Source organism: Eulemur rufifrons, chromosome 9, assembly GCF_041146395.1.
Source record: "Eulemur rufifrons isolate Redbay chromosome 9, OSU_ERuf_1, whole genome shotgun sequence".
Taxonomy (NCBI): domain Eukaryota; kingdom Metazoa; phylum Chordata; class Mammalia; order Primates; family Lemuridae; genus Eulemur; species Eulemur rufifrons.
This window is the reverse complement of record NC_090991.1, coordinates 19,547,254-19,598,187: the sequence shown is the minus strand read 5'-3', so window position 1 is coordinate 19,598,187 and position 50,934 is coordinate 19,547,254. Positions and strand designations below refer to the sequence as shown.

Here is a 50,934-nt window from a genome sequence, read left to right as displayed (position 1 = left end):
AATTGCAAGAATCCTCATCATTTCATCCCGTTGGCTGCAGTAGATATCTGCTGTAATATCTCGACCAGGTTTCATGAAGCTGTAGTGGATACTACCAGTGCTGGACCTCCAAACAGACACCATTAGCTTTTTTTGATGAATTTCTGGTTTTGGACTGTGTTTTGGCACTTCATCTTTATTCAATCATTGTGCCAAACATTTGCGATTGTCAAAAAAAATCCATTTTTCGTCACATGTAACAATACGGTGTAGAAATGGTTCGCCTTTATGTCATCACAGCAAAGAAAGGCAAGCTTGGAGATGATTTCTCTTCCCATGCTCGTTTAATTCATGCCCATCTATGCAGCTTCTTTACCTTGTTGATTTGTTTCAAATGGTCCAGTGTTGTTGGAAAAGTAACGTCAAACCTTGCTGCTAACTCACAAGTAGATTGAGATGGATTTGCTTCCACTACAGCTTTCAGCTCATCATTATCCACCTTGGTCTCAGGTCACCCATGTGGCTCATTTTCAAGATTAAAATCACCAGAGTGGAACCTCTTAAACCGTCTATGTATTGTGTGTTCATTAACCCCATCCTTCCCAAACACTTTGTTGATATTTCCAGCTGCCTGCGCTACATTGTTTCCATAACGGGACTCATATTCAAAAAATAACAAGAATTTTTTTACTTATCCATCCATGGTTTCACAAAAATTGCTCTAAAAAAAATTTGAAAGATAATCACAAGCTAAAATGTGCGTTTGAAAGACTGAGAATGTACCTTCACAATTAAAAAAAAAAAATGTCGGCCGGGCGCGGTGGCTCACGCCTGTAATCCTAGCACTCTGGGAGGCCGAGGTGGGCGGATCGTTTGAGCTTAGGAGTTCGAGACCAGCCTGAGCAAGAGCGAGACCCCATCTCTACTAAAAATAGAAAGAAATTATATGGACAGCTAAAAATATATATAGAAAAAATTAGCCGGGCATGGTGGTGCATGCCTGTAGTCCCAGCTACTCGGGAGGCTGAGACAGGAGGATCCCTTGAGCTCAGGAGTTTGAGGTTGCTGTGAGCTAGGCTGACGCCACGGCACTCACTCTAGCCTGGGCAACAGAGTGAGACTGTGTCTCAAAAAAAAAAAAAAAAAAAGTCAAAGTGAAATGTTAGAGATATCAATGGTCAAACTTAGTACTTAAGAAAATTGGACATTCCATGCTTAATAACCTAATATATTTGCTACTATAATGAACCGAATTCTATTTGCTCCTCTGTATCCTAGACTTGGGGCTGAAAATGCTGCTGGCAAACTAAAAATGCCAACAAAGCCCTGTGTGCCATTTTCTATTGCTTATTTTAATCTGTATCCTTTTGAGTTCTGTGTCCTTATGGCAAATCACGGAATCTGAGGGTGATCTTGAGCACCTCCAAATACACTTACCATGGGCCCAATAAAAACCTGCTCCATATTTTTTCTCTCCCCCCAAAACATTCTGTATAAACTGCAAAAAGTTTACTCTAAAGTGCTCCCTTTTTCTTTGTTCCCCTCGTTCTCCACACATAACAATTGATTTTGCTACAGGTTTGTTTGGTTTTTCCTCCTCTTCGAATACATTCAATTATTCACTAAAATGTACTAGATGGATTCTAGAAAGTTTGCAGTGGTACCGGTGTATGTAGTTTTTAATATCTTATGATCCACACATCAAAATAGAACAAATAGATAGATAGCAAATGCAAAATCCCATGGACAACATTTATAATAAGACTAGGTGACAAGGTACCCCCACAAATCCCAAAATACAAGCTAGTGGATACAAACCACAAACAACTGCAAGACCTGCATGATCTCAGTGTCTGTGCAGGAGCAAGGAGAAGGGGCAGAGCCTGACAAATGTGAGAACAAGAGAAACCCAAAATAGTCAACAGACACCCACTGGAAAGCACCATGGAACAATTTGGAAATAGCAGCTAAAATTCAAGGGATTTTCCTGTCTGATACCAGGTGAGTGCAGTGGGCCCATGAGTATGTTGATTTTTCAATTTTTTTTTGTAAAAATGGTAGTACACTCTATTCTGTAACTTCTATTTTGGTATTTGTTCCACATCAACATCTGTTCACATAAACATTTTCTGGTCCCCTTTTTTTAATGGCCGAATAGTAGTCACTTATATTGATTTATGATAGCAAGGCCCCTACTGATTTGTCTAATCCACTATTTTCGACAGTGGTGACATATTTCATTTTATGTGTTCCAGTTTACATGTCGGCTAAATTCCTAAAGATGGAATCATTAGGGCAGAGGTTATATGCATTGTTTTTAGAGACAGGGTCTCACTCTGTCACCCAGGCTGGAGTGCGGTGGTACAGTCATAGCTCACTGTAACTTCCAACTCCTGGGCTCAGTGATCCTCCCACCTCATCCTCCTAAGTGGCTAGGACTATAAGCACATGCCACCATGCTGGAATAATCTCTTTAAATTTTCTTTTTTGTAGAGATGGGAGTCTCACTAAATTGCCCACGCTGGTCTTGGACTCCTGGCTTCAAGTGATCCTCCCACCTTGACCTCCCAAAGTGTTGTGATTACAGGTGAGCCACTGTGCCCAGCCCATCGTGTTTTTAGTAGAAAGTACCAGACTGCTTTCTCTAGAGGTTGTACCAGTTTATTATCCTGCCAGAAATGTCTTAAGCACCTGTTTCCCCATTTCTTGCAAAGTGTTATTTGCAAACTTCCATCTTGCTCAAACTGAAACCATGTGTATCCTTAATCCATCCTTTCCTGCTTTTTCTGGTAATTTGTGTCTTTGGTCTTCTGTGTCTCTTCCTCAGTCTACAATCATGTTCAACCTTCTCATCTCCCCTCCCCAAAATTCCTCCTTTACTTATTTTGTAAGTGTATGCTTGCCCTATCTATTATTACCACATACTCTTCATGATAAATTTCTCCAACTCATTTTCCATTTACTAAAGTCATTAAACCCGTTTTCCATCATTTAACTCTCTTTAAAAGCAGCAGCTATCTTACTCATCTCCTATGCTTTATAGAAACACTGCTTCCCACTTTGAAACTCTCCTCTTTTGGCTTTTTCACACGGCTGAACAGTTAATTGTTACTCCTGTACATTGCAACATCATTCAACAATTACTCTTGGCACTTCATGATAGTGTTTTGTTTTGTTTTTTGAGACATAATCTCTATCTGTTGCCCTGGCTAGAGTGCCATGACGTCAGTGTAGCCCACAGCAACCTAATTCCTGGGCTCAAGCGATCCTCCTGCCTCAGCCTCCCGAGTAGCTGAGACTACAGGTGCACACCCCCACACCCAGCTAACTTTTTCTATTTTTAGTAGAGATGGGGGTCTTACTCTTGCTAAGGCTGGTCTCAAATTCCTGAGCTCAACAGATCCTCCCACCTCAGCCTCCCAGAGTGCTAGGATTACAGGCCTGAGCCACCTCTCCTGGCCATTAGTATTCTTATAGCTGGGATATTTCACCTGGATTACTGCAATAGTATCTTAGTGATTCTCCCTATATGGAGCTGCTTCCTCCCTAATTTTTCTTATAGCTTATGGCTCTTCTAAAAGAAATTGGATTGTGTAATATCTCCAAAATAAATGTCCACGTACTACTTCCTATTGCCTGAAATGCAAACCCTTAGCACGGTACATAAAGGCCTCAGTTCATGTCACCAAGTATCTGAACACCAACTATGACCATTAGGCAGTACTAAGGTCAGTGAGACTGACTGAACAGTCTAACAAAAGGGAAATAAGTACTTAAATGCACATAGTAAGCTTGGGAAGCATAGAGGGGTATTCAGCTCAAATACACAGCAACATGTATAGACAATAAACTATTATTGGAGTATAAAGCAAGAACTGCTGAATTGCTACCTTTTCTGTCAGGTTGACTCCAATTCTTCTAGAGTTAACATCAACAAGTACCGACCTCTAATAGAATACAGTACATACTTTTATTATGCAATGTATCATTTTACCTTATCATTGTACATTTGTATCCTACTCTCCTCTATGACCTTTTTAAAGGCAAAGATAAATTATTTTTCACTAAAAAGAAAATGGGGCCAGGCGTGGTAGCTCACACCTGTAATTCTAGCATTCAAGGAGGCCGAGGCAGGAGGGCTTGAGGTCAAGAGTTAGAGACCAGCCTCAGCAAGAATGAGACCCCTGTCTCTACTAAAAATAGAAAGAAATCAGCTGAGCAACTAAAAATAGAAAAAATTAGCCAGTGTGGTGATGCACGCCTATAGTCCCAGCTACTTGGGAGGCTGAGGCAGGACTGCTTGAGTGCAGGAGTTTGAGGTTGCTGCGAGGCTGTGAGCTATGACGACGCCACGGCGCTCTAGCCTGGGCAACAGAGCAAGACTCTGTCTCAAAAAAGAAAGAAAGGGGAAAAAAAAAACCCAAAAGAAAATAGAAATGAAAAAATCTACAACCAAAGATGCACAACCAAACCATAGCTGTTTGTTTGACTAATATTGACATTACTCTGAAGTATAAATTTTTAAGTATTTATGTATTACCATAAATGACACATGTAACTACTTGCAACTGATGAAAGCAGGATTTCACATTAATTTTTTTCTTAATTTCTTTTTAGCTCTGATTCATCATTTGAGGCTGGTGTACTTTTTCTGGATTCTTACTATGCTATCTAAACCAAAACTTTAATGCATGATAACAAGAAAAAACAAAACAGAATACAGCTTTTATATTATTGAACTTTATGTACAAAATCATTTGATTTCAAATAAACATTTAATGTAAAAACAAACGTTCTTTTAAACTGAATTTTTTTTACATCTACTGTACCATTCAAATGCTTTATCATCTTACATGATTTCTTCAAAATCTGTTATCAAGGGTACATATAGAAAAGCATTTTTTTATAAATAGAAACAAAGGGATTTTTTCAGCTTTTATTATAAGATGACATAAAAAGTTTACTCAACAGAAGTAATTTCATTACTATTTGGGGGAGGGAATCACCAACTTTTTGTGCAAACAATGCTAGCCTTCTTTTAAGCGTTAAGAGCATAACTGCTTAAGAAATGACATAAGCAATAATCCTACACCTACATCTCCCCTAAAATAATTTTTTTTTTTTTTTTTTTTTTTACATATGTGCACAGCTTTAGCAAATTAAAGCCCGAGAGAAATGCTTGAGATCCACTATCCAGAGGCAAAATCAGAATTTACTGGAAGGAACTCATCATTTGGAGAGCTTACCAATCAAAAAGTCTGTAATGAAAGCTGCAGTTTCCCTCTTTCCTATTTTTTTAAACACAAAAATCAATGACTAAGAACTTAATACCGGATGACAAATCACATCCACACTATTAGTTAAATAGCCTCACAGTTAAAACACATCTTAAAGACCAATCAAATCAGTATTTACATTTTATAAATTTCTGAAGACACCATTAGAAAGCTTATATATCCCTTCATTAAACAAAATAGGGAACTGCATCTGATGGTGGTGGAATGAAATTTAAAAATTAAAAATACCTGTATTTACAGCAGCATTGATCCTTTATAAATAAAGAATATGAAAATGCAATATCTTTAAGGATAATAAAAAATTGAGGTGATGTTACTCAACCACAGTGCTTGGAGTTGGAATAAAACCCTATTGGTGCTTGTTAATGTGCCAGTAGTGAAACCACTTTCTGTTGGAGAAAATCCAACTGCAAATATGTGCATAAAACACATGTAACACAGGGCAAAATTGCTCAAAATGATTCAAGTCAGCTTATCTGTATTGGATATTCTAATCATGAAATACATTACAAAGACATCCTTGTAAAGAAAAAAAAAGGTATAACATTTTCTGGTTCATTTTTATAGGACACTCCCCCCCTTGAAAGTGGTGTCTTAAAACTTCACACTCATTCTTCCCTTGGTTTACAATCCTAATTTAACTTGAAGATGTGAACGGCTGAATTTTCCATGGATATTATCTAATTAAAAAAGAAAAACCCAAACCAGAAAAACGTTCAAGTTTAACAAAAATATATACTGGGTGAGCAATGCACTAAAATTATCCACATGGAAACAAATGGTCAGTAACCTTATAAACCAACATGGCATTTCACTGTCAATAATGTGAAAAATTAATATCTTCTCAAACAGGCGTAAGATGAAGTGCTATTTTTAAATTGTAAAATGAACTTTATGTAATGTTGTAATTTTCATTCCAAATTGATAAATGATTTCAAAAACAAGGATCAAGGTTTGATTGCAAATAGTAATGCAACATAATTTCACAAAAAAATCCTTCAATTTCTAAAAAAGGGAATCACATTCCAATTTTCCCTCCCCAAGAAAATTTCTCACAATTACAAAATAGAAAAACAGCCAGTCACAAATGCAAAAAACATTATAATTTAAATATAGGAAATAATTTCTAGATTATCAATTCAATATATTTCATAAACAATTCTTGAAGTTAAAAATACTTTCTCTGAAGTATTGCTTTCATGCTCAAACTAGAGAATGTTTTAATGACAGCAGTAAAACTGACATACATGTAATGCTGCATAATGAAATGAAGTAGAACCCTGGTACAAATATCCTTGTTGAAATCATTTACTTCATCTAACAGTGCCTGTTTGGAACCTATGATTAAAAACAAAAACACAATTCTTCTTAGAGGATGAATTCCCTAGAATGCAATTTCAGTGTTTGTCCATAAAATGGGGTTAGGTCTTTTCAGAGTTTTTGTTTTTTGCTCTGTTTTGAAACCCCTGAGACACTATCCGTTTCCAAAGCTTTCTCTTTTGAGTTAATTTCACTAAATCCATTTGCTGTCCCGTTTTGTTCTTCAGTTATTTCTTCACTTGCAGGGGAAGCAGATTCCCCTTTTTCTAATTTTTGCTGCATTTCACGGAGCTTGGTAACAGCTTTATCTATTGACATTATGCTAATAAGATTAAAGTCATGCATGCTGACTAGATGAAGCATGAAGTTTCGACATAAATTCTTCTTAATTATTTTCTGTCCATAATTTTCTACAAACAGCATACAGGCATGATTCATTTGATTGTCAGCAATAAACCTATTTAATAAAAACAAAACATCAATAGCGATACAAAGCATTTTGTCAAATGCAATAGTGATAACCATTATACAATAGACCATATCCAAATCCAGTAAATGATTTAACAAGCAGTAAAACCATAGTGAAACTGAAATTCAATAACCCTAATGAGCTTACCATTTTAGAAATTTTTAAAAAAGATTTAATCTAACCAGAGCTTAAATAGGTGCCATTAGAACTGTAGATGTCATTTCTGTTTTCATAATGAAATTAGATACAAGAGCCTTAAATATATAATATTTTCTTTGGCCAATACCATTTCCATGAACTCTGTACACATTAACAATTCCCCTCCCCTGATCTCGACATACTGTCCTATTAAAGACGTAGTGCTGCTCTACATCTTAAGTTCATGGGAAACCTCTGAAAAAATGAAGTGATGGTAAATGTGGTTGTGTTGGTGGTGAGTGGGACAAATGTGTGATTAATGAAATATGAAGAGAACCAAACAGAATAACTGCTCAGTTACCCATGACACTGAGAGTCCAACATGGAGTCTGTAAGGCCTACCTGCAGATGTCAAAATATCAAATAAATTTAACCAACTACCTGGTACTTTTATTATGCCACTATACAATAAACCCCAATAGCTGCTACACTAACTGATTTAGATCAATGAATTGAAACAGAACTGAATGGAGTGATATGACTAAAACTGTATCTTTAAATTCGTGTATCAGGACAAAAAAAAAACAAAAACAAAAACCGTATTTAACCCAACCCTCCACACACTTTACTCATAACTGAGTTTTAATGACTAGAACAGTAGTCAGGCAAACTATCTATAAAACGCCATGGAGTAAATACAAGCCCTGTGTGATCTCTGTCCTTTCTCTTTTGTACAACCCACTAAAACAGAAAATAGTATTCATAGCAGTACAGAAATAGGCTAACAGGTCATGCACCCATACTAGAACTTATACACCAACTCCTCTTCACTCTCCAAGAGTAAAAAAAAAAAAAAAGTGCTCTCCCTGCCATTTATTTCACTTATCTATAAATGAAGAAACCCATAGATGTATGTGCTGTAAAACAAAGCCTTAAATGAGGATTTTATAATAAAGACGGTAGAGAAGACAAATGTGTAATGATAGGTAGATGGTTTGCACAGGGAAGGAAGCAGATCTGGGGGAAAAAACAATGGTTGGGAACATACTTTTAGCAAAAAAGCCATGAGAAATACAATTGTTCTACCCTGACCTCTATAAAATGGTAAAGAAATGAGGAAGCAGAAAAGCCATATATTTATTCTGAGTAAAATTATGGTAATAACTGGCCAGGCACAATGGCTCAAGCCTGTAATGCCAGCACTTTGGGAAGCCAAGGCAGGAAGATCACTTAAGGACAGGAGTCTGAGATCAGCCTGGGCAACACAGTGAGATCCTGTCTCTATAAAAAATTTTTAAAAATTTGCTGGGCGTGGTGGTGCACTCCTGTAGTCCCAGCTATCTGGGAGGCTGAGGCAGGAGGATTGCTTAAGCCCAGGACTTGGAGGCCACGGTGACCTATGATTGCGCCACTGTACTTCAGCCTGGGTGACAGGGTGAGACCTGTTTCTCCCAAACCACCCCCCCCAATTGTGTAATAGTAATAACTGTGATAAGTAATTTTAAGGACATCCAGTCTTATAGCACATGGCATATTATTTTTGTATTCTCTGGCAATAAAAGTAATGCAAATTGGTCATTTAAGAAAAGAACCCAGTTTGTGCAACATTGAGACCCAGTCCCTACCAAAAAAAAAAAAAAAGTTAGAGGGGTCGTGGCAGTCCCAGCTACTTGGAAGGCTGGGGCAGGAGGACTGCTTGAGCCCAGGAGTTAAAAGCTGCAGTGGGCTATGACTGTGCCACTGCGCTTGAGCCTGGGCAACAGAGTGAGACCCTGTCATTAGTTAATAAAGGATATATTACTCTAATAAACTTTTAGATACTATTCTGCTTGTGCATTAAGTCACAATATGTGAAAAAGTTAAATTCAATTCAACTAGTGGTAACATTATTCTTTTTCATGTAAATACTGAAAGGAAGGAAGAAATCCAAGGCCCTTTACAAACATTCTGTTAGACGGAGCTAGGAACTAGCACTTTCCTTATATGTTTTCTGAGCATCACTATTTTTCCTTACGCAATTAAAATACTTTGGACTAGAATAAGATTTGACATACATATCTAAACTAATCAAATTTTAAATAAGATTCAAGCGAAGGAAGACTTATAGAATGTGAAGTAGCAAAAGAAAATAAAGAATAACAAAATATTTAAATCAATTTAGAAATACCCTACCCATGCTTCATGACATGGAGATTCCATAGTTTCATAACTTCTTTCTCTCCTTCATTAACATCAGAAAATTCTTCAATTTGCTAAAGAAAAAAAAAAAAAAACACAACTATTAAATGCACAAAAACTTGTGAGAATGTCAAAATTAGAATGTTTTGGAACTAAAAACACCACAATATATATATTTATTTATACAGCAAAGTGGCAACATTTTCTTAAAACCAATTTCTATTTAAGTAGTAATTTTAAAAGGGAAATCCTAAGTTATAAAAGTTACCCATAAATATAGAAAGAAAATACATGATACAAATTCATATGAAGCTGTATTTCCTTTACTTGGTAACTTTAAAAACAACACAACGGTGAAAAGGACGCTTTCCAGGATTCCTTATTTTAGGAAAAAAAACTCCTTTACATTAAGTTAAAAGTCTAGTTCATATTAAACAATAGTTTTCAAACAAAATTCATTTAATAATAAAATTCTAAGATCACTGCCAATAAAGATGATGATGATAATTACTGTGATGGTTTTTTCTCTTAGCCATTCAGGATCTTTTTCATCTTCACTATCTACTTCCATTTCTTGCGGACGGAGAGGTAAGCAGGTATCACTATGGAAATATAGACGATTGTGGCCACTACTGTATGTTCGTTGTTGTTCCACTTCTCCATCTTCAGATTCAAGAAATTCAGACATGCTTGCTTTTGTTCGTTTTGGCCTAATGAAAAGAAAGAAATGTTGATATAATATGGCATCTACATTTGTATCATCTAACCTCATGACTATGAGTTGAGATCTGCAATAATGTGCAATATTATTGTATTACTATTTTATAAAACTAACCACACAACAATGGTATTTGAAGCAACCCCCCAAATTATTCTCTTTCTATACATAATGTAAAATAAACCTATTAACATATCAATTTAAACATCAAAGTTTTAAAGATAAACCTGTCTTCGTGGGTGTGTAGAATAAATTTAAAAAAAAAAAACAAAAAAAAAAACCATGGTTGAAAAGGCAAAAAAGAAACGAGGTGCTAGTTAGGGCACATTCAAGATAGGAATATGGCCGGGCGCGGTGGCTCAGGCCTGTAATCCTAGCACTCTGGGAGGCCGAGGCGGGTGGATCGCTTGAGGTCAGGAGTTTGAGACCAGCCTGCGCAAGAGCGAGACCCCCGTCTCTACTAAAAATAGAAAGAAATTAGCTGGACAACTAAAAATATATATAGAAAAAATTAGCCGGGCATGGTGGCACATGCCTGTAGTCCCAGCTATTTGGGAGGCTGAGGCAGTAGGATTGCTTAAGCCCAGGAGTTTGAGGTTGCTGTGAGCTAGGCTGACGCCACGGCACTCACTCTAGCCCGGGCAACAGAGCAAGACTCTGTCTAAAAAAAAAAAAAAAAAAAAGAATAGGGATATGCACATAAAATCCTACATGTCAAAATTGTGTATTCTAACACATACATATTCACAAAGTAGAAAACCTACAACACTGGTTACACACACACACACACACACACACCTGTTCAGGAATTTTGTTTTTTCAGTTTGACAAATATAAAAAATTCCCATTTTTTTTTTTTTTTTTGAGACAGAGTCTCACTCTGTTGCCCAGGCTAGAGTGAGTGCCGTGGCGTCAGCCTAGCTCACAGCAACCTCAAACTCCTGAGCTCAAGCGATCCTCCTGTCTCAGCCTCCCGCGTAGCTGGGACTACAGGCATGCACCACCATGCCCGGCTAATTTTTTATATATATATTTTTTAGCTGTCCATATAATTTCTTTCCATTTTTAGTAGAGATGGGGTCTCGCTCTTGCTCAGGCTGGTCTCGAACTCCTGAGCTCAAACGATCCGCCCACCTCGGCCTCCCAGAGTGCTAGGATTACAGGCGTGAGCCACCGCGCCCGGCCTATAATTTTAACCTCAGCAGTCAAATCTACTGCTGTGAACATACCACTATGACTGTAAAGCCTAAATGGGTGGAGAATCAGTCTCAGGTCTTACCTAAAAGGATATTATCATATGAAATATTAAATGACAATAGCATTCTTTATATTTCACACTACGCAGCTAAAGTACACCCCTATCTAGCAGGTTCCCACCTAGATGTGCACACAGAAACTTCCACTAGGAGAATTCCTTAATCCCACTAACCACTGCAGGAGTAGTGACATTAATAGTCAAATCTCAAGGATAAAGCTATAAGGAGGATGTGAGAAAATGCCTGTAGCGGCAGGAGCTCAAGAGGGATATAAAGCAGTGTATCACCCCAAAAATTTACCTATCATAGGAAAATAATGATTTCCACCTAACTAGTAGTTTTGTCTGGCTCCCCTTTTTTCCTCCAACATCATTGATAAAAGTCAGACAATAAACTTTTGTTGTATGCCCTTTTTACATACCTGCACACAAGAATGTGTGTGATAGGTGTTCTCTTTACTGGTCCATTGCGACTAAAAGCAAATCCAGGTTGGCGATGAATATCCTGAGGATTTCCTGCATAGGAGCCATCATAACACTCATTGATAGAAACATCTATCCTAGCACCTTTTGGATGATACTGTAACAAAAACAGCAAGGTGTTTAGGAAAAGAAAATATTAATTATCCTACCCTAAATACCTACCCCTCCAATTTATCTAATTAAAAAGAATTAATGTTTTAAAAAATAAAATAAGCCAGGAATATCAGCAGATATTCCTGGTAAACAGGAAGTCAGAAGAACTCGAGTCAAAAAGATGTGTTAAAATCCTGACTGTGCCATTTATTACCTTGGTGACTGTATAAATTACTTCTTGCCTAGGCAAGAAGAAAATTACCACTTAATTCAAAGAGTTGGTGTGAGGATTTTGTGAGTCAATACAGGTACACTACGTTAATACTTTTATTCCAAATATATGTAAACTCTGACTCATTCACTGTATTTCATGCATACAACAATCCATCACATGAAGAAATTTTGGTATTTTTACACAAAGTGCAATTTTTAAAAGTCAGGTTGTCTAGTATTTAATGTACATTGGTAAGAAAAAATAAATTTTACTCACAACATAATTGAAGATAAATCTGCTATGGCAGAGTTTAAGATGCTTGAGTAAACTATAAAGTTTGCGGCAGTTCAGAGTGCACCAAGGGCAATGCAGGTCATCTCTTGCTTCAGTTTGTTGTCTCGTATTATTGTTATAAAGGAACTAAAAAAACAGAAACAAAAAACAGCAAATCTCCAACTTACATATCAAGATATTTTGTTTTAGTATCACTTCTAAAAAGTTAAAACAATTGAAAAGGAAAATCAAATCAGCAATACTTTTTATATAAATATGCCAAAATTTCAGATCTAACATAAAAAATGCATTTTATGATTACTTAAAAAAGGATCAGCTATGTTTACCTGATAAAATATTCTTAATTTTTGTCTGTTTTCATTTGAAGTATCTTTTTCTTTTCTTGATTGTAGATCTGTGGTCAATGATTCTTTAACAGCTGAAAATATATACTTTTATATTTAATAAAAATACTTGCTTTTAAAAAGTGAAATAACATATCTCACAAAAATTATTAAACACTGAAAGTTTCACAGAATTCTCCTTGTGGTATTTAACACATATTCTGTTTCCTCCCTTAACTGATAATCACAGGAACCTCTTATAATCAGCACCCCTAATCGGAGGTTAAGGTTCTTTTTCATTGGCAGGACCCATTTTTCCATTAATCACATCCTCCATTGTCCTAAACCATTATAAAAGTAACCCCAAGTAATTATATGTGATCACTATTGGTTTTGAGCACTTTGAGGTCAGAGTGTAGTTTCACTGATTTTTGCTCACTGCTGGGCACTAGGAATATAGTCATCAAACTAAGTGCTGGTTTACCAGAAATAAAGTAAAAAATGATTATATTAAAATTAATTCAAATCTAAAAGAGAATGATGATGGTTTATTTCCTTTTAAGGGAAAAAAGGTATTTGTTTTTCCTGACATAATTATCCCACATGTACAGTTTTCTTTTTCTGTTGCTGTTTTTTGAGACAGAGTCTCACTCTGATGCCTGGGCTAGAGTGCCATGGCGTCAGCCTGGCTCACAGCAACCTCAAACACCTGGGCTCAAGCAATCCTGCCTTAGACTCCAGAGTAGCTGAGACCATGCCCGGCTAATTTTTTCTATATATATTTTTAGTTGTCCAGCTAATTTCTTTCTATTTTTAGTAGAGACGAGGTCTCGCTCTTGCTCAGGCTGGTCTTGAACTCCTGAGCTCAAACAATCCACCCACCTCGGCCTCTCAGAGTGCTAGGATTACAGGCAAGAGCCACCCCACCCAGCCACATGTATAAAATTTTTTTTCTTAGTTTCTTTGTAACTCTTTTACCTATTACACTAGCTTCAGAGTATTTTGAGAAGCAGACTATAATTTACTGGGAAATCTTTCCCCTGACAAAGGCCATTTCTTCTATCTTTTTAATCTGACCAATACAATGAACTGCACACAATGAATGAAGATGAATGGTCAATGTCAAAGACAACATCTTAAGCCTTCTGCCTTCTTTAAACAGACAGAAGCACATGAATGCTCTACGGTCAAGGACAGTGTTCCTATCAGACAGATATAAAATGACAGAACATTGCAACTTGGGGCTGAAACTCAGCAGAGAGCCAACTCAATTTGTAGCTCTTTTAAAAAATTTTCTTAAATCTCTCCTCTTAAAAATTTACTGCATCTCCTGGGAGTTTTGCTGGGGGGAAAGAAAAAATTTACTGCAAAATTTAACCTAGTAAAATCCAGGTTTTGATGACCCTCTCTCAGGCCTAAAATTGCAGAAACACTATGAAATATTGAATACAGTTCTACTGCACAAAAAAAATTTTACATGAATTATAAAAAGTATAGCTCCAGAGTCCTTTATAGCTGCAATTCCAAAATCTTAAAACCAATCTGAAAACCAATCGTTTCCTCCTGAGTTTCTGGCAAATTTGTTTGGTGGAAAAACTTGTCCTAAGTTAACATGGGAACTCTACTTGGAGGTGTTAAATTAAAATTCCCAAACAAATCTGGCACAAAGGTTCTAGACAAAGAATTACCGATCAGTACTTCAACACAAAACTTTACATTTAATATAGGAGAACCCTAATTTACCAAGGCTCATAATCTATCTAAATAAGCCAAGTAACATTTTCAAAAAAATAATCACATGGCACAAAACACAGATGAATTAATCTAAAGCATAAGACCTAACACTATAAATCATTATTTATTTTTAAATTTTTTTACAAATCCTTATTTGGATAGCAATATTTTCTTACCAATAGTCTGAGTAGGTTTAACTGAACCGGGCTTGTTTTCTTGATGGAGACTCTCTGAATTTCTAGTGGCAAGAGGCTTGGCAATAGGAGCTGTAGATTTATCATTGGTCTCTCCTGTCCAACGAAGAGTGAACTGCAACGTAGGTCCCTGAGAAAATGTTTCAAATGGAGGCAGCCTCTAAAAAATAAACAGGAAGAGTAAGGATTCATATAACGAACTGAAAGAAATTATAGGACTAAAACAATACTCAGTGTAAATCAATGTGGATTTGATCTAAATCAATAGATTTTCCTTGAAAACCCAAATGCTGACAGAGATGGCCAGGCAAATAACACAAATATATGGAGCAGTAGACACTGTAAAACTGGAGAGCTCAGGCTTTCTAGAAGAGGCAGCTATTCTCTCAGGTGAGAAGCAATTTGGCAAGGAAAAAAAAAATAAAAGAGGCAGCCACTTATTAGTAATACCTGAATTATTGCCATGTAGAAACATTGGCCCAGCACAGTCAGATTTTCAGTTTCAAAAGAGGTCAGAAATTCTAAGTTTTCACAGCTAATCATCTCATTTATGTTGATAACCAATTCAAAATGTCTTTAAAAGCCAGGCACAGTGGCTCACGCCTGTAATCCTAGACTCTGGGAAGCCAAGGCAGGAGGATCGCTTGAGGTCAGGACTTCAAGACCAGCCTGAGCAAGGGCAAAACCCCAACTCTACTAAAAATAGAAAAAAATTAGCCAGGCATGGTGGTGCGTACCTGTAGTCCTAGCTACTCAGGAGGCTGAGGCAGTAGGATTGCTTAAGCCCAGGAGTTTAAGGTTGCTGGGAGCTAGGCCGATGCCAGGGCACTCTAGCCCAGGCAACAGAGCAAGACTCTGTCTCAAAAAAAAAAAAAAAAGAAAAGAAAAAGAAAAAAAAAAGTACCCAAAGCCTGCTAGTTTGCAACCTCTGCTCTTAGGTGATCAAACTTTCTTTTTGTAAATTGACCAGGTTTTGCAATTAGTGATTTTTCTTGACTTCTCTCAATTTCACTGACTACCCTACCCCTATTTCTCTTCTTTGGTTTTGGGCAAATGAACTAACATAGCTCTCTTCCTCTACCTCAAAACACTTATAAGGTGACTCTTTTCTTAGTCTCCTTAATTCCTAGCTAAAGTTTAGCTCTCTGCCCCAATCTCTTGCCCATCCTAAAGGATTTACCTATTAGGCTGATGATCCTAAACTGATTCTCCATTCTCATCTTTATATTTGAGCTCTAAACCCATACCTCCAACTGCCTCTTCGACATTTAATTCAATGTCACCAAGAACTAAAACATGTTTAGAAGTGAATCCATCCATTATGGTTTTTTTTTTTTTTTTTTTTAAATGGTGAAAGTGCCGAATTCTAGCCACTATGACCACCAGGGAGATTATCTTTTTTCTAAAATAAACATTCTGGCCCAACATGGTGGCTCACACTTATAACGCCAGCTAGCACTTTGGAAGGCCAAGGCAAGAGGAACACTTGAGGCCAGGGGTTAGATACCTGGCCGTGAGATCTGGTCTTTACAAAAAATAAACAAATTAGCTGGGCAGGGTGGTGGGTGCCTGTAGTCCTAGCTACATGGGAGGCTGAGCCAGGAGGATTGCTTAAGCCTAGGCGTTAGAGATTGCAGTGAGCTGTGATTACATCATGGAACTCTAGCCGGGGCAACAGAGCAAGACACTGTAAACAAAACAAAACAAAACACATCTTTTCCCAGGTACAATTATTTTTCTTCCCAGCACTGTCATTCTGTAATGACCTGAAGCTAAAAAGTCTGGAATTATAGTTGACCCCTATGCTTTCTTTTGTTTCTCTTACAAATTACCAAGTCCTTTTAAAATTGTCTGTCATTTCTTCCTCTCTCTTCAACAATCACAATAAAAATCTTTGTACAAATTCTTACCACTACAATATATAAGCCGTTCTTCCTGCTTCTAATTTTCACTTACCTTAGGAGAGCAAATAATATTCCAAAAGATGCTTTCATGCTATTCTCTTATAAAAACCTTCAATGGGCTCTGATTTATTTTACTGCCATATAAACCTAAACTCCTACATCTTTATTATAAATTATCCTCTTTAACTATGATTTGATTTTTTTTATTTATAAAGGATATTACAAAGGAAGAGACTAATCAAGTGTAGCAGTAAGAAAAGTGGAAAGAGCAGTAACATGGAATTTGATCTGTAACAATCAACTGCGATAACTCACTACCTTTGGACCAGCAAACCATTATTTTAGACTAGAATGAGGTAAAAGTGTGATCACAGAAATAGGTTTTAACACAGTAAGTCAACATCTGGGAATTTATCTTATAAAAATACTTGTAATGCAAAAATATATAGGCATAAGTATATTTACTATGACATGAATATACTTGTTACAGAGAATAAATGCAAAAAAATTTTATTTAATTATCTAATTATCTATTAAACCGGCACTGGTTTTGTAAATTATGGGACATATATTTAAAAGAATACCACAGAATTTTTTTTTTCTCAAGAGATAAAGTCTGGCCGGCGCGGTGGCTCACGCCTGTAATCCTAGCACTCTGGGAGGCCGAGGCGGGTGGATTGCTCAAGGTCAGGAGTTCGAGACCAGCAAGAGCGAGACCCCGTCTCTACTAAAAATAGAAAGAAATTATCTGGCCAACTAAAATATATATAGAAAAAAATTAGCCGGGCACGGTGGCACATGCCTGTAATCCCAGCTACTCGGGAGGCTGAGGCAGTAGGATCGCTTAAGCCCAGGAGTTTGAGGTTGCTGTGAGCTAGGCTGACGCCACGGCACTCACTCTAGCCTGGGCAACAAAGCAAGACTCTGTCTCAAAAAAAAAAAAAGAGAGATAAAGTCTTGGCCAGGCGAGGTGGCTCATGCCTGTAATCCTAGCACTCTCGGAGGCCAAGGCAGGAGGATCGCTTGAGGTCAGGAGTTCAAGACCAGCCTCAGCAAGAGTGAGATCCCATCTCTACTAAAAATAGAAAAAATTAGCCTGGCGTGGTGGTGCATGCCATCAGTCCCAGCTACTCAGGAGGCTGAGGCAGGATTGCCTGAGCCCAGGAATTTGTGGTTGCTGTGAGCTAGACTGATGCCACAGTACTTTAGCCTTGGCAACAGAGTGAGAATCCGTCTCCAAAAAAAAAAACACAAAGGGACAAAGTCTTGCTCTCTCTCCTAGGCTGGAGTACAGTGGTCCAATCATAGCTCACATAACCTTGAGTTCCTAGACTCAAGTGATCGCCTCTTGAATAGCTGAAACTACAGGTACACACCACTACACCAGGCTAATTTATTTTTATTTTTGTAGAGATGAGGGCATCTCACTATGTTATATCGGCTGGTCTCGAACTCCTGGCCTCAAGTGATCCTCAAGCCCTCCTCGACCTCCCAAAGTGTAGGGATTACAGGTATGAGCCACCACACCCAACTGAATTTTTTAGAAGTAATAAATGTGTATGTTCTGACTTAAAAGGATGTTTACTTTACAGGGTTCAGAAAGCTTCTGGATGGCAAAACACATGGAGGTTCCTGGAGGGTGGTGCATCCAGACAGGATGCAGAAGCTCCACACCTTTTCTCCCATACCTCACTCTATGCATCTCTTCCTTTGTAATATCCTATATAATAAACCAGTAAACATAAAAAAAAAAAGTTCATTTTATATTGCTGTAAACAATTTCTTAGAAAGAACAACTCAGAGATATAATCCTTATTTTCTGATGAATAAACTTAATGTACTTTAAATAAGAAATTTAAAACCAAAAGATTATAAAGATAATAAATACCTGCAGAAAATTCAAACACTATAGATAAGCATAAAAAAATTATTTGAAATCACATCTCCTAGAGTTAACCACTATTATGAATTTTAGAAAAAGTAGATTACATATACATAGTATTATGTAAAAGTGTAATATGGAAATCTTGTCAATCAGTCTTTTTAATGGCTATATTTTTGGATTTGTTTCTAATTTTTCACTATTTAAAAAATGCTGTTTCCTACGTCTTTTCAGTTAACCAGTTACAACTTTGTGATAAAACTGTACAACTGGATTTAATTGTTAAAGACTATATACACAATTTTAATTTTATACATATTGCCAATCTGCCCTGCAGTAAGATTATACCAACTTATTCTTACAATCAAAGTATTATTTAAGTATGTGTCCTCACATCCCTAACAACACTAGAAGCTGTCAATCTTTTTTATCTTTGTCAAACTAGTAGTCAAAGTATCATTGCTTTTGTTTGCATCTCTTTGAATACTGATACAGTTGAGTATCTTTTTAAAAGTTTGTTGGAGGCCGGGCGCGGTGGCTCACGCCTGTAATCCTAGCACTCTGGGAGGCCGAGGTGGGCTGATCGTTTGAGCTCAGGAGCTCGAGACCAGCCTGAGCAAGAGCGAGACCCCATCTCTACTAAAAATAGAAAGAAATTATATGGACAGCTAAAATTATATATAGAAAAAATTAGCCGGGCATGGTGGCACATGCCTGTGGTCCCAGCTACTCGGGAGGCTGAGACAGGAGGATCCCTTGAGCTCAGGAGTTTGAGGTTGCTGTGAGCTAGGCTGACGCCACGGCACTCACTCTAGCCTGGGCAACAGAGTGAGACTCTGTCTCAAAAAAAAAAAAAGAAAAAAAAAAAAGTTTGTTGGTCTTTCTATATTTGTTCTTTCAAGAACTGCCTCACTGTCCTTATTTTTCTTAGGAGATTGCTTACCTTTTTCTTACTGATTTATGTAACTCATATACTAATTTATAAAACTCAGTATTAGTATTCATAATATTAGCATTTGGAATTACAAATATTTCCCCCTAGTTCATCATTGTTTTGAACTTTTAATTTTGCAGTACAGAAATTATTTTTGGCCAGGCGCAGTACTCACACCTATAATCCCAGTACTTTGGGAGGCTGAGGCAGGAGGATTACTTGAGCTCAGGAGTTTGAGACTAGCCTGAGCAACATAGCAAGTCCCAGTCTCTATAAAAAAAATTTTTTTTGAAGTAGCCAGGCATGGTGGCACGTGCCTATAGTCCTAGCTACTTGGGAGGCTGAGGCAGGAGGATCATTTGAGCTCAGGAGTTTGAAGCTGCAGTGAACTATGATGATGCCACTGCACTCTAGGCCAAGCAATAGAGCAAAACCCTGTCACAAGAAAATAATGGGGAACAGGGGAAGACTTGGGGAAAAAATGATTTTTTTAAATTAAAGAGACAGGGTCTTGCTCTGTTGCCAGGTTGGAGAGCAGTGGCACGATCATAGCTCACTGAAGCTTCAACTCCTAGGCTCAAATGATCCTCCTGTCTCACCTTCCTGAGCAGCTGGGCCTACAGGGAACACACTACCATGCCCAGCTAGTTTTTTCCTTTTTTTTTTTTTTAAGATACAGGGTCTTGCTCTATTGTTCAGGCTGATCTTGAACTTCTGGGCTCAAGCGATCCTCCCACCGCAGCCTCTTGAGTCAGGAGATTGCAGGCATGAGCCACTGTGCCCAGTGACATTATTAATTTTAATCAGGCATTTTTTTTTTTTTTTTTTTACTTTATGCTTTCTGGCTTTCGTATCATACTTAGAAGGGTTTTGGCCAGGCGTGGTAGCTCACGCCTGTAATCCTAGCATTCTGGGAGGCCGAGGCGGGTGGATTGTTTGAGTTCAGGAGTTTGAGACCAGCCTGAGCAAGAGCAAGACCCTGTCTCTACTAAAAAATAGAAAGAAATTATATGGACAACAATAATTTTATATAAAAAAAGAAGGGTTTTCATCACTGCAAGATTAGCATTCACCTATATTTTTTTCGGAAGTTATGGAGTGTTAATTTTTACATTATATTTATGAGCCTTCTGGAATTTATCAGGTGTAAGTTTATTTCCAGATGGCTAGAGACAAGTTCTGTCACAATTAATGAGCATTTGTCTTTTCCACACAGATCTATACCACCACCTTTATCATAAACTGAATTTCTAATATACATCAAACTATTTCAGGACTATGCTTCAATGGTATGTTTGTCTATTCCTATGCTTATACCATACAACTTAAATTCTTTTAACTTTATGGTATGTTCTACTATATGGTAAGTAAAAATTCTCAGAATACTTATCCAAATTTTCCTTAGTATTATTACATACTTCTTATTCTAGATTAACTTGAGACTAATTTTAAGGGTTAAAAAAATCCTTTAGAGATTTTGCTTGGGATAGTACACTGACCTAATATATTTTGAAATAAAGGACATCATTTATTTTGTTGAGTCTGCCTATTCAAGTAATATAAAATATGTATGCCTGTTTATCTCTTAGAAGAGTTATTTTAAGTATGCTCCATCTAAGTTTTGTAGATTTCTTGACAAATGTATTACTACTCATCACATATTATCTGCTAATACTATGAATGGGATTTAAAATAGCAATTAACATTTATTGAGCACTTACTGTATGCCAGGCACTGTACTAAACATATTTTATTAATTATCTCATTTAATCCATCAATTCTATGCCTCGTTTTACAGATGAGAAAACTGAGACACAAATAAAGTAACTTGCCAGACGCCACATAGGAGCAGAGATTTGAATCAGGCAGTCTGGCTTTAAAGAATGATGTCTTTCATTAAATACTCTGACTAGATCATTTTTACTTGTGTTTTTCAAAGTATAAAAAACACAGGACTCTTTACTTCCAACATGAACTAGCATTTGGGGAAGAAAACACCAGTCAAAAATGGGAGTTCATAACTATAACGTGGTCAACCTTCTAAGTAGTTCATACCTTCCCATCAAGAATAGTCTCCCATGTTGCTCTTTTCTTGCTTATTGGACATTCTTCCATTTCCTGCATGGCTACTTCATATTCCCCATCTAAAAGCTGTAAGCGCCTGTTAGACAAACACATATACTTTAAAGTAACCTGTGTATTACTGTAAGTACACAAATTCTACATTTTTAGATTTATACTGTAATAAAAACCATTTATTAAATTTATAAACTAGTTTATATACCCGACAAGATTTTAAAATATATCTACACTCCAGTCCTGACAAAAGCAATTTTGATGATGTGCACTAATAACTACTAAGTAGATAATTATTATTTCATTATTGTTGCTACTCAGATATAAACACTTTAAGTATAATATGCCTAAGGTATCAAAACCAGGTAAATTTCAAACATTAAATATAAAGCATGTGTGTAGGCTTTATACTTTTAAAGCTAGGATAACAAAAGTGTTACAATACTTGCCTTGGGCAACCACTAAGAATAATGCCTGTTAATTTTAACTACTATAAATGTTTGAACTAGAATCCTTTACTTTTATACTTGACCAATAAACTAGTTGATGATTACAATGATGAATCTGATAATGACAGGATACTGGGGGCACCTGGCACACATAGGTGCTCAATAAATATTTCATGGATGAATGAATAAATGAAATACTGGTTGAATCAAAGAATTACATATACAGTATAATTATATAGTTTTAGTGTGTGTGTGTAGTACACATGTGTGTATATATAGTTTATAGATTTTTTTCCATACTTTTAAACACTGGTAACCACTACTAAACAGCATCCTTCAACCACGCTCAATAATTGTATATAATAATAGCAAGAATCTGGCTTCTCTTCATCAGTCTTAGATAAATTCTATTAGGTAATAATAGCTAACACTTATCAAGTGTTTACTATGTGCCAGGCACTATTCTAAAGACTTTACATGGCTCATTTTATCTTCCTAATAACTCTATGAACTACGTGCTGTTTATGTTTACTCAATTTCCAGAAGAGAAAACTGAGGCACAAAGAGGTTAAGTAACTTGTCTTAAGATCACACAGTAAATAGTGAGATATAGTAATGAATCCAGGTAGTCTGTCCCTTAATATCAAAAGATTTTGAGACTTAAGGATTTTTATATTTTCTCTATGCTATACTACCTGAATTTAGTCTACTTCAACAGCACATCAGCAAAGCTATTGGAATTTCCATTTTAAGAGCTAATTTATTTATTTGACTAGGTAATATATTCATATACTTCTAAATTAAAAAGCTTTCCTCATGGCTACATAATAGTCCATTTAATAGCTACAACCCAATGTACTCTTCTACCTGTAATGTATGAGGAGGCCTTTTCCCTCACAGCCTCATCAACAGTGCTTTACCAAGTTTTTTTTATGTCTGTCAATCTGATAAGTGAAAAAATGACATCTCAGTGTACTTTTAATTCTGATGTCTTATGTTTTTAATTGTTTTAGAACTGTATGTATTGTCTTTTTTGGATAGTTTTTATTGTATCCTTTGTCCATTCTTCTACTGGGCTGTGGCCTTTGTAAATAAGCATGGTCTTTTTCTATTTGAGGAATGAGACATCTGTCTATAATATGAGCTCAAAACAATTTCCCTTCAATTTGTCATTTTTACTTTTACGTTGGTTATGATGGCTTTTTTGTTTTTTGAAGTTTTTCATTTTTATTTTGCTCAGTATTTCCTGTATGGCTTTTGAATTTTGGTTATTCTTTCAGGAGACTTTAACCTGAGATTTTAAAAACAATTTTTGTAAATCTAACCCTCAGATTTTGGCTTACCAACAGTACTCCTTTACTAAAAGGAATCAGTACTTCTCGAAGAAAACACAATTCCAGATCAGAGTTAGAAAAGAAGGTAATTCTGGAATATCTTAGTATTCCAGAAAATAATGAAAAACTAAGTCAAAAGGACACAGAATCCTGCGCCTGGAGAGGTTCCTCCTGACAAAATTTGGGACAATTTGAGTATTAAAATGATTAACATGAATAGATTAAAAGAAATTGAAAAATAAAATTGGTTAATCCATATTGATTAAAAAAAAATAAAAGTTGAGGCAAGAAATGCTCTTTATAGAAAAATGGGATCTAATAAATGTGTAAGAAATTATAGAAAATTACCATTTGCCAACTGCCAAAAGAATAATTTATCCAAGCAAGAATCATCAGTGGATGCTAAAACTATTGCATGAAAGGCTACTGGGGGAAAATCGATATTCATCCAAGTTCATGCATTACCATAGGGATGACATGTTAATTTATGAAAGGGAAGTACTATTATAATGGAAAAGTATGGTGAACACCACCTTAACCAAGTGATCAAATCTAATATTGCCTTGTGTCTGTGATGTGGTATATAAAAAACACAACATCTATTAGAATCCCTGCCAAAAATATTTTAACTTGAATTTTCAATTATGAGGAAATAATCACACAAGTCGAAGTTGAGATACAATCTTCAAAACTACAGGCATGTACTTAAAAAAAAGATGGGGAGGGCTGGACAACTATTCCAATGAAGTCTGGACGGATGTGATACCTAACTACTGAATGGGGAGGATGGCAAATTATAAAGGACATTATTGAGGCCAACTGGGGGATAGTATTACATTTGCTGGATGTTGATTTTCCCAATGAATGTAATATAGTGGTTATGCAGAGAAATGTCCTTGTTCTTAGGAAATACATGCTGATGGGTTTAGACATGAGGAATGAAGTAAACTTTCTCAGCTCAAAAATAAAGCAAATGGCCGGGCGTGGTGGTTCATGCCTGTAATCCTAGCACTCTGGGAGGCCGAGGTGGGCGGATTGTTTCAGCTCAGGAGTTCAAGACCACCCCGAGCAAGAGCGAGACCCCATCTCTACTAAAAATGGAAAGAAATTATATAGACAGCTAAAAATATATATAGAAAAAATTAGCCGGGCATGGTGGTGCACGCCTGTAGTCCCAGCTACTCGGGAGGCTGAGACAGGAGGATCCCTTGAGCTCAGGAGTTTGAGGTTGCTGTGAGCTAGGCTGACGCCACGGCACTCACTCTAGCCTGGGCAACAGAGTGAGACTCTGTCTCAAAAAAAAAAAAAAAAAGCAAATGTAGCAAAACGTTAACAATTGATGAATCTAGCTGAAGGGTATGTGGATCTGAAATGACTACATTACTCTTTCAACTTTTCTATAGGTTTGAAAATTTTCAAAATAAAAAGCTGGAGAAAAAAATTATCACAGGTATCTTGGTCCTTTTTTCATTAAAAATAAAAGCAGTATTTCTTTCATACAAGGAACATGTTAACATATACATGAGGTAGAAAGAATAAAAAAGAAAACACAATGTACCCCCATGCTGCCTAAAACAGAACATACTTAACAGTATCGATGAAGCTCAGTGTGCCTCCTCCTAATCACTTCTGCCACACACAAAACCACTATCTTCCAGTACATTTACGTTTCTATTGTTTTCCATTTAAATCTCTGATGCATAATCAAATTCTGACTTTAGAAAGACACTATATTGGTTTCTATCAGTAACATTAAGTGATATTAAGTGATATAGTCTAACACAAGATGGTTGCTAAAATGTCACTATTCCAAATCATTTTTGCTTTCTTATTAAGAGTATTATACCTTTCTTCACTTGGTGGCTAACAAATGATCAATACCTTAAAGCACTAATCTATTATATTTTTAAATAGAAAGAATGGCCTAGTTAATTTTCTTGGCTTTCTCCTATACCTGACTGACAGTGAACTGTGTTAATTACCAGCAAGCAGCCTGGTACAAGAAATCATGGCATGTTACAGGTTTCATCCTCCAATCCTGGGAAAAAAGAATGCTGCATTTGCTTCCGAGACCTTCTTTTACTCGTGCTAAGATACTTCATTTCCAAGCAGATAGTGCAGAGATGATTTTAAGCCCCAGTGTTCCTTGTCACCCTTTCCCAAATGCACATAGGCGCATGATAATGATATGCAATTTTCCCCCTTAACTTTAATAAACACATAATCCCAAGATTTGCATTAAAATCTCTGTTCAAATATTACCTCCTCCCAGAGGCTTTCTCTATAAAACAGTAACCATTTATTTTTCTCTATTCTTCTTCACTCACCACTAAGTGACATTAGTTGATATTTTTCGGGGGTGGTCTGTTTCTTCCACTAGAAATTAAGCTCCACGAAGGCAGGACTTTGTTGCCTTCTCACTGCCTAGAACAGTGTCTGGCAAAGAGTAAACACTCAGAAAATACTTGCTGAAGAAACAATCTTAATTAAGCCATTCAAATAATTCCTTATCCATGTTTATTGCTTTCTACGTGATAAAGAGAAAAATTCAGTTTTGGCAATTTGTTTTTTTATTCCTAAGAACAAAGAAAAGTAAAAGCAAAGAAATAATCAATATCACTACTATATTCTGCTTCAGAATGAAAACATTCCTAGAATATTATGTGAGCCTCACTTATTCATCAACATTACCTGTTTTTATCAAATACTGTCATTTGTGCAACAAATGTCTTTTCTCCATCTTCACGATTTCGTTTTCTTCTGGCTGGAAGTTCTTCATTTACATCTAAATTTAACAAACATTTCTCATAAATCAAATGTTGAAACAAAAAAATGTGTTCTTTATGATATATGGTCCCTTAACATAAAACACACTACATTTATCACAAATGAAGTACAAATTACAGAGGTTGGAATATTTAGACCACACTTTTTCCAATTTCATATTTTTACCATATTGTGTATGTCCTCACTTATTTATTTATTTTTCTTTCAGAGACAGAGTCTCACTCTGTTGCCAGGCTGGAGTATAGTAGTGTGATCATAGTTCACTGCAGCCTTGAACTCCTGGGATGAAGCAATCCTCCTGCCTCAGCATCCCATGTAGCTAGCACTGTAGACATGTGCCACCATTCCTGGATGATTTTTAAAAATTTTTTGTGGAGATGGGCTCTCACTATGTTGCCCAGGCTGGTCTCAAGCTCCTGGCCTCAAGTAATCTTCCCACCTTGGCCTCACAAAGTGCTGGAATTACAAGCATGAGCCACCACACCCGTCCTGTCCATACTTTTTGACATTCTTTGCAAAAGCTAATTTCTGTTTGGAATAAACTTTGCTAGGCAAACTCCTCCTCATGGTTACTTTTTATTTTTTAGAACAACTGAAGACATGTAATCATGGTTACTTTTTAAGAACTCCAAAGGATACTTCAAGATTCATAGATTATTTCTTCCAAGGTGCTCCTCCACTGAATTTTATAGATATATAAGTGTAATACTATATATACATATGAGACATATGATGACACTTATCACTTTATTGCAGTTACTTATTTCATGTCTCTCTCCCCACCCTAGGTTGTAAACCTTTGGAGGACAGGACTGGATATTTTAATCATATTTGTATCCCCAGCACCTGTATGTTGGTTGAATGATTACCTCAAAGATGAATTCAAAATTATTGGAAGAACAGAGGGATAAGTAGAGGGATAGATATGTGATAAGTATAATAAAGTATTCATTGTTGAATATAAGTGGTAAGTAGATAAGGGTTCACTATAAAATATTTTCAATGGTCCTTTATGTTTGAAAATTTTCACAACAAAATGTGGGGGCAGATGATTTCATTGTTTGCTAAAAGATTTATGTAAAACAGCAGTCTTTCCAACCTTGGAAAAAGGCAAGGTTTCAAAAAAAACTTTATACACAACTATGAATACTACACAAAGGTATACTGGTTCAGTCACTTTCAATAACCACCTTTATCACCAATGATAAAATCTAGTGAAATTACTGAAATAAAAATTACCAATATTTTCATTGGTTTCTCCATTAATCATTCCATTAAACTCTCTTCTTCCCGGACGAGTCACTCTAAATAGCAATGAGTAAGACTTCACCATATGGCTGTTACTAGGTTCAAATTCATTACTGGAAACTGCAAGGGACGGGAAATTTCCAGGTTTTGTTTGATTGAGGTCAGGATTCAAAGGCACCTGCTTTTTACCTGTGGGAACTTGCCTTATTGGACAACTTACATCCTGCAAAGGTAAAGATTAAATTATATTTATACATACGCAACAATATGAATTATAATAAAACTTCTAATCACAACTATAGGAAAGATGGAATAGCCATGTACCAAATGGCATGTTAAAATTCTAACCATAGTTTTGAAAATTGTGAAGCAAAAATGAAAATTTGGAACAACTGTATACCAAATATTAAAGCAATAACTTTCTCTAATATAATGAAAATATCATGACACAGTATATCAACAATAGGTAGCTAACAGTCATCTGAAATAGTTTTATATTAGAAATATGGAATTAAAACCATGCTTAAAATATTAAACTCAGGTAACTTCATCAGTTCCCTTAAATGTTCTATTTTAACATAACAGTAACTGATGGGACCAGAAATGAAAAAAAGACTACCCCTGAACTCTCTTAAGGAAAAAAAAAGAAACAAGAACCCCAGGGTCGAAAATTACATTATGAAACAGTAAATCCATGTATTTAGAAATGCTGTCTAACAGAAGGGATATTGATTATCTTCTGAGTAATGTTCTGTTATCATATAACTAGTTATGCTGAAAGAGCACAGTAGAAAAATTGGAAGATGCAGAAGACCTTTTCAACAGGGGAATATAGTAAAAAATCTTATGATAGCTTCTTTTAAAATAAGCAGAATACATACTTATGGTCTAAAAACATTTCTACTCTTTAAAGAGTGTAAAACGAAACATGTAACTCTCACCCACCCTCCCAGGTCTTATCCTCCAGAGATGACTAAACCAGGCAATTGGCTGTATATATCCTTCCAAGAAAATGTTTATGCCTGCTATTTTTATAGAACACAAAAATATTATTAAACTTATATTGACATTTTTTTCCTAAATATATCTTAAGAATTATCATATCACCCTTACTATAACATATATAGGGGGTTAGGAGGCAGTAAGGAATGATGTGTCTTAACTTTACATCTACTTTTTTTTTTTTTTTTTTTTTTTAAGGGACAGGGTCTTCCTATGTTGCCTAGGCTGCAGTACAGTGGCTATGCAGAGGTGTAATCCCACAACTGATCAACTTGGGAGTTTTGACCTGCTTTGTTTCTAACCTAGGCCAGTTTACCCCTCTTTAGGCACCTAGTGGTCCACTGCCCTCAGGAAGTGATCATATTGATGCCAAACTCAGTGCGGGCACTCAATCAGCACACTGCACTACAGCCCAGAACCCCTGGGTTCAGGTGATACTCCCACTTCAGCATTCTGAGTAGCTGAGACTGCTGGTGCGAGTAACTGAGAAAACAGGTACCTGCAACCGTGCCTGCCCACAGAAACTTTTTAATATATACACTGCTGCCTCCTAGCGCTTTACTTCACTCCCTACCAATGTTCTAGCAGTTTGCCAAGCCCCTTATCACCTTACTATGATCTTGAAGCACATCAGCAATGGGAACCTCTACACAGGTTCCTGTTCCTCTTGAAAGATTCAAGAACTTAAGGCTACTAAAAGTATATCTGTTGGCTTTGATGGGTTGACAGGACATACCTTAACACTTGTTTCTATGGTGAAATAATTTCACTTTATAAATAAAAATGTGAAGCAATGTGTTAATACGTTAATGGATGATAACACTGACAAGAAAATTTCTTTGTCTAACAGCAGTGTTAAAAAAGACAATCTTTTAGGAAAAACTCTCTTAGCCCTTATCTAAAATTTCAACAGGTACACATAACTAAGAGACTGAAATGGCAGGGAAGCAACTGAATTTAAACCATCGGCTGCTAAAACATAGCTTCTTCCCTTCATTTCTAGACTCCTATAGGAAAGTTTCGTATAGACACCTAGTCAGACTAGGGAAAAAAAAACAAAAAAACATGGGAGGTTGGCAAAAAGAGGTTATCAATAAATTTTACAATTCAGCCGTCAACCTATTTCTTAGCTTTTACAGAGTAAAAATTGACTTTAAAACACAGTATTTATACATGAACATGTTCGACTAAGAAAATTATTCCACTTCATCTACCAACAACACATTACCTTTCTTTTTTTGTGGCAAACTTTCACAAGCAGAACTTCCAGGGTAACAGAATTTTGTTCATTTTCTGAGTTTTGTGATGGCTTATCTAGACAGAAAATCAGTACTTTAAAACCTATTTAAATATATGTATATAAGCACAGTATTCACTTTGCTAAGAAGTCTGGGAGTTTCAAACACTAAAGACTTCCTACAATGAAGACCTCAAAAGTTTACTCATTCTTTTTTCCCCAGATCAGTTCCAAACTTGCAGCAAACTCTTTAGAAGCCATTATATGTAGTCTAAATAAACCTTTACAAGACAGATTATTACCTTCCTATATATTATGATTTTCTTTTGATTCAAGTAGGATGACTCAGTTATATGAATTTATATTCAGAAATATTTACTGATTATTTCTGATTTGAAGATTAATCGTTTATTGTTTTGTTTGAGACAGGATCTTACTATCTTGCCCAGGCTAGTCTTGAACTCTTAGGCTCAACCCATCCTTCTGCCTCAGGCTCCTGAGGAGCTGGGAATGTAAGTGTGCAACATTGCACCAGGCTGATTTTAGGTTTTATTTATTTATTCTTTTGAGACAGAATCTCACTGTCCCCCTGGGCTGGAATGCAGTGGCATCATCATAGCTCACTGCAACCTCAAATTCCTGGGCTCAAGCAATCCTTCTGCCCCAGCCTGGGACTAAAGGTACATGCCACAGCACCTGGCTAATTTTTTTTTTTTTTTTTAGGTAGAGGCCTGGTCTCGCTCTTGCTCAGGCTGGTCTTGAACTCCTGACTTCAAGCAATCCTCCTGCCTCAGCCTCCCAAAGTGTTAGGATTACAGGCATGAGCCACCATACCCAGGTGACTTTAAGGATCTTGATGTCAGTTTTCTACCTGATTTCCTTTTTGAGACAGAGTCTGGCTCTGCTGCCCAGGCTAGAGTGCAGTGGCGTCATCATGGCTCACTACAGTTTCAGACTCCTGGGTTCAACCAATTCTCCTGCCTCAGCTTTCCAAGTAGCTGGCACTACAGGTGTGTGCCACACCTGGCTAATTTTCTATTTTTTGTAGAGACAGAGTCTAACTCTTGGTCAGCCTGGTCTCAAACTCTTGACCTCAAGCAATCCTCCTGCCTAGGCCTCCCAGAGCCTTAGGCCTACATGAGCCACCATGCCTGGCCTTCTACCTGGTGTCTTAAAAATATTATTCCTTAAAAAAAAAAAAACAAAGTCCAAATACACCTTGAATGGACAACAGAGGCAATATATCTGCTTCTTCCCAACTTCCACTAATTTCAAAGTTATAATGAGAGGCCGGGCGCAGTGGCTCACGCCTGTAATCCTAGCACTCTGGGAGGCTGAGGCGGGTGGATCGCTCGAGGTCAGGAGTTCGAGACCAGCCTGAGCAAGAGCAAGACCCCGTCTCTACTATAAATAGAAAGAAATTATCTGGCCAACTAAAATATATATAGAAAAAATTAGCCGGGCATGGTGGCACACGCCTGTAGTCCCAGCTACCTGGGAGGCTGAGGCAGTAGGATTGCTAAAGCCCAGGAGTTTGAGGTTGCTGTGAGCTAGGCTGATGCCACGGCACTCACTCTAGCCCGGGCAACAAAGCGAGACTCTGTCTCAAAAAAAAAAAAAAGTTATAATGAGAAATTATTTTCTGGAAACAGAGGTATCAACACAGTTTACTTTCTCACTTTAATATAAAAAAATTAAAAACAGAATAAATCTGAGCAATTTTTGACCTTACATATTTTGTCATATAGACAATAAAAAAGTTTAATGAGACTGTTTTCCAAAAATTTCAGTAGTGGATAATTTATATATATTTTATACAAGTCCCTGGGAACAAAGGGCTAATAAATGTATTAAATTCAAATTGTAACTTTCTAAAGTAGTAGAGTCCATATGCTTTAGAAGTACTACAGAAAACCAAATATGGATGATTAGAAATACGAACTCCAGTGGACGATTATATTTAAGATGGACAAGCTAACAAGTATTTTATCTATTTTTAAATCTGTAACTTTTCCTAGCTTTCAGCTTTCACTGAAATAACATAAAATACTACATAATTTCCTTTGTATAATATCTAACATACTGATATATCCCACTGGTAGTAGTGATTATTTCAGTTGTTTTACTGCGTGTTTTTAAACATAATGCAGTAACATCAACTCAAAATGTTTATGCAGAACAGGTGCTATTCAGAAGCTTCTTTACCTATTCCAGTTCTAAGGCAATAAATTAATTTTCATCATTAGCTTTAATAATTTAAAGCTTAAAATCATTATCAGAATCAACATCAAAAGTTTCCATTAAATATAATTTTATAAATTTACACCCAAAATTCTCATTCTTTTTTACATTCACAAAGGCATTTTGCTGTTAGAATGCCAATATATTTACTTTTAAAAGTACATACCGTTTTTGTGGAAGAAACCAGTAAATGTAAGCTGCAAATGAGCTGACAAGCTAAATAAAACAAAGGAAAAATTTTTATCACTTTCATGCTGTATAATAACCTAGACTTTAAAATATAAAATTGAAATCAAAGCTACTTTAGCTAATTTATAAATATTTGATTTTCTCATTCTTTTTTTTTTTAATGAACCATACAGGAAACTTAAGATTTTCTCATTGTCATCTGCTATTCAGGCCCATGACTCCATGCTTTCCCTGTCAAGTATTAAAATAGTGTGTCTATACACCTAAAAAAATCAATAACAAAAAACCCACAGTTCACAAAAATAAAAGCAAAAAATACAAAAACACCAAAGGAGTAAGGCACAAAAAAACAGACTACCGAATAAGAAGCCAGATAATTTTCTGGGTTTCGTGTCCTCCCTATAAAATGAGAACAAGTGTTCCTTCCCACTTCTCAAAAGGAAATTTTGATTAGAGTAGCTTAATCTATGCAAAGTGTTTAAATATTTTAAAGCTATGGAAAATTCAACCTTCCTAACAAATGATACAGAACCATTACTTTGTATTTTAATTAAGAGTGAAATATACAATTACAAATCTGCTATAGATCTGTAATTTACTGTTTCAACATGTCATTTTCATTTTTAGTTTTAGAAGTTATGAAAAAGAAAAAGGAAGCATAGACTACAGTGATCCTTGTTTTTACAAACATGTATTAACAATGTTTGAAAAAGTATTAGGATGGGATAGAATAAACAGAAACATCAACAGGCTTTTATAGTATCTTTAAACTGCAAAACAGAACAATCTATTTGTTGACCATTCCTAACTTTCCAGAGCATAGTTTCAGTAGCGATGTGGACAGACACCAGATTACAGAGGGCTATATAAGAGAGGGCGGGATAAGGAAAGCAATACTGATCCCTTACTTAAGAAATTTACCAGTAAAAAGAATGAAAATAAATAGTTACTGGGCAATCAGAACCACTAAAGGGTAGGTGTTTGTTTTTTTTAAATGATGATAACAATCTAGGCTTTTTTAAGACAGCAAGACAGGATCTTGCTCTGTCACCCAGACTGGAGTACAATGGTGCAATCACAGCTCACTGCAACCTCCAACTCTCAGGCTCAAGCAATCCTCCTGGCTTAGCCTCCTCTAAGCAGCTAGAACTACAGGCATGCAACACCATGCCCTGCTAACTTATTTTTTGTAGAGATGGGGTCTCGCTATGTTGCCCAGGCTGGTCTTAAACTCCTGGGCTCAAGTGATCCTCCCACAGCTCTGGGATCACAGATGTGATGGACTGTTCCCACCCCATCTTTATAATCAGAGGGGAAAAGCTAAAAAAAGACATTGAGGCAAGAAGAGTATTAAGGAGCAAGTAATGACTAGACATGAGGACATATTAGGTTAGCCTTATAAATATGTCTAGGATTCCTCTTTTTCTAAGATAGAGAAACACGAGGCAAGTAAGATATTTCAATGGAAAACATAGGAATGTCTCTATCTTCTTAGTGAAGTAAGTCATGAAACTGCTAAAAGAACTACAGGGTAGGGGTCTTGAGGGACATTTCTAGAACAGTACTAAGGAAAATACGCTAGGATATCATTGGAGGACGAAATGACTACGGAAGAGTAAAAGTATAAGGGTCCATGCAGAGTTAGAAAGCATAACTATGAGGGAAAAACTAATAACTACCACAACTTAAATGTCAACAGAAATGGTATACAATGGGACTCTTAAAAACCTATTCTATACAGGTAATTCATATATTATAAACACTTTAATATTACTTTCTGACATGAATCAGATACTTTGTACATGCCATTTTACTAAGATAGCTAGCATTTTTCTATAAAACAGTTCCATAAATATCACCTTACAAAGCAGAACTATCTAAACTCCAAAATGTAAGCGAAAGAGAGGAATATTCTATAATTTTTACATGTTAGAAGATAATCCATTACTAACAACATGTCTATCCTATTCTTAGTTGCCTTAATTAAACCTACATACTAAAACCAGGTTAATTTACTTAAATTAACCTATTACTATTATTATTTTTTTTTTTTTGAGACAGGGTCTAGCTCTGTTGCTCAAGCTAGAATGCAGTGGCGTCATCATCTCTCACTGCAACCTCAAACTCCTGGGCTCAAGCAATCCTCCTGCCTCAGCTCTCAAATAGCTGGGACTACAGGTGACTGCCACCATGACCAGCTAATTTTTCTATTAATTAGTAGAGACAGGCTCTCACTATGTTCCTCAGGCTGGTCTCGAACTCCTGAGCTCAAGCCATTCTCCCACCTCGGCCTCCCAGAGTGCTAGGATTACAGGCATGAGCCTCCATGCCTAGCCAAATTAACCTTAATTTTTTATCTATAATCCTTTTCTGCAAATTTTCTTTTCTTTTTTTTTGAGATGGGGTCTCACTATGTTGCCCAGGCTGGTCTCAAACTCCTTGACTCAAGGAATCCTCTGGCATCAGCCTCCCAAGCAGCTGGCACTACAGGAGTGCATCACCAAGCCTGGCTCCTTTCTATAAATTTCTGAACGAGTCCCCCAGCTACCAAATCTTGTTTGACTGTAAAATGACTCCCATTTCTCGTCTCCTTTAACTAACATTTTGAAACCAGATTCATGGAGGAACCTCAACTTTTATTAGTAAGAATAACCAGATCTCATTAATCCTAGTACTCCAGGAGGCTGAGGCAGGAGGATTGCTTGGAGCTCAGAAAGTTCTTAAAGCCTTATATAGGAAAACAGAATAGAATGATTAAATAGAGTCAGAAAATCCAGGTTTGAATTCTGGCTCCAGTTATTAATTATGTCCTGATACCTATAAAATGAGGATATAATTTCTCTCAAGATTGCAAAAGTTGTAGAAAAAAATAAAGTATCTAGCAAAGTACTCTCTCCCTTTTCTACAAAGACCCCAACCTCAACTATCCTTGAGTTTAACGATCACTTCTTTTGTTTATAAGCACTTGTATTTACCACTGTTTTGTCACTATTTTTTCATATACATTCTCTTTCAAAAATCTTTTTATTGGGGAGATCGGGGGCTATGGGCAATATATATAACCTGAACTTTTGTACCCCCATAATAAGCTGAAATTAAAAAAAAAAATCTTTTCATTATATGGGTGTCCCTAGAACCTAGCAGTGTCTTACAGAAAGGTTACCCAACAAATAAATGCTTTCCATAAGATAACGTCCTCCTAGAGTAGTAAGCTTTTTTTTTTTGAGACAGAGTCTCGCTTTGTTGCCCGGGCTAGAGTGAGTGCCATAACGTCAGCCTAGCTCACAGCAACCTCAAACTCCTGGGCTTAAACGATCCTACTGCCTCAGCCTCCCGAGTAGCTGGGACTACAGGCATGCGCCACCATGCCCGGCTAATTTTTTCTGTATATATTTTAGTTGGCCAGATAATTTCCCTCTATTTTTAGTAGAGACGGGGTCTCGCTCTTGCTCAGGCTGGTCTCAAACTCCTGAGCTCAAACTATCCACCCGCCTCAGCCTCCCAGAGTGCTAGGATTACAGGCGTGAGCCACAGCGCCCGGCCTAGAGTAGTAAGCTTTTAAAGGTCAGGAATCATAGCCCATTACACTGTGGTACTAATAGCATCATTTACATTATTTTTCTGGGAAATATGATTTTAAGATCCAACTTAGAAATACCAGAAAGACCTTGCATTTGTCTACCGCAGAAAATACTTTAAATCAGTGTTATTCAAAGTGTGGTCTACAAACTGAAGTCATTAGGGAAACTTATCGTTCCACAATAATGTAAGAAACTGAGACTAAGACTTTAACAAACGACTGAAAATTGAAAACAAGCAAGCAACCAATAAAAATGTCCTTTACCACAGTGTTTTGAGACACATTGTTTTAAATGGTACGTTATATCTTACATAGGATAGCCCGCACAATCAGCCTGTATAGCACTGAGAAAAAGAATTTCAAGTTTTCAATTAATCAATTTAAAAGATAACATTGGGAATGTGGTCTTCTTATGCATGATGTCCTCTTCCCCACCTGAAAATAAACACTCTGATATGTACCTAGAATAAAGTATACCAATGATCCCTTCCACAGGCAGTTTCTTCCAGGGAAAAGGGGCAAAGTTTTCTCTGCCTTCCCTCTTCCCTCTCTTGTGGCTACTGTGTCCACATCTTAATTGGTTAAGCTGGATCAGACAAAGGGAAGGAAAAGAAACATGTAAGGTTGGTCAGGGCTATTTGGTTTTAGGCTACAAAGGATCTACTTTAGATGACCAGGACAGGATATCATATAATGATTTGGTTCATTTTGGTCAGGGCTATTTGGTTTTAGGCTACAAAGGATCTACTTTAGATGACCAGGACAGGATATCACATAATGATTTGGTTCATTTATGTGATAAATTCCCTATGTCTATCTTCTCAGAAAGTAAGCAACATGGTAATAAGAAATTAGATGGAGAATTTGAAATTTTGAGACGCTAGATTCCAAGCACAAACATCTGACAGTTTTAAAGCAGTCTGCAGAATGAGGTTAAGTAAATTCATAAGGGACTAACATTTTGACACCAGATTCATGGAGGAACCTCAACTTTTATTAGTAAGGATAACCAGATCCCATTAATCCTAGCACTCCAGGAAGCCGAGGCGGAAAGACTGGTTGGAGCTCAAAAAGTTCTGAGACCAGCCTGATCAAAAGCGAAGACCCCAACTCTACTAAAAATACAAAAATCAGCTAGGTGTTATGGCGCACACCTTAAGTCCCCGCTACTTGGGAGGCTGAGGCAGGAAGATCGCTTGAGCCCAAGAGTTTGAGGTTGCAGTGAGCTACGATGACGTCACTGCACTCTACCCAGGGCAACAGAGTGAGGCTCTATCTCAAAAATAACCAGAACCCATAGAGAAACCAAAGTTTTTATGCTGAAAAGAGACCAAGATTAGTGCCTCTAATTTATACACATTAATCTGACAGTGGCAGGTACAAGGCTTCATTTCTAGAGTCATGGCTATATTACCTTAAAACAGGACAGGTTTGATGGACTACATCTACACTATTGGATGTTAACTACCCAACTTTTCTTACACATTTTATCCCATGATATATTAAGCTAAGGAACCAGTGACTACCTCAAGCCCATTATTCTGGCATCCAGGGTCTCAAAATACAGGGTTCAGACACACAGATGAAAACACTTTGTAGCGAGAAGATAAAGTTTAATAGGAGGCCGGGCGTGGTGGCTCACGCCTGTAATCCTAGCACTCTGGGAGGCCGAGGCGGGTGGATCGCTCGAGGTCAGGAGTTCGAGACCAGCCTGAGCAAGAGCGAGACCCCGTCTCTACTAAAAATAGAAAGAAATTATATGGACAACTAAAATATATATATACAAAAAATTAGCCGGGCATGGTGGCGCATGCCTGTAGTCCCAGCTACTCGGGAGGCTGAGGCAGGAGGATCGCTTGAGCCCAGGAGTTTGAGGTTGCTGTGAGCTAGGCTGACGCCACGGCACTCACTCTAGCCCGGGCAACAAAGCGAGACTCTGTCTCAAAAAAAAAAAAAAAAAAAAAAAAGTTTAATAGGGGACAGTATGTATCTATTATTTATAAACAGATGATCTTCCTGAAGTACTAGAAGAAACGCAAAGGAATTACTACAGACCCAAAGATCATACAAGGAATATCTTAAAAATTTGTTCTTAAACACCCAGGTTCTTTTTTCTTTTTTGAGATGGGGTCTCATTGTATCACCCAGGTGGTCTCAAGCTCCTGGCCTCAAGCCATCCTCCTACCTCAGCTTCCCAGGTAGCTGAAACATCCAGGTTTTAAGAATCAGATATGCTCTGTGGCGAGTGATTTGAGAAGTAGATACATAAAAGAAACTCATAGCCCAGGTTCTAAAGAACGAACGAAAACTCAAGAGTGAAAAGATGCCACCAACTTGAAAACAACTTCAAAACTTACAGTCAAGACAGGAGTGTTATTAAAAAACAAACAAACAAAAACGGAAGACATCAGATCTTATTAATGGTGGAAAAGACATACAATCAAAGCAGCAGCCTAAAGATTTAAAAATGCAGCTAAATCTACAAAAAAGGGTAGGGAAAAACTATTAACATAATAGTTTTATTTAAAATAATTTAATGGCTTTCTTAAGAACAACATCCTTAAACAGCCTACAAGACCTTGCATTATGTGGCCATGGCCATCTGCTCTAGCCTCTTCTCATGCCACTCTCCCTACTCTCTCTACTCAATTACCCTGGCCTCATATGCCAGATGTATAATATTCTTGTTATCTAGAACCACCTATCTACTCATCCTCCCTCTCCTCATTTCACTCCTTTACTCATCTTTCAAATCTCAGTTTATTTTTTCACAGAGGCCTTCCCTGACCATTACTATTCCCATACCCAACACCTCAAATGAGAGCTGGTTCTCCTGCTTTATGCACTCATAATTTCCCTATACTTTTCTTTCCCAGCTTATTTTATACTTATATGACTATGTCTCTCACCCTAAACACTAAGCTCCATAAAGGCAGAGCCTTCATCGTTTTGCTCACCATTATATTCCATAGGGCTCAGTATAGTACCTGGGACATGGCATGCTAAGGAAGCTACCCCACCCCCCACATCCCACCCCAAAATATAGATCCAGACCTTGTTATTGTACAAAAAGATGCTTAGAAAAGAGGATGTTTAGAAAAGAAAGATTACTAAAATTCAAGAGTTTAGGTTGTAATAAAAACAAAAAAAAAAACCTGATAAAAGGTATGTTGCCTTATCAATCTACTATAAACACACGCCTGAAAATATTCCTAATAAAAATTATAATTCAGGTATCTTTTGAGGGGTTTCTTCAGCTACTAACAGTGGACCAGGAATGGAAGAGGAATAAGGGGAAGAGAGAGGAGACATTTAGCTTCTCATTTGGCCCTGGGGAACACTGTCTACTTTAGCTTTTAGAAGCAACTCCAATTTGGAAATCTTTTCATGATGTGTTTCAGTCCATGGGGATGCACTTGGAAGTCAAGAGTTATGACTACAGAATTCCAAAATTGGTAGGATTGATAGCGTAAGAAACCCCTTAGATCCTGCTAGGATGGACAACTACAGAAAGGCAAGAGTTTTATTCTAATAAGCTTGTGTTTGTTCAAAATCCATAGTAAATTCAAAAGTGGAGTACCAGAAATAAGAACTGGAGAGAATATAAGGCATTATATCAAACCTTCTATAAAGAAAATAAAGATACTTTAAATGATGCATAATGATAACAAAAAATCAAAAAGAGACAACAGGAAAAACCTGGGGACTAAAGGTGCAACCACAATAAGCTTCCAAAATTTGCTAATTGCTTTGGGAGTTTCAGGAGCCACTCTTCAAGAAAAGAAGATAGCAGGCTTTATTACTGAGTTTTAAGGTTACAAATAACAGCTCTAGTCTATTGTCATGAATTGCTTGGCACCTTAGAGAAGTACAAACCATGAAGTGTCCTTTATTTTTCTTTTTTCTATCGGCTCCTTATGCTAATAGAAAGTTTCTGCAAGTTACTTGTAAGATTAACTGTAGATCTAAAGTATAAAAAATCCTGAACCACCACCAACCTTTCCACAGACAATGCTGGGATTTTGGTTTAGTTTATAAGTCACTACAAATGTCATAATTAGGTCTGGCATTTATTTGATTGTACTAACTTTTGGGCTGTCACACTACAGTATTTTTGTGCATCTTGATATTCCCCTTAAACTTTAAAAAATGAAATATATTGGGCTTGGGGGTGGAGATATAACTTTGGAAGTGCTGAAAGAACATGAATTCCAGTAGAAGCCTCCCGACTACAGCTGCTGAACAGATCTAGGATCCAATCAAACTGAATAAGATCCCTATATCTGAAATGGTACAGAGAATATAGACAGAAAGATAGTTTTTCATATGATTTAAGATTTTAACTTCTACTAATTAATGTCATGGAACAACAAAGATTTGTTTTGTTCTCTTTTAAGAAAGAATCTGAGGGCCAGCCTGAGCAAGAGCGGGACCCCATCTTTACTAAAAATAGAAAAAATTAGCCGGGCATGGTGATGTGTGCCTGTAGTCCCAGCTACCTGGGAGGCTGAGGCAGGAGGATCGCTTAAGTCCAGGACTTTGAGGTTGTTGTGAGCAAGGCTGATGCCATGGCACTCTAGCCCAGGTGACAGAGCAAGATTCTGTCTCAAATAAAAAAAAAAAAAAAACCACAACAAAGAATTTGACAATAGATTTTATAAGCAAAGTTTTGTTTTATTTTGTTTTTTTACTCTGTCACCCTGGATAGAGTGCAGCGGTGTCATGATAGCTAGCTGCTCACAGCAGCCTCAAACTCCTGGGCTCACTCAAGCAATCCTCCTGCCTCAGCCTCCTGAATAACTGGGATTACAGGTATACGTCACCACACTCAGCTAAATTTTTCTATTTTTGGTAGAGAGGCTGGTCTTGAACTCCTGACCTCAAGCAATCCTCCCACTTCTGCCTCCCAGAGTGAAAGGATTACAGGTATGAGCAACCTCGCCCGGCCACAAGCAAAATTTTATAGTGCTGGCACTATATACCAGTGTCTAGGGCACTTCTTAGAACCCTGTGTGATAAGTTAATAGAATATGTTTAATCTGAGGCAAGAAATATACTGAAGTTAATAATATAGGGTCTTGGGAGTAAACTTAAAATGAAGCACTTCCTTAATTCATCTTAGTGCCTTTGGGAGCAACACTCAGACATTTCATGAAAATCTTGGGGGGTTGAAATGGCCAACGTACTGGTCCCCAATAGCCCCAGGGGTAGAAAAAGTTCTCTTCCAAAATTACAAGCAGCAAATTTATGTAACCCTCTGATGTTTCTATGAGTTGCTGTCGAACCCACTGAGTGGAAAAGAATAAAATTATTGGAGAAACAATTGTTCAGGGAGAATTATTAGAATATCTCCGTCACAACATATTCTTAGGAAAGCTCAGTAATATTTATCAAAGCCAATGTCACAATTAGATAGCCGTAGGGTTTAGGAACAATGAAGGTAGAACCCTGATGAGAAAGATGCATAAAAAGGTCAAGTTTTCTTCATCTTGTTGGTTCATTCTTCTTTCCCACTTGAACCCTGAAAGGCCTAGAGAACAAACTATTAAGGTGGTCAGGAGAAAAGAAGCAGGGGGGTCAGACCAAGATACTTTAAAAAGCCCTGAAGATCCCAAGAGCTCTGTCCAGGGCAAGTGACCAGACAAGGATCTGGAATAGAAAATTGCTAAGAATTACACGCATGCACTGGGAATATTCTCAGTTCTCTCTCATAAAGTATTCCCTGAGCAGTAATAGAAGGATTGGGTAAATTCAGGATCTCAGCTTCTAGAATGAACTATCACAGCTTGATTTACAAGTCAGGATTGCCTAGATATGGAAACATAAATTACACTTCAATCCCACAAGATTGTTAAGATATAAAATTAAAACTGTGATTTTACAACTCAAGTAACAAAGTCACCTAATTCAAGCCAAGCTTAAAACATAAGCGACTGCAAAAAATGAAGTCTTTTTACCACTCACTAAAACAAGGAGAAAACATAAATGAAGCATCTTTAAGTGTATATCCGATCTAAATTGGTAAAATATGATTTAAAACTTCAGAAGACAGGAGGTGGAAATCTTAGGAAAGAAAAAAACAAAAAGAAAACGAAAACTTCAGTAGAAAAATGCATTGTGACAATTTTTCCAACTACATTAAAAAAAAAAAATCTAGTATTTTTCGTTCTACATTCTCTCTAAAAGTAGTCAACGAATGAACAAAAACCACCCAAATTCCTGTTTCTCTCTAGAATAACATTCATGTTTACATATCAAAGAATAAACAGAAAGCATACTGTCTAGAGTAGGCAGATACTGGGCTAGTCAGAACATTTAGGGATTAGTTCTGGGCATATATTTGAAAATGTACAATAAGTAAATTCTGTCCAAAGGGTCAAATTACTGAAATTATCATGTGAGAAACATATTTCAAACACAAAATAAAGTCATGAATATGATGCCTCAAAGATTTAAATAAGCAGAAGGAAAAGAAGGAAAAAAAGCCCCTCTCCTATTTGAGGAGAATTACTTAGAAAAGATGTGATACTGTGAAGCACCTACCACCTCACCTAGCACATAGCAAGTATATCATAAATGTGAGCCTCCTCTATACTTCCTTCAATCAGGTAGGAGAATTAAGACCAACTGCAGAAGTTATAGAGACTCTCATTCAAAACACAAGAAACTGTTAATGGAGATAAACGATAATCAATACAACTGCCTTCTAAAGCAGTGAGTTCCCTGACTTGGAAGTATTCAAGCCAAGGGTTAAGGATTCTCTGCTACGGATGCTACAGAAATTCCTGACTTGTGTTTGAGTTTGGACCAACTGACCTCTAAGGTTCCTTCTAACTCTTTATGATATTGAGATGATCATTTGGGAAATGATCACTGTAATTTTTCCTCTTTCCTCAAGTATATCACTTAATGTAAACTGATAGGTTATCTTACCTATGAGATTCTTGCTCTCCTTTCATTTTCTCTACTTTTGATAACATATCATCAACTTTAAATGTTTTCCTGGAAGAAACAGATAAACAAAATAATCACTTCTCAACTGGGAAAAACATCAAATTACACTTTATTGTCACTATTATAGGCAAGATGGAAATCAGATTGATTATTTTTAGTAAGATAAATTATAGATGGTTAGTCATACAATGAATACTAAGACAGTATATGTTACAATACAGCAGATAAGTCTTCAAGCCCCACCTCAAATACTAACTTTTTCATGAGACCATTTGTAATTATTCCCAAATCAGAGTGATTTCTCTTTACCCATGGCACTTGGTCTACATTTATTATAATGATATTTTGTTTCCTACATGTGAAACTTGTGTAAATATTTTATTTCTCCTTCTAGAGTATAAGCTCCTGAAGGACAGTGATTGCTTTTCCTCAAGGAAAGCCATGTAGTGTTTGCATAGTGCCTTACATTTGGGCAGGTATTCAAGCATCTGCTGAATTGAGCCAAACAAATGTAAATTATATGTATTTTGAAACACATTTCTGTTAAGCAACCCAACAAATATATACCAGCAACATCGCATAAAAAATGGATACTCTATAAAACGTATCTGAAGTTCACAAGATATCCTCCAAGATTATTAGCAAAGCCTAAAGTTAAATGATATATATGTATCATATTAAAGAGATGGTTGTTGATATCATGAAAAAATTCTAAAGGGGACATACCCATCATAGCATAATAAAATTATTAGCTTTTAACTTAATAAGTTCAAGAGAAAAAAGTAATTTTTACACAATAGAAACTTAAATTAAGTATAATCTCCCAAAGCAATTAAAGGATGAAAAGATCCTAAAGCAAGCCTCATCTTAGTTTTTTTTTTTTTTTTTTTTTGAGACAGAGTCTCGCTCTGTTGCCCGGGCTAGAGTGAGTGCCGTGGCGTCAGTCTAGCTCACAGCAACCTCAAACTCCTGGGCTTAAGCGATCCTACTGCCTCAGCCTCCCGAGTAGCTGGGACTACAGGCATGCGCCACCATGCCCGGCTAATTTTTTGTATATATATATTTTAGTTGTCCATATAATTTCTTTCTATTTTTAGTAGAGACGGGGTCTCACTCTTGCTCAGGCTGTGTTTTTTTTTTTTTTTTAGACAGAGTCTTGCTCAGTTGCCTGGGCTAGAGTGCCGTGGCATCAGCATAGCTCACAGCAACCTCAAACTCCTGGGCTCAAGGGATCCTCCTGCCTCAGCCTCCTGAGTAGCTGGGACTACAGGCATGTGCCACCATGCCCAGCTAATTTTTTCTGTATATTTTTAGTTGTCCAGATAATTTCTTTCTATTTTTAGTAGAGACGGGGTCTCACTCTTGCTCAGGCTGGTCTTGAACTCCTGACCTTGAGCGATCCTCCCGCCTCGGCCTCCCAGAGTGCTAGGATTATAGGCATGAGCCACCACGCCCGGCCTCTCATCTTAGTTCTTAAGGTAGTCTATGATATGTGCCCCACAGATAGAGGCTTAAAAATCTAGATTCATGTAATTTAATTAGGAACAAACGTTTCTCTTTATACTCATATATTCTCTTCGAATTTAGGACTTGAAAAGCTTAATGTCTTCCACATTAACTTACTACTTTATAATGCTAGATTATACACATATATCTGTATTATACAGATATATCTGTATTTAAATACAGATACTAGAAATTATGAATATGCTCATTCCTCAAAAAGAACTATTGTACTCAACTACTGTAATAAAAATTAACAGTAGAAAAATGTTAACGTAAATATATTACAATAAATCACTGATAGGAAGAGCAGAATTGATACAATCTATATCTCAGGTAAATAATAGCCTCCGTTAACCAAAGATCTTAAGGGGGGAAAAAAGCTTCTCTCTTTACCTTTAGAGTTACTGAAAACTTCAATATTAAAGTTTCATCCAACAGAACACAGTAAGAAGTGCTTTAAGAAGGATAGCAATATATTTTCAATCTCCACAGATAAGAGAGAAGAGAAAAGAAAAATATAGGACTCTTTTAGGCTACTTACAAGAACTGTTCAGTGTAAGTACTGAAAGTTACTATTGAGGAGGGTTGTGAAGTTACTGGAAACTTTTAAGAATAATATGTTTATCTTTATGTAATGATTAAGAAGAAATTCTGTCTATAGAAAGAAAGGTAAGACTGTTAAGTCCCAAGGTTCATCTCTTCCAATATTATGAAGTTGTATGTAGAAAAGTGAATAGGAAAATTAAATATTAACAACTATTTGAAAAAGATAAGATCATAAAAGTGGCCCTGCCTTCTTTAGGAATAAACAAAACAAACCACATAAGCAACTATACAAAAGCAGCTCCTCCCCAACACCAACTATTTCTGTTCTTTAGAAAGGTAATGCTACTTTAGCTCAGATTTAACAAGGGAAATAGTTATCAAAAAGTAGAATATTTTAAAAATTCAAGAAATTTCAGGAAATTTTCTTGGGAGGATTCAGAAACAGCTCAAATGACATCTAGTAAAATGGATTACATAAAAGATGCCCTTCTCCTTACCTATATTTCTACTTTGTCAGAGTTGTTGTGTTAGCCTTTAGAATTTCAATCTCTATGAAGTGAGACTAAAGTACAAGATGAGTTTAATATACCAGAATTAATATGAGAACTGAGAGTATGACTTCAAAGGGAGTGACATGCTTATTCCAACAATAGATATTATGTTGTTGTAATATTAAAAAAAAGAGTTCCAAAAGTTTCTTGAGAAAAGATCACAATCACTGGACTAAGTTTGCCACCTTCCAAAGTTACCAACTACTTTGAAGACAGCATTCATTTGAAGATATAAGTTACCTGTAATTTCTTAAAAATTAGTCTTAATGTCTTATATATAAAGTCATGCACATAACAAGAGAATTAAGTGATTCCTATGCATTTTTGTAGGAAATTAAGTGGGACTTAAATGTTTTTTGCCTAGCAAATTGCTTCCAAACTCCCCAAAGACAATTTTTTTTAAAATTTCAAGGGCAACAATTAAGAAAATCAGTCTCTACTATCAGGGCTTTTAAACTATCTTCACCCAATGGCAAACAACAGAAACATATCCCACAACGGGACATATTGTCTAATAAACAAACATAACAGGAAAATGATGAACTTAGATTTTAAATGCGCATTATTTTTATCCATTTGTGGATTAACTTAAACTTATTTTAAAATAACTTAACCACTTTTATAATTAAAATCAAGCACCATCATAGATAACTCAATTGACCTTCCATATTAAAAACACTTTAACGAAAGAAAAAAGTTAACTTAATTAAATTAGACTTTTATAGAATAAATCAAGGGTCAGAACCCTATAGACCAAGGGCCAAATTTGGCCTACTGCCTACTTTTGTACAATCCATGAGCTAAAAACAATTTTTCTGATAAATATTAGCAATTGATTTGATGATGGAGAACACTTAACTTTGAACTCCAAAGTTATCTGCCTCCTCCCCCGAAAAGAATTCTACATTTCTCTTTAGTAGGCCCGTACTACAAAATGTTGTATTTTGTATTGAATTTCATCAATAAAAATTTGTGGACATTTTTCTTTCTTTTTATATTAAATACCTACATAATATCCTTGATTTTGCCTCCTGGCTACAAATCCTAAAATATTTACTATCTGGTCCCTTACAGAAAAAGCATGCTGAATGCTGGCATAGATCAAATAATAGAGTAGACAGGGAAAGAGTTGACAAATCTAATTCTGTTACCTAATTCATAACCTCTCTCCAAATTATTTGGGTGCTCAGCAATTTTCACCTATTAAATGCAATTCATTCTCTCTCTCTCTTCAGAAAGAGAACCAAAAGACAAATAGTTTTAACATTCCAATCTTTCAAAATACAAGTAGATAGATCTACAAAATTCAACTATGTCTTGCTACAGAAACGTGATGCCACTTAATAACTAGTAGGAGTCTTCCAAGGCTTCGGTCCCCAACCACAAGGCCTTGGACCAACAGCAGTCCCACCAGGCTGCAGAGTTCCCTCGCAGTCCATGGAAAAATTGTTTTCCATGAAACTTAAGAAGGGGTTGGGCGGCGCACAGCAGGAGGTGAGCAGAGGGTAGGTGAGTGAAGCTTCATCTATACAGCTGCTCCCCATCACTGGCATCACTGCCTGAGCTCTGCCTCCCCCGGCCTTCCACTCCCCGTGGAAAAATTGTTTTCCATAAAATGGGTCCCTGGTGCCAAAAAGGTTGGGGACGGCTGTCCCAAGGAGTTTGGTTTCAAAGTCTTTTAAGATAGCTTAATGGTTTTACTAAGACAAGATTATAACACCAAATGCCTAATACAAGTTCTCTCCTTTAAATCTTAACCTGTTCTCTTGATATGCTCAATAAATATAATCTTGTACCTAGGACAAGAAACTTGCATTCCATAATTACATATGGTTAAGCTTTAAATGTTACACAGTAAAAAGCTTTGTCCCACACCTCCAGACTTCACTTTAAGACCAGGTAAGACTTCCTTGTTTTTTAAGAACATTCAACCCATTAACTTTGAAAGTATTTCCCCTTCAGTAAGACTTCCATCAAAGATATAAACAAGACTTTCTAAACCTATCATTATAGGAGCTAATTCTTTATTGTTAGACATATAAGAAATATTCAAAAATTAATTTTTAAATTTTATGTATCAAAGATGGTTACCCTGAGCCCTTTAGTAAATATTTAAATCCCTGACTTCTACCAAACTTGAAAATAACTAGTGGCACAGAGTAAAAACATGAGTCAGTAAAATTATCTCATTCACTTCACTACTAAATCATTTTTGTTGGAGGGGGAAAAATGCTAGGAACAAACTGGGATTTACAAAAATGATACTATTAAAAAATCACTTTGCAACTAATGCAACCATTCTTTCACTTGTTTTCATATTTAATTAGAAATAGTAATTTAAAACAAAACTTTAACATGGCTTGATCAGCTTGAAATAAGTTATAAAAATGTACCTTTTGATGTTTGTTCTGGAGTTTCGATGAGACATGTAAGTAAGAGTTCTGTGCAAAAATATTGGCTATAAAAAAATTTTTAAAATATTAAAATTAAATACAGATGAAGTTGTAAGAAAGAAATAATATTGATGAATTTTGTTGACTACTTACTGCTATGAGATTCCGAGTTCGAAGAAATCTATAGATCTGTGTTGGTTCTAGGTAACAGGAAACAAAATCCAGACATTATCTAAATGTACTTATGACTTAACTTGTCAGGAAAATATCAACTCTCAGCCCATGTTTTAGCCAACATAAACCAATCTCCTGTTATGGAAATTATGCACTAATATTTACATCAAAAAAATCAGCATGTGCCACAAAATCAAAAGGCATTCAATATATGGCATTCATTCACAAAATTCATCTACATTTTAAAATAAATAAACCTGTGGTTCTCTATAATCTTGTTCTTAAACCTTTCTAAGGTAGCTATTGTTATTGGGCAAAACTGAAGGGCAGTAGTTATATTCGTTTAATTTAGCTAGTTTAAACTATTTATTAATCCATCTCCTTCTAAAAAGCAGCTGAAATAGGCAGCTGGATTCAACAAGATAACTACTTATTGATGCCAAACAAGATGAAAATTTCATTTAAAAAAATGTGTATCGTAGTCAGCCAAAGTGGCATAAAACCGTTTCCCAGACATCCTAATACAGATATGTTGAAACTCAATATTGAAAGGTGTCTGAGGCACAATTGTAGCTAAACTCAATGAATATCTCTAATTGTAGTTTAAATTTTTATATATTTTGCTCAATGTAAATATTACCTCTATATAAACACTAGCTCAACATGTATTTTTTTACACATTTGACAGATTCTCAAGTCTTTTTAATGCTTAGGATTAAATTTTCAATCAGCTAAAATTTGTTACAAAAAACTTAAAGATGAAAAATATACACATATCATACCAGTTACATTAATGACCTATTAATATCACATTTCTTTAAGTAGTATCAAACTAAATATGAGTAACTATATTATATTAAAGCATTTAAACGTCTCATAAATGAAGAGCAACATTAGAGAAAAATCAAGCTGCTTTGTGACCAGATCTCTCTAGAGCTGCCGTCTCCAAAGGGGACTCATCAGAAAGCAAATAGTTAAGACTTTCTTGGAGGATTTGTCTTCTCATAACGTTTTGAAAGAATTTTTTAAATTTCCACTTACTCTTCAGTTAGTTTAGTTTTAGTTTCAAATTAAACTAAAAGAAGATGCAAGTATGTCTGTCACTACTGCCTTTGAGTGGTGACAAAGTTCCATCATATTTCCAATGAAAGCCTCTACAGATTTTTGGAAGCAGATTAGGCAAAATAATGTGAATCTCTGAAACAGCCTCAATATTCGTTTCAATAAAAACTGGAATTCCTTGTATTAAATTCCAATTAGAATTTCATGAAGCACTAATGAGAGAGAATGAAGGAAGGGTATTAAACAATGTAATGCGTCTTTCCAAGCACAGCTGATACCATGCCCTTAACTACGCCACAATAAAATTATAAATAAGGACATTTGGCGGTAGAGCCAAGTTTATTCAAGTTTCTGTAAGATATTTAGCTATTAAAGATCACCCAAATTATAACATCCACAAAAAAGCAAAAAGGGAAAACAATTGGGCTATAACATTCATTAAAGAACAGTTAAAATTATTTGTAGTCATGATGTTTTTAATAAATTCTATTGTTTCCAGACACCTTACTCCCCTTTCCAAATAAGTCCCAGTTTCGCCCTCCAAACTGACCTTAAAAACAGAAATTGATATTTAAAAAAAAAAAGTGCCGGAATAAAGCCAAGTACAAAGAACAGAATTCCGGGGTCGTCTCCAGAGAAGACGCTTGACCGCCGTCTCAGTTTACGTATCCCAAAAATGGGTGGGTATATTTGAAAGGTTTAAACCATCAAAGGTGCCATGTTAACATGCAGCACCAAGTTAGCGCGAAGGCGTTTCAGACTAATGACAATTCCGTCGGTTTTACTGCACTCATCCCTTCACAGGCTTAATTTTGCACCTCAAAACCTACAACCGAAACCCCCGTACTTCTGGAGTATGAAAGGCACGAAAGAAAACAAGAACTAGTCTTGGGATCTGACTGCACCTCAGCTCAACTGTGACCTCCGCATCTGAAAGAAGCCTGCTCTTAACGTGGGGCCCCGGTGCTGAACCTCTTGTGTAAATCTTGGAGGAGTCAGCAACCTACCCTGGACCCCCTCTTCCACTTCCCCCAAAGGCCCTAGACTTTGGATCCCCTGGAGCCGTAACCCCTGAAAGGGGGGACATCCTCCTCAATTTCTCCCTCCACTCTCAAACCAACGGGACTCCCGGGGGCGAAGGGGGGCCCGGCACAGTGTCCCGTCCCCCGATGCTGGAAGAGTGGGTACTGCTGCCCTCAAAGCCTCATACACACTCACTCTCAAAGGCCTGAAGGAAAAGCTCGTGGTCAGCCTGGACGTGCTCCATTTTCGGCTTCTTCACCGGTAACACCGCGGCCCCCGCCGCTGCCGCCGCGGAGGAAGAGGAGGAGGCCGAGTAACTGCCGCCGCCTCCACAGCCCCCGCCGCCGGATTTGCCGCCCGAAGCCGTCGCCGCCGCCACCGCCGCCGAACCCCCGAAGCCGCCTCCCCCGGACCCCGCGCTGGGCCCCGAACCGCCCCCTCCCCCACCGCCGTGCTTCTGAGGCGCCATCGCGGTTCCTGCCTCCTCCCCCCGCCAGCTACCCGCCGGGCGGCCCCGGAGAGTAAGCGCCTGCAATACCAACCGCTCGCCCCAGCAGGCTCCGGCGGACCGAGGGGGGAAGGAGGAGAGAGGGGAGGAGAGGGGAAGGGAAGGGAGGAGGAGAGGAGGGAAGGAGGGAGGAAAAAAAAAGTGTCTCCTCAGAGCCCCGCTCCGCTCCGGAGGCCGCTCACCCTACCCTGGCCTCGCTCCGCCCACTTCCCCCGCCCGGCGCTCTGATTGGCCGGCGGGAGCGCGCGCCGCCCGGCCGCCCAGCCCGTTGGCCCGTGGATTCCCCCGTCAGTCACGCGGAGGTGCTTTTCGCGGAGGCGCGGCTTGGTTGGCCCGTGCGCGCTGCCGATCGCGGGCCCGGCCGCCTCTTTGAACTGAATTCGCGGGAAAATTAGGGGTCGGAGCGGCCTTCCTGCTGGCCCCGGTGCATTGTGGGGAGAGAGGGACCCAGCGAGCGGCTTAGGGAACCGTTTCTCGCCTTCAGAGCGTCGTCAGTCACCGCCCCCAGGGGGTTACCGGACCCCCTGAAGAGAGGCGGGCCTCTGAGAAACTAGGGGCGACGGGCGTGTTAAATGAACTGAGATCTATTACAGATCATCAAGTCTCTAACTTCCCGGGAAGGGGCCTGACGGGGGGTTGGTGTGCCCGTAATCAGGGTCGCTTCT

General features: G+C 37.2%; 1 protein-coding gene across 2 annotated transcripts; it reads right to left on the bottom strand.

Moving 5' to 3' along the window:
• Positions 1 to 6,485: 6,485 nt before the first annotated feature.
• Positions 6,486 to 50,424, bottom strand: SUZ12 (SUZ12 polycomb repressive complex 2 subunit). Of its 2 annotated transcripts, XM_069480999.1 has the most exons (16): positions 49,957 to 50,424; positions 47,656 to 47,702; positions 47,503 to 47,567; positions 42,486 to 42,554; positions 31,950 to 31,999; positions 29,534 to 29,619; positions 27,295 to 27,526; positions 25,960 to 26,053; positions 21,465 to 21,570; positions 14,672 to 14,849; positions 12,765 to 12,856; positions 12,421 to 12,564; positions 11,777 to 11,934; positions 9,893 to 10,091; positions 9,376 to 9,455; positions 6,486 to 7,053 (listed from the first exon to the last, which is right to left on the bottom strand). In XM_069480999.1, the coding sequence occupies exons 1-16, from the start codon at positions 50,228 to 50,230 to the stop codon at positions 6,708 to 6,710; spliced, it is 2,220 nt and encodes a 739-aa protein (XP_069337100.1). In that variant the 5' UTR covers positions 50,231 to 50,424; the 3' UTR covers positions 6,486 to 6,707. The 2 variants fall into 2 exon arrangements, with proteins under 2 accessions (XP_069337100.1, XP_069337102.1); XM_069481001.1 differs by lacking the exon at positions 42,486 to 42,554.
• Positions 50,425 to 50,934: the final 510 nt, after the last annotated feature.

Bases quoted from the DNA above. Each gene is read 5' to 3' on its own strand.
- SUZ12 (XM_069480999.1), bottom strand. From the start codon at position 50,230: ATGGCGCCTCAGAAGCACGGCGGTGGGGGAGGGGGCGGTTCGGGGCCC. The intron at 47,703-49,956 runs GTGAGTGTGTAT...CCTGTTACCTAG, and splicing joins TTTCCTTCAGGCCTTTGAGA to AACCAACACAGATCTATAGA. The intron at 10,092-11,776 runs GTATGTAAAAAG...TCTTTTCATTAG, and splicing joins ACACACATTCTTGTGTGCAG to GCCAAAACGAACAAAAGCAA.